Source organism: Euprymna scolopes, chromosome 46 (assembly GCF_053919585.1).
Source record: "Euprymna scolopes isolate OS-2025 chromosome 46, ASM5391958v1, whole genome shotgun sequence".
Taxonomy (NCBI): domain Eukaryota; kingdom Metazoa; phylum Mollusca; class Cephalopoda; order Sepiida; family Sepiolidae; genus Euprymna; species Euprymna scolopes.
The window spans coordinates 44,104,399-44,176,487 of NC_136527.1; the positions used below are offsets into that span (position 1 = coordinate 44,104,399).

Below are 72,089 nucleotides of genomic sequence, written 5' to 3' on the forward strand. Positions count from 1 at the left end.
ACCCTATGCGACGAAGGCCATCAACTCCCCATATTTCCTCCTATAACACAGAACAAGCTAGGTAACATACAAATATCCGTGCATGAGGTCGCCAAGCTAATAAAAAACCTAGATTCCAGTAAAGCAACTGGCCCTGATGGCATCCCAATTATAGTGTTAAAAAAGCTTAAACCAGAACTTGCTCCCATACTTACGAAACTATTTAAGCGCTGCCTTAAGGAGAAGTGCTTTCCGACCCCCTGGAAGACCTCATCAGTTTGCCCTGTATTTAAGAATTCAGGTGATAAGTCATCTCCCTCTCAGTACAGACCTATAAGTCTTCTCTGTGTTATGAGTAAGTTGCTGGAATCAATATTAAATAGAGAAATAGTCAACCACCTCAGCAGGAATAACCTTATTAGTGACACACAATATGGTTTCCGCTCTGCAAGATCTACCGCAGATGTGCTGACGGTTATATCCCACAGGATTAGTGAATCTCTTGACAAAGGCTTCCTTTCTAGGGCAATTGCTCTCGACATATCAAAGGCCTTTGACAAAGTATGGCATAAGGGTCTACTTCACAAGATTTCCAGCTACGGTATAACTGGAAATGTTTTCTCAATCATTAAATCATTTCTCTCTGATAGGCTCATAAGAGTAGTGGTAGATGGACAAAAATCGGAGGCCTGCAATATAAATGCTGGAGTCCCTCAGGGGTCAATACTGGGCCCAACTCTCTTCCTGATCTACATCAATGACCTCTCTAAACACATACTTAAATCATTCGTTGACATCTATGCTGATGACACGACCATCTACGGCAACACATCAAAGGCCGTAAATGACGAAGTTCTCTCGGATTCTCTCTCCTCTGATCTCGAGCGTGTGGTTCAGTGAGGGAAGATGTGGCTAGTTACCTTTAATGCATCCAAAACCAAACTCCTATCCTTACATCATCAACGCTCTGATCCCCAGCTGGCATCAATTGTGATGGATGGCTCTCGTCTGGGTGAGGCCCCGTGTTTTGACAAGCTTCTGGGTTTGACCTTTACTCCTGATCTGAAATGGAACACGTACATCAAGTCTGTTGCCAAGGTCGCTGGAAAGATGGTGGGATCCTTCTACCGCTCCAGAAGATATCTCACTACTGATGCAATTCTCTATCTATATAAAAGCCAAGTACGGCCAAGGATGGAATACTGCTGCCATATCTGGGCAGGAGCTGCCAAAAACAGCCTATCATGCCTTGACAGAGTACAAAATAGACTTCGTGGTTTAGTGGGGGATGCCCTTTTCTCTACCCTGCAACCTCTCTTCCACAGAAGAGACGTTGCGAGCCTATCCTTGTTTTATCGTTATTTTCATGGCAGGTGCTCGTCTGAACTCCAGTCCCTGGTCCCCCCTCGCCAATCTTTCACGAAAAACACCCGTCTGGCTGAGTCCGCTGTGGGAAATTTTCCCCACTCTATATCTGTGCCTGGATCAAGACGTGGATTTCATGAGCAAAGCTTCTTTCTTGGGGCCGGCTGCACGCCTGTGGAACTCTGTTCCGTCTGCCTGCTTCCCTCCGGACTACAACTTGGATGTCAAGGTGTAGTAAGGAACCACGAAAAATGTTTTAAAAAGTGGTAGTAGTGTGAAAGGAGTAATCATAACAACAGGAGGCAGCCCGAATGGATAAAGGTGTTTTTTAAAAAAAATTGTAGTAGACAGGCGGGTTCGCAAAGAAGGAAAAGAAGTTGTAAAAAAACATAACATAGTCTTAGTTGATGCATCCATCGTGCAACGAAAAGTTGCGAGTATAGGAAGCGTAGTCAATTGAAAGGATATGATGACTTGCAAAAATGTCGATGAAAAAAAGCGACCCCTCCTTGTAGAAAACTGCTCAATGGAGGGTAAAGCAATTAATGTTTTGGCCAATTTTTCAATATTTGTCGTCTGCAAGTCCGAGCTTAAAAACGATACCAATTTTGTCACGTTCAAATGCGTCTGTCGGAAGTTTTTTGAGACATATAAACACACACGCATTTTGCTTTTTATATATTAGAGTAGCGGGGTGCTTGGCATTGCCGGGGTGTGTGTAGGTGTTAAAGAAAAAAAGTTTTGGTAGGGAGGTAGGCTCGAATCTGAAGTCTTGGAGCACAGGCAGAAAAAAGTGACACATTACCGCGCAGAGAAGTGAGAATGGTTGAAATTAAACGGTAATCAAAGCAGGTGATTAAACGAATGTTAACGTTTTCTAGGTCAAACATCACGCCATAGTAGTAGAGAAACAGTACCCCCCTCCGAAGAAAAATGTTGCCGAACATACAAAAAGAAAATGCACACAAACAATCTTATCTTAGGTTGAGCATATTGGCAAGTGATATACAAACTGCCATTAGCATATTAAGCATCACTCTTTCTGTAAACAAATCGAGCTGAGGCATTTGGACGATGGCAAAACATCGTTAATTCATTACCCACACAACACCAGCCATATAGAGTAATGGTGAGAAGCCTTGACTGTCATTTGGGCGGTCGGGTTTCGATCCTGGTTTGAGGCAGTTGCGTGTCTAGCTGCACTGATGAGCTGTACTTCATGTGGATGACTATGTGTGTGTGTGTGTGTGAGTGTGTGTGTGTGTGTGTATTATCAGAAATACACGAATATTTCGAAATTCATTAAATTAGAAATAGTTTACTGATAAAACAGCAGAGTTAAGTTCCAAGATTAACTCTTAAACAGTCTTTTCAATTTAAGAAAACATTCTTTTTCAAATATAAATAAATTAATTACAGTGTTTCAATAAAAAATGTCTTAAATAAATTACAACGATTTTTTTTTTTTTTTAATAGTTGTCTATTTTGCATGTATTATGTTTTAGTTTTCCTTCTTTTTTTCTTACATTTCCTTCAACAGTTATTTCCCTTGGCCGGACATTTTTCTTATAGAGTTTCCCCTGATTCGACACCGGCAGGTTGACCGGTGTTTTGTTCCCTAATTCCCTAGTCAGCAGCCTTTCTAGCACACATGTCGCCGTCTTTTATCTTCTGTATCGCCGTTTTAAGCCATCTCCGGTAAGAAACATTATATACCTCCTTCTTAAAGACACTTTTTAATACTTTTAACGTTATTTTTTTATATATATATTATTTCATCTTAACTCCGAACTTTGTTTATTTTCTTTACCCACATGTCAGACCCCCTTACTTTTAACTGTATTATTCATTTCCATACGCATACGATTCCCCATTTAGACCTTTATAACTTCTCGATTCTTATTTCTTTCTCTTTGCGTTCTCAACAATGTTTTTTTTTTTAATTTTTTTCCGTATCCACTCTCAATATGCCTGTATTATTTAAAAAGGTTAAAAATAGAAACAAATCGAACTTATTAAGGAAGATAATAATTTTATCGAACTTACTAGGGGAGATAATAACTTCCGGTGAATGTCAGAAAAATATCAAGTAAATAAAACGTCGTTTAGTAAATCGTTATTTGTATTCTATAGGCACCGCCAAAACTGGGGGGGCAGGTCAGTACTTTTTGACGGACCGTCTTTTTAAAAATCTACCAAAAATCAGGTAATTATCCGATCAATACGAAATTTTCAGCGATTATTAGGAGAAGAATGAACTTTATAACAGTGTACTTATTTTTCATAAAGGATGTTTATATATATATTTTTTTTGCTTACAACCCCCCCCCTTGTTTTGAAGTGGGAACAAATATGCTTAAAATAATCATCTGAGACTGAAATCAACATATTGTGTTGTAAGGGACAGAATTACAGATTAAAAAAAAAAAAAAAAAAAAAATTGTTTGCATACCTTATTTTGACGTCTGAATATCAGAACTTCGAGTGTGTTTAATTATCCCGCTTTTGAGTTTTTAAGTGTGAAATTCGGTGAATATGTTAAGTAAAATAATTAATTTAAGTTAAGCAAAACAAAAAAAATTTTTTTTAATATTTATACGAAAAAAGCTATTTTAAAATTTTTGATAAATAAATTAACAATTTTTTTTTAGCGAGCCGAATAATGCATGACCATTATTAAACAGGGCATGCTTTGAATAATCGATACCAAAAAAAAAAATTCGATAAATATTGTGCCCTTTGTGTTAAAAATAGCATCGTTTTTTTCGATCCCGTTTGAAAACGTTTGCCGCCTTTGACTATGGTGGACCAAACGCGCTGAAATAATTTTTTTTTATTCTGCTTTAAATTGCCCCCCCCCATTTTGGGGAGTCTGGCCCCCACACACATACACATTAAAAACCAAACGCATACAAATGGTCACCCATCTGGTACTGGCCAGCCTCAGCTTAATAATACATTGAAATTTTCGTCACTGAAAAATAAGTTTTTTTTGGCCTGTTTGGTCTTCCATAGTTTGCTTTTTATCAGACGAAAACGTAAACAGAGTCGATCTGAACTCTACGTCAACGCGAATATCTGGTTACCTATATGAATAAGTGGAATTATTTGAAATTCAGGTACTTATATTATAATATTTTTGCATATTCTCTTAGAAAATCATCCTAAATCTTAGTTAGACAATAAATAAATTAATTAATTATTTCAAAAACCCTTTTTTTTAAATATTTAAGTACGTTTTTTGTGCAAGACAAAAAATGTCAATTGTTAACTTTTTGGGAAAATTTAACATTTAAAGTTGAATTAAAAATAGTAGAAAAAGTTTTACATTATTCTGTTTTCTATATGATAAAATTCAGGGTTTTATCTTTCTGGAAAAAAAAAGTTACTCAGAAATAATGGATTTTAATAAACGTTATTTCGTTTTAAAAAACAACAACAACTTTATTTTGCGGCCATTTTTGGCGGTGCCTAATTCTAAACTAAATATTTTATCGTGGTTTATTTTTTGTTTTTGTCATTTCATTTAACTTAATATGAAAATGGATAATAAACTTTAAAATACCAATTATTTAATGAATTTTATTATTTCTTTTTCTTTAAAAACTCAGTTTTATTTTGATATTGTGTTCAGTGACATCGATATGATGACTAAAATCGCAAATTATTGTCTTTTTAAATTCAATAGCTCAAAAATTACAAAGTTTTAGAAAAAATATTTTGTGTTGTAATTTTTTATGTTATTTTGCAACTTTCTTGGATTTTTTTTCGCCAAATTCAAAAATCGACGTATCCTTTAAAATTGTAAGAAATAAAAACAAATGACGCGTGAATGTCCGTTTGCTTTTTTTTTTAAATATAAAATGAAACATTGTAGATGTTGACAATAAAATGAAACATTGTAGATGTCAAAAATTAAAAATAAAACGTTGTAGATGTTGACAATTAAAAATAAAACATTGTAGATGTAAACACTTAAAAATAAAACATTGTAGATGTAAACACTTAAAAATAAAACATTGTAGATGTAAACACTTAAAAATAAAACATTGTAGATGTAAACACTTAAAAATAAAACATTGTAGATGTAAACACTTAAAAATAAAACATTGTAGATATAAACACATAAAAATAAAGCATTGTAGATGTAAACAATTAAAAATAAAACATTGTAGATGTAAACACTTAAAAATAAAACATTGTAGATGTAAACACATAAAAATAAAACATTGTAGATGTAAACACATAAAAATAAAACATTGTAGATGTCAACAATTAAAAATAAAACATTGTAGATGTCAACAATTAAAAATAAAACATTGTAGATGTCAACAATAAAATAAAATATTATAGATGTAAACAATTCCAAATACAACATTGTAGATGTCAACGATTAAAAATAAAATATTGTAGATGTCAAGAATTAAAAATAAAACATTGTAGGAATAAACAATTAAAAATAAAATACGGTAGATGATATCAATTAAAAATAAAACATTCTAGATGTCAACAATTAAAAATAAAACATTGTAGAAATAAACAATTAAAAATAAAAATTATTATAGATGTCAACAATTAAAAATAAAACATTGTAGATGTGAAGAATTAAACATGAAACATTGTAGATGTCAACAATTTAAAAAAAGCATTGTAGATGTCACAAATTAAAAATAAAACATTGTAGATGTCAACAATTTAAAATAAAACATTGTAGATGTCACAAATTAAAAATAATACATTGTAGATGTCAACAATCAAAAATAAAACATTGTAGATGCTATAATTAAAAATAAAACATTGTAGATGCTATAATTAAAAATAAAAAAAATTGTAGATGTCAACAATTAAAAATAAAACACTGTAGATGCTATAATTAAAAATAAAACATTGTAGATGCTATCATTTAAAACTAAAACATTGTAGATGTCAACAATTTAAAAGTAAAACATTGTAGATGTCAACAATTTAAAATAAAACATTGTAGATGTCAACAATTTAAAATAAAACATTGTAGATGTCAACAATTTAAAATAAAACATTGTAGATGTCAACAATTTAAAAAAAGCATTGTAGATGTCAACAATTTAAAATAAAGCATTGTAGATGTCAACAATCAAAAATAAAACATCGTAGATGCTATAATTAAAAATAAAACATTGTAGATGCTATAATTAATAATAAAAAAATTGTAGATGTCAACAGTAAAAAATAAAACATTGTAGATGCTATAATTAAAAATAAAACATTGTAGATGCTATCATTTAAAACTAAAACATTGTAGATGTCAACAATTTAAAGTAAAACATTGTAGATGTCAACAATTTAAAATAAAACATTGTAGATGTCAATAATTAAAAATAAAACATTGTAGATGTCAACAATTTAAAAAAAGCATTGTAGATGTCAACAATTTAAAAGAAAGCATTTTAGATGTCAACAATCAAAAATAAAACATTGTAGATGCTATAATTAAAAATAAAACATTGTAGATGCTATAATTAATAATAAAAAAATTGTAGATGTCAACAATCAAAAATAAAACATTGTAGATGCTATAATTAAAAATAAAACATTGTAGATGCTATAATTAAAAATAAAACATTGTAGAAATAAACAATTAAAAATAAAAATTATTATAGATGTCAACAATTAAAAATAAAACATTGTATATTTGAAGAATTAAACATGAAACATTGTAGATGTCAACAATTTAAAATAAAACATTGTAGATGTCACAAATTAAAAATAAATCATTGTAGATGTCAAACATTAAAAAATAACGCATTGTAGATGTCAACAATCAAAAATAAACCATTGTAGATGCTATAATTAAAAATAAAACATTGTAGATGCTATCATTTAAAACTAAAACATTGTAGATGTCAACAATTAAAAGTAAAACATTGCAGATGTCAACAATTTAAAATAAAACATTGTAGATGTCAACAATTTTAAATAAAACATTGTAGATGTCAACAATTTAAAATAAAACATTGTAGATGTCAACAATTTAAAATAAACCATTGTAGATGTCAACAATTAAAAATAAAACATCGTAGATGCTATAATTAAAAATAAAACATCGTAGATGCTATAATTAAAAATAAAACATTGTAGATGCTATAATTAATAATAAAAAAATTGTAGATGTCAACAATCAAAAATAAAACATTGTAGATGCTATAATTAAAAATAAAACATTGTAGATGCTATAATTAAAAATAAAAAAAATTGTAGATGTCAACAATAAAAAAATAAAACATTGTAGATGCTATAATTAAAAATAAAACATTGTAGATGCTATCATTTAAAACTAAAACATTGTAGATGTCAACAATTAAAAGTAAAACATTGTAGATGTCAACAATTTAAAATAAAACATTGTAGATGTCAACAATTTAAAATAAAACATTGTAGATGTCAACAATCAAAAATAAAGCATTGTAGATGTCAACAATCGAAAATAAAACATTGTAGATGCTATAATAAAAAATAAAAAATTGTAGATGTCAACAATTAAAACTAAAACATTATAGACGTCAACAATTAACATAAAACATTGTAGATGTCAACAATTTAAAATATGGTTTTGTTTCCAGTAGATGGAACTGTCGGTCGCAGCAGAGTAGATTTTTTTTATCGTGCACACATACAACATGGAGGCCAGTGAATTACAGTGCATAATACACATCTTTATATCTCATATATAATTTTTTATTTGTATTTTTTTTAATTTTATCTTTAAAACATGATGAAAAATAATCAGAAATGCATAAAAAAATATGATAATCTGGAAAAAAATTTTTTAATACAATATGGTGGTTTTCAAAACTCTGTTTCCCTATGATTTTCTGCCATTAAATTGCACATACCATGCTACGAATTAAAAAATTAATAAGGATGAAACTTGTAATCTGTTCTCTCATGTAAATATTAAAATGTTAAATAAAATAATACTATTTTTATCCATGATATTCACCAAATAGATCGACTCTATTTCGAAATGAATTCTTTTTTATTTTTCTTCTTCAATTTTGTTTTCTGCGAACTTGCTCTTCCGTTCGTCATCTTGAATGTTAAGTTGAGCTTGTAAAGTCAGTCACATTTGAAAAATCGTTTCCTTTATAAAAGCAGATAAAGTTAATCGAAAACAGATTATAAAACAAAAACGTAAGTATTACTACATTAATTTAGTATCGATTTTTGCGCATTTGCAGAATTCGCTAAAACGTAAGGGAGATAACTACATTTACTAAGTGAATAATCCTAATGAAAATGTTGATTTTATCGTTGAACATTTTTCGCTGTCAATTTTTTTCTATTCAATACTGACTTAAACATAAAAAAATAATTTTCTGAATTTTAAATATTTTTAAGTTATGTTTTTGTTTACCAAAGACAAAAAGAAAAAAAAACTATAAATCCTAAATGTTTTTTATATTGTTTAATGGTTTTTGCTTTCATCTTTTTTCAATTTTCTCAGTGGATTATTATTATTAAACTGTTATTATATTTTCAATAATTAAACATAAAAAACAATGATCAATGTCTACAATTTGACGTAAAGCAAAAAAAAAAAAAATTAAAAAATCCGAAAAATCTTTGCAATGAATTTTTTTTTTCGGGTGTTCTGAAAACGAATATATACTTCAAAGGTGACGCAGAGAATTAGATTTCATAATATGAGGAAATTATTTTTTCCAAAAGTGGGGATCATTTTTATATAAATTTAATGTAAAATGAGCGGTACCAGTGCACTTATTGATCCATGCTGAAATAATAATATTATTTTTAGAAAGCCTTCTTAACATTGGGAAAGGAGGGTGTTTAGTATTTATTCTGTACTTTAAACTTATAATTTAATAAAAAAACAGATATCATAAAACTTTATTTGAACTTGAAAATGTTATTGAAAGAATCTGTAATCTATAAAACATTAGAGTAATGTTTGGAAGTGGTTCGGCGCTCCAGAAACGTGTGTGTCAAGTGGTTTATGGAAAAATCATGACAAAGCTATTCCATATAAATGTGGAAAATTATACAAATGTGAGCCATGTCATTTACTAACAGTAAGGCGAGGAAAACATTGGAGAGATTTAAAAATCAGTTATGGCAGAATATATATATGGATGTAAAAAGGAAACCATCTAGTCTTATGGGATGAAGTAAAAATTATAAATAGAGAAGAAGAATGAAGAGTAATCTGGCTTAAGGAAACCGTATATATTCTGGGTGATGATCAATTACTAAGCCTAGTAAATATTTTACATGATTTGGGAAAAATTAATTATAAATAATATAGTAATAAGTAGTGAAAAGTATCTATGGTGATGCGAAAAAGAAAGTCCGCCCTTCTCCTTTTTCAAAAATTGCAAATTTAAGCTAAATTGCATGTAACTGTTTAAAAAACCTTATACCTCATTTTATTTACCTTTTGTTCCTCTATAATGTTACCTGTTCATGTTTGACTTTTGATTGGAGTATTTTAGTGTTCATATCAATTTAGAAAATTATAAAATCAAGAAGGCAAAAACTGCAGTAAAAAATGAGCTTTAACTTAGCTTTAAATATTTACTTTTTAGGCATTAAAACATCTCTAATGGTAGGAGTATCGTAGTGTTCTTATCAACGTAAAAAATAACAAAATCAAGAATGCAAAAGCTCTGCAGCAAAAAATGAGCTTTAACTTAGCTTAAAATATCTACCTTTTAGGCAACGAAGCATTTCTAATGGTAATTGTTGTTCCAGGTAATACAAGGTTACATTTAGTCCATATGCTTCGACTTTCTCTTTGTGATCTCCACCTTTCTGGTTTATCTAATAAAGTAATCGGCATTGATCCTAGATGCACAGTTGCAAGGTGCTAGAGGATCAGTTTTGGTGTGAACGTTATTAGTGCCAATGGTCCAGGGCCTATATTTCGCTTGCAAGATCCAATTAATTCGCCAAAGTACATTAATATGTTGACTGAGCATTTTCTACACTACTTTGGCTGGAATTTTGATAATAATACCATCTTCATGCAGGATAATGCTCCATTCACCCAGCTGGCAATGTTAAGATGTTCCTTGAAGAGAATGGTATTCCCTGTTTTTATTGGCCTGCAGAATCTCAAGACCTCAATCCTATCGAAAATGTATGGCATTACATCAAGCATCAGTAACACAATGATGAAATTTTTTAAATCTGAAAGAACTTATATTAAGTCGATATTAAATCTGAGAGACTTATATTAAGTAGATATTAAAAAGTTCCTCGTACCTAATATATTTTTCTAACCTCTTTATCTCTGGCCTTTTTTTACCTTTCCTTTCTTTAATGGAGAGTAGATAATGCACTCTGGATGTGTTATCAGCAGCTCCAGTAACTCTCACTTCTCCTTATTTGTCCTTCAGTCCTCATTTCCAATGAGTGATTTTTCTGATAAAGGGTGAAGAAGAAATTGCTTTCTAGGTCTGAGGTGTCAGAAATTTACTGTATTTATGGCTATCCTTGTAGCCATGTCAGTAGTAGGGGTGCTGGAGGTAAACATTTCATCTGATGTTATCTGCCTGATAGTCAGGGACCCGAACCTTGGATTAACCACTAAGGAGGCTGTCCTATCAGCAGGCACAAAGTACTGGGGCTGCTGTATTGCCATTTGGTGAATAGATTCTGAACCATGCAGTAGTTTCTGGTGGGGTCTCTCAATGCCATATTAGTGGGTAATTGTTACGGCTTAACCTTATGTGCTACAAAAATGTCCTGTATTTTTCTCTTACTTTCCCTTTCTAACCTGCTCTAACCAAGTCTGTGGACCTGATCCACAAATCACAAAACCTAAACATGAATTATCTCCAGAAACAAACATGAACAAACCTAGAACCCCATCCTCCAATATAGACCACTACTACTATTTCTCCTCTAACATTAGGGGTCTACATTCCAATCTTCCAGAGATTGAAACCCATTTGCAAGAGACGAAACTGGACATATTTTTCCTTAGCGAAACTGGCATAGGGCTAATCACTTCACTAGATGAATTCATAATTAATAGATACTCTAACTTAACATTTAAATCTGACCCCCAAGATCGCCATGGGCATAGAATATGTACCTACATTAAAGATGGCTTTCAATGTTGTAGGGATATCTCAAGAGTTGATCCTATTTTACCTTATATGTGCTTCCGGGTTGCACTTGCTTACACCACTGCATTTATATTTGCCCTCTATCACCCCCACAACAGCAGCGTTACTATCTTTAAGAACATATCTGAGAAAATTGACCACATCCTGTCTGCTCATCCTTCGGCTAACATTAACATCTGGAATGGCTGACCCACTCAAACAAAACAGATATTGAGGGGTGGTTCTGTTATGACTTCTCCATTGCCTATGACCTCACTTGGATTGTTCATGAACCGACCGATGTGCCCGATACTACCAGTCAGTATGCAAGCCTCCTAGCCCTTTTTCTCACAACTTCCCCTGAGCTATGTTCATGTTCCATTCTATCTCCTCTGAGATCTTCTAACCACTCGGCTGTATCAGTTTAGATAAAAATGAAATGTAATAAGTCTTCAGACGTACCTCTCCACCGAACAGTATATCGATACTCTATGGCTGACTGGGATAGCTTCTGTACATTTATATCTGATTTACTTCTGCATTCCATGTTTAAAAGGGATGTGTCCTCTCTAGTATCAGACCTGACTGAATGGTTAATTGTAGGTATAGACCGATTCATACCATCCAAAATATTCCAACAAAAACCTAACAGCCAGCCATGGTTTTCCCCAGAATGTGCTGCTGCAATTGCGCACAGAAATCAGTTTTTCCAGAGCTACCAACATAATAGATGTACTGAGACTAAAGCTGCTTTCATGACTGCCGACAACCACTGTAAAAGAGTAATAAAAAATGCAAAAGGGCTATATGCTCAGTCCATTAAATCCAAAGTAGCTGAGCAGCGGCTTGGTTCCCACCAGTTTTGGCAAATAGCAAACAGGATCCTGAACAGATGCATGCGTTCTATCCCAACCATCATCAATGAGGTCATCTTGTCAGCATCAGACAAAGCCAAACTATTTGCCAAGAACTTTGCAGCTAATTCTACCCTATGCAATGAAGGTGATCAACTCTCCGTATTTCCTCCTATAACAGACAACACGCTATGCAACATACAAATCTTTGTGTGTGATGTCGCCAAGCTGATCAAGAACCTTGATTCCAGTAAAGCAACTGGCCCTGACGGCATTCCAATTATAATGTTGAAAAAGCTTCAACCAGAACTTGCCCCATGCTTACAAAACTGTTTAAGCGTTGTCTTTGGAGAAGTGCTTCCCAACACCCTGGAAAACCTCATCAGTATGCCCTGTATTTAAGAATTCAGGTGATAAGTTATCTCCCTCTCAGTATAGACCAATAAGTCTCCTGTTAGTCGTGGGTAAGCTGCTGGAATCCATATAAATAAAGAAGTAGTCGACCACCTCAGCAGAAATAACCTTCTTGGTGACATGCAAAATGGTTTCCGTTCTGCTAGATCTACAGCAGATGTGCTAACGGTTATAGCTCATAGGATTAGTGAATCTCTCGACAAAAGCTTCCTTTCTAGGGAAATTGCTCTTGATATATCAAAGGCCATTGATAAGGTATGGCATAAAGGCCTATTTCACGAGATTTCCAGCTACGGTATAACTGGAAAGGTTTTCTCAATTATTAAGTGATTTCTCTCTGATAAGCTCATAAGAGTAGTGGTTGATACGCAGAAATCAGAAGCCCACAGTAATAATGCTTGTGTCCCCCAAGGGTCCCTCCTGGGCCCAACTCTCTTCCTGATCTACATCAATGATCTCCCAAAACACATACTTAAATCATTTGTTGATATCTATGCTCTATGACACGACCATCTATGGCAACACATCAAAGGCCGTAAATGACAAAGTTCTCTCAGATTCTCTCTCCTCTGATCTTGAGTGCATGGTACAATGGAGGAAGAGGTGGTTGTTTACATTTAATCCATCTAAAATCAAGCTTCTATCTTTACATAATCAACGCTCTGATCCCCATCTGGTATCAGTTGAAATAGATGGCTCTCCTCTTGGGGAGGCACCATGTGTTGACAAGCTTCTGGGATTGACATTTTTCCTGATCTGAAATGGAACATGTACATCAAATCTGTTGCCAAGGTCGCTGGAAAAATGGTGGGATCCTTCTACTGCTCCAGTAGATATCTCACTGCTGATGCAATTCTCTATCCAAGTACGTCCAAGGATGGAGTACTGCTGCCACATCTGGACCGGAGCTGCTAAAAACAGCCTATCCTGTCTTGACACAGTACAAAATAGACTTTGTAGCCTAGTGGGGAATACCCTTGTCTCTTCCCTGCAACCTCTCTCCCACAGAAGGGACGTTGTGAGCTTGTCTTTCTTTTATCATTATGTCCATAGGAAGTGCTTGTCTGAGCTTAAATCTCTGGTCTCCCTTGCCCATCTTTCACAAAAAGCACCCGTCTATCTGAAACCACGGTCAGTAATTTTCCCCACTCTTTACCTGCCTAAATCAAAACGTAGATTGCATGAACAAAGCTTCTTTCTTAGAAGTGCACGCCCGTGAAACTCTCTTCCGTTCGCCTGTTTCCCACCTGACTAAAACTTTGATGTCTACAAGTCCAACATAAGCAAGTTCCTGATAAACCACTCCATTAAGTAAGACACTTTATCAGATCTCCATTACTAACAAATATTACAATATTGTCCCAAATGCAATGACTCTTATTCCCAAATGGCCTCTGGCCGTTGATAAGTGGTTACTTCCATGTAAAAAAAAGGAAAAAAAATGTTTAAATAGTGCAGCTCAGTAACTAACACTAGCACCAAATGAGCACCCACTTTCAGGCCACACAGTGATAAGTTTTTTGCTTGGGGGCTGCCTGAAAGCCGTTTTGCTAAATTTTTATTTACTTTCAACCTTAACAATCACCTTTAACATGATGATTTCTATAAGTTTTTTGTATGCTGAAAACGAATATCCCATTAAACTTTGTCACAAACCAATTATTTTTCGAATATTTCACAATGTAAAGAATTGCCCACTACTGATAACATAAGGAATTACACTGCATATGCAAAAATATGCATATGCTTGCACATACAGAAATGGTCACCATTAATAACATAAGGAATGCCACATATCTGTATACAGATTTTTCTCTTTTTTCTGTACTTTAATGTTCTCGGGCTTTAATAAAAGAGGAAATTAGAAAAACACTCACTAGGTGGTCATAAAGTGGGTGCTCATTTTACGTTAAATCTATAATGAAAAGTGATACACCACTTTTTAAACAGTACATTTTTCATATCATGAAAACTATCTCTCTGCGCCATTGTTAAAGCATATATTAATTTTCAGCACCCCCGAAAACGTATAAAAGTGGTAATCATGAAAGCTTTTTTTTGTGTGTGTGGGGGGGGTAAAGATTTTAGACATTGACCAGAACAACTTCTTTATAGGTCACAATGATAAAAAATGAATTCTTTAAAATGATTTTCACTAAAAAAACAAAATTCTGGACGCATGCATGGAAGTGGTATGCTCCTGTGTCACTAATCTACCAGATTATCAAAAAAAATGTCAATATTTACAATTTTTAAGTTATTCTCTGTTTCAATGCAAAGTTCTAGTCAATCGATCCCCCATTTTTGAAACATCGACTTTAAAGCCAATTTTGAGAGTTTACCCTTTTTTTAGTCTTTTTTATATTTAGTTGTTGTTTTCTCCTTTTTTAATTAAATGTTTTTATTCTAATCGATTGGTTTCCATATAAGGGATCGATGTATCAGAAACTGTATACACACATAAGTATACCAAAGAGTTTTCCTGTTAATTTATTAGGAAATGCAGTTATCAAATATCCTGTTCGTTTGTTTAAAGAATGCTGATAATTAAAGAAACTTATTATGTTGAATTTTTAAGTTCTCTCAAAAATACATTCAACACACCTTTCAAATAACTTTGATTCAATTAAAAAAATAATTATGATTTTTAAACAAATTATGATATTACGGTTCTGAATTTTTAGATGAGGAATGATTCTTTGTATTATTAGATTATTGAGACTACTGTTCTCATCTTGAGTTTTATTTATTGTGCAAACATTGTAAAAATAACATTTAAGATGAGAACAATAGCAAAACACAACAATTTTCTTTTTTTCTTTACATGTTTTGTTCTTCCTTTACATAATTATTTACCGGATTGTGATAGTACACTTTAACTTTAATTGTACTTTCAAAAGTAAAGGTGACATAAAATTAAATTATTTTGTATTTTGGGGACATTAACTGTGATAGATGAAAAGTAAGTTATTATAAATGGGGCTTTCATATTATGAATTTGTGTATGGAAAATCGTTACTTGGCTAGCATGTGTATGTGTGCTTCAACGGATTAGTCATGTAACAAAAAAGAAAGGAAAGAAGAAAGAAAGCCTAAAATGGTTGACGGTCACTTGTGCAATGCAGATTGTTTCTATTCTTAAAAAAAACGCACTAAAAAATGTACTAAAAAAGACATCATTTCTCGGATTAGCATGAGAAGAAGCTGATCATTTTCTGACATGTCCAAAATCATCAAAATGGTTTCTGGTTTCCTCGCAACAAAAAAATTCTCCTCAAATCATGAAAAACAAACAAAACTTCTTTGTCTTTCCTCACAGCCAACTTTATGCCTGCATAGGTTAAATGGCTTTCTTCCAAAAGGAGGAACAAGAGGAGAGAAAATTAAGAATATGTAATCAAAAATACAAATTGACCAATTCTCTTCGGTTCTAATTAAAATATATGACTACTTTTACAAAACTTTTACATTGACACCCATTATAGGTATTGGTGGCCAGTCCTAGCGTGATATGATCACTGTTAAAATGGGTCAATTTTCTATGCGATATGCTATTGATATTCTTGGCCAACTCAATATCACTCAGATCAGCTCGTATGAATGAGAAAGGCTTGATTGGCGGCTTTTGAGTGTTAGTATATTTGGAAACATATCCGAGCCAACTCGAGTTGACTTTAAAGGATGTCATGTCGAGGAACTTGCTTTATATTAAGTTTAGGTGCACGTTATTTATGGTTTTCTCTGTGATCCTTCCAAACTGATGTCTGTCACCTTATTGACACTTTCAAAACTAAGTTAAACAAGAATGATGGAAGTCAGAAGAGATTTATTCACTTTAATGTTCGTTCAAATGACTGAGCAGTAATCCCTTAATTATCATTTTCATACATTACATTTATATAAAAACTTCTCACCTCACCATGAAAAGATATATTCTTTTAAAAACAGAATATATATATATATATATATATATATATATATATATATATATATATATATATATATATATATATATCAATGGTATGTTAGACTCCTCGTCCAGCCTTTCCCATTGATGTCAACTCCATCATATTGGGATATCAGCTTGTTCCATGGCTGAATCGCTATCCGACTCAGAGCAGCCAATGCAGCCTTTTTAACGGTCTTTCACATTCCTTGATTGATGATCTTTAATATAAGATGAAAATCTACGAACTTTGTTTTCTCATTCGACATCTCTATAAGTTTTTCTTAGCTTTTGCAATGTTGTTCCTTACCAATATAAAAGCAAACGATCGATGCATCTCTTGTAGAGCGATCTCGTGTTGCTCATCACACTAGTATACTTTACAAGGCATTAATATATTATGTAATGGCAAGATCATGTATCTATTGAAAAGCATGGTGAGAATTTCGTCATTTCACTCACATTGAATCTGACAGCCACCAACATTTGGTTTATGTTCTCAACTTTTCACTAAAACATTTTACTTTGCCGTTAGTTTGTGGTGATTAAATGATGTGCTCACATGATGTATGTTAAGGTCCTACAATGCCTTCTTCGTCACTTTGTTAACATTTTTGGACCCATTTTCTGTTAACAACTGGAGTGGTGCCCCGAATCTGGGAAAATTTCATCCAACAGCAGATGAACCACTGTTTCAGCCTTTTTGTAAGAGATTGTAAAACCCTTCGGCAAACCACTATACATATCGATGAACATCACTATGCATTGGTTACACAAAACTGTAAAGTAGGGGCCAGAAATATCCATTATCAGTTTTGCAAAAGGAAAAGGAAGCAGATTGTTCTCCTGCATTCAAGGTTATTGCTTGTTTATTTTTCTAGTCTGGCATGGAATACGTATTCATTCACTTCCTTAAATAAGCATCGTCAGAAATATTTTTGCTTGTATAATGTAAATTATATATATATATATATATATATATATATATATATATATATATATATATATATATATTGTGACCATATGCTGCAGTACATATAATTGTCCAAAATTGTTCATCGTCTGCAAGAATAATACAGAATCTCGTTCATCACCATCAACGTTTTTATTCCATTTTAGACGATTTACCGTTCTTCATCTGCATCTTTAAATCTAAAAATGTCCTCATTATTAATTAATTAAATCAAAACCCAATAACATATGATGTTTATGCGATACTAACGAGTATTTAACCTTCTTAACTATCAAGTAATCCGTACCCTCTATTTCTACTAGGGAACGTCATCGTCTCTGCTCAAATCAACGGTGCATAAGAAAAGATCCACACAAACATTTTTCTTCTCTTTCAAAGCCCACCACTGCATTTTCCTATTCTGTACAGGCGAGTTTAATATTAATATTGAATAAATATTCTAAAGGTATGTTATTTGTATAGATAGTGACCTTCATACTATGAAAATATTTATTCAACTTATTAAGGACATAGTGTATCGTGTAATTATTATGTGTATCGTGTATGCTTCTTTTTCTATAGTCGACCATCTTGTCTGCATATCACTAAGTTTATGGGATAAGAATAAATTAGTTCTTCAACCTCTCTGTTCCCTCTGATCTGTGTACAGTCTGTGGTCTTTTTCAGGATTGGGATAAGCCAGTATAACAATATCTGCGAACTCCATTTTTATGCTGACTGTCTACCCTCTTGGGGATTTAATTCTTTTGTTCATCAATCATAATAATCACAGTAATGTTATAAGCCATTATACACTTAGCTATGTGGCAAGCTGTTCTCCAGGTGATTGGTTGGTATTGTTCATTATAAGCAATCAAAACTTACAACAATTTCTAAAATGTATGCTGATGCTGGTGTTTTAAAATAATTTTCTGTGCTGACCTAACTATTGATTAAATATAATTATTTCAGAGCTACATTCTCGTCAAATACTCTTATCATTACTAAACCGAAGTACATCCTCACCTCATTATTCTTAAGTCACTAATGGTTTAGTATCACATATTTATTACTGACACTTCTGCTCCTCTATAATTTTACCCTCAATTCTAATCAATTCTATGTGCATTTGTACGCCCTTGTTCAGTAACACATAATTATCTACCTAGATTTTCTCTTACTTTCGTTTTAAATTCTAGTCCTCTAATCTCTACTTTGTTTCCTCTTTTATGCCTGTCTCCATATGTTGGCGACTAGAATCTGCCGTCTCGTATGACAAACCTCAATGGGCTTGTCTTCATACTCCTAGTTTGCGTCAAGCCAGATTTTCCATTTAACTTCTGCTATAGCTTTCTGATAATCCACTTGAAGATCTTGTGTCTCATCACAACCATCTTCACTCCCCCATCTCTTAAACCCTCTAAAAATGGCAGTACCTGTTTCTGACTTGTCTGCTTCTCAAGTCTATCCCACTTTAAGCGTCTTCTGCTAATCTATCTTTTGTATATAGCCCTGTATCCATTTTAACGTACCCTACTGCTGTTTTCAATTCTGAAGTCAGTCCCTGCGCAAAATTTGAAAATAGTGCTGCTTTATTATAGCAATAGTATGCTACTGACGAAAGAACAAGAAAATAAAACAACTCAAAATTATTGTTTGTTAATAAACACGAAAGAGAGAAAAAATTAGCTTAAAATGTTTTGATCACATATATCTGATTCAAAAATGGAATGTCAGATATTGATTTAGTTTTGATTTTCCTCAACTTCACAGGACTCTTCTTTGGCATATATTTACAGTTCGTCCAGCTTCCCTTAATATTTGTTCGAATAACTTGTGAAAACCTTCACCAAATGAAATGTATGTCCTGCTGGCATTGACTATATATACGACCTGCTTTTTGAGCTCACCCTCGACAGCTGTGTCTGTCAAGTAGTTGACCTTACACCACTGAAAATATCAATTATGACAAAATAACCCCATTGTCATGTGCATTTGCTAACAGCTGTCATGCACGTATTGCATGTCTGCACCATCACGCTACGAGGGGCGTGCAATAAGTAATGCCCCTGACCCACTTCGCATGGGAGTATACCAACGAAACTATGCACAGTTATTAGTTTTTCTCTACATAGGAAATACACAGTTATGCATTTCTCCCATCGTTTGATGCAGCTCTGGAGACCGTTTTTGTAGAACACCCAAGGTTGGTCCTCCAACCACAACGTGACTTCAAAAATCAAGGCTGCATCATCTGGGAAACACTTTCCTTTCAAAAACAACTTCATGGCTAGGAAGAGATGAAAGTCAGAGGGTGCAAGGTCAGAAGAATAGGCAGGATGAAGGAGGATTTCATAACCACACGCCTGTGCTTCTGATCTGGCAACATGTGAGTTGTGGACTGGAGGAGGAGGGTATCTTTGCTGATCTTGCCCCGCCTCTTGATTTTGATAGGTTCCCTTTATTTCCTCAAAAGTGAAGCAAAAGAGACTCATGTAATTGTGGTACCCTTTTCCAGGACATTTGTCATCACTACTCCGTCCTGGTCCCAGAAGACTGTGAGCATGACCTTGCCAGTGGAGGGCTGCACCCTTGCCTTTTTTGGAAGTGGTGAGTCCAAGTGCTTCCATTGCATTGACTGGGCTTTGGATATATGTACTAATAACAATACATATCAAAATGAGGTGGACAATTTGAGAGAAACCACTAGAGAGGTAGACACCAAAGTATTCCAGGGTGATTCGACTCTCCAGGAACATGTGCATGTACAGACGCTTATGGAAAAATCATGACTAAGATATTCCATGTAGATGTGGAAAATAATACAAATGTGAACCATGTCATTCACTAACACTAAGATTAGAAAAAACATTGAAAAGCTGTAATATGTGGAAAGATTGATGGAAAAAGGAAATCATTGACCCTTATAGGATGAATTACATATAGATTGAGAAAAACAGTGAAAAGTAATTAATGTCTTAAGAAAGCAAATAAGCTTTAAACCAGCTTAAATATCACCTTTTAGGCAACAAAGCATCTCTAATCATAACTGTTATCATTCCAGGTTATACAATGTAACATCGAGTCCATATGCCTCGATTTCCTCTTAGTGACGGTCAGGAGCTCACTTATCTTCACCTTTCTCGCATATCTAATCGAGAAATTGACCATAGATTGAAATGTGATTCGATAACAGTACGAGTGACTGTGCAAAAGTACAAAAATTGGCAGTGTTTATGATATCGCTATATGTGGTCGTCATGGGGTTACTTCTTACAGGAAGACAATGCTATCTAGATCCGTAGCGTCAGAAACAGATTTGAAACCATTTCCCAAATCCAACAACAGTGCAATCTTGTTCTCTTTCTACAGTTAAGAACTGATTGAAGGAATGAAATTCATGAGTCTCTGTTGACTGGGCATTTTCCACCCTACTTTGGCCGAAATTTAGCCTGCACAATCTCCAGACATCAATCCTATAAAAAACATATGACATTATATCAAGCTACAGCTACATAATGATAAAATTTCAAATCGGGAAGAATGTTGGACAAAAATGAAAGAGAAATATTATACCCCTTTCACCGGAGTATTACTGAAGACTAATTCAAGGAATGGCAAAAGATTGCAGGCTGTCAAATTGCAGAAGGGGTATATTACTAAATATTTACTAGTTCATTGTGTTCCTATTGTATTTGTGTTACAACAATATTCTAAATTATATTAAAATACAATTTTCCATAGTGCAGAGTTTCTTTATGCCTTCTCAATTTAAAGTTAATTTTTTAAATTGACGTGAACACTAGGATACTTCAATTAGAAGTCAAATGTGAACAGGTAAAGTTATAGAGGCATAAAAAATGGCACAAATGAGATATAGATTTTTTAAACTGTTACATTCAATTTAGCTTAAATTTGCAGCTTTTGAAAAAATGATAAGTGCAAACTTTTTATGCCATTATATATATATATATATGTATGTATAGCGATAACATCTAGAAACAAAAATGTTCATAACTTTGTGCTAGGATTCTCTGCTAATGTTCTAAAATTTGTACTAGGTTTTTCTGCTAGGATGCGTGCTACTATGGTTAGAGTACTTAAAAAACATCAATAAAATTGAAAGAAGAATTTTTAATAAGACTTTTTTACCCAGTCATCACTAACAACATGAAAGCATGCTGCACTCATGCACTAAATAAATGGTTCCATTGAGAATTCTGTACATATTTCTTAGACAACATACACCTGAATATGAATAAGCAATCCTCATCTTTAAAATGAAGAAACGTAAAGATTTTTAACTAAATATTTGATATAAGAAACATTAATCTTGTTGACTGACCAGCATTGCACAAAACTATACTGATTTCTTTTTTGAATTTTATTAATAATAGATGTTTTGGATATTTTTAATAAAAATAAACAAAAAAATTCAAGTTAACCACATGAAATATTATTCTTTTAATTTATTTTATATTTTCAGAATTTGCGGCAAAGAAAAGAAAGTAATTAATGGCTAAGAAGGAGCTTTCTTCATTGGTGATTTTAAAATGTTTAAAATAATTATACCTGGTTATCATCATACACTACATTACATATACGTTTGTTAGAATATATCTAACATGTCTGACAAACCACATTCAAGTGAAGTATGTGGTTCTTCTTTTGCACATAAGTCAACTTTGTTGAGTCATATGACAACACATACAGGAGAGAAACCACATTTTTGTGAAGTATGTGGTTCTTCTTTTGTACAGAAGTCACATTTGTTGGATCATATTAAAACACATACAGGAGAGAAACCACATTGTTGTGAAGTATGTGGCTCTTCTTTTGCACAGAAGTCACAGTTGTTGCGTCATATGAAAACCCACACGGGAGAGAAACCACATTCTTGTGAAGTATGTGGTTCTTCTTTTGTACAGAAATCATCTATGTTGGATCATATGAAAACACATACAGGAGAGAAACCACATTCTTGCGACATATGTGGTTCTTCTTTTGCACGGACGTCAACCTTGTTGCGTCATTTGAAAACACATACGGGACAGAAACCACATTCTTGTGAAATATGTGGTTCTTCTTTTGCAAGGAAGTCAAATTTATTGAGGCATATTAGAACACATACAGGAGATAAACCACATTCTTGTGACGTATGTGGTTCTTCTTTTGCACAGAAGTCAACTTTGTTGCGTCATATGAAAACCCACACGGGAGAGAAACCACATTCTTGTGAAGTATGTGGTTCTTCTTTTTTACAGAAGTCAAATTTGTTGGATCATATGAAAACACATACAGGAGATAAACCATATTCTTGTGAAGTATGTGGTTCTTCTTTTGCACGGAAGTCACAGTTGTTGAGTCATGTAAAAACTCATATGGGAGAGAAACCACATTCTTGTGAAGTATGTGGTTCTTTTGCATGGAAGTCACAGTTGTTGTGTCATGTGAAAACACATACAGGAGAGAAACCACATTCTTGTGAAGTATGTGGTTCTTCTTTTGCATGGAAGTCAACTTTGGTGAGTCATATGACAACGCATACGGGATAAAAATATCTCCACTTGAAAAACTAAAAACCTTGATATCCAATGTAGTAGCAAATCTTGGGTATATGTACAATTGGAAATAAGTCATACACTAACCACTATGACTACGGAATTTCTACAGCTATATACCTAGAAAATATGGTTAATAAGCCAGACATAGTTATATGGGACAAGAAGTAGAATATGGCCTAAATGAAGTAATCATTCCTAATGATGCTGGACATAACAGAGCAGTGAGGGAGAAAATACCAATGAATTATGGACGACATAAAAAGAAACTGGAATCTTACAAATGTAGAAATCATACCTCTCATTATAGGATTTACCAGGGCAATAAAAAATATTTCAAAAACTATCTTGCGAATATACTCAGTGAACCAAGTGCAAAATAAATACAAACAATAGCACTTGAAGGGATGGTAAGAATCTTGAAAAGATATTTCGGTTGGAGCAACTAAATTAATGGGAGAATGTTTGGCATCCAGTAGAATGCTCCATTCCCATCAAAAACAAAGTAATTAGAAAATTAAAACAAAAAAACACATTCTTGTTAAGTATATGGCTCTTCTTTTGAAGGGAGGTAAAATGTATAACGTGGATGCTAAAAAGATAAGAAAATTAATGCATTATAATTTGTGTAGTAACAAATCATCGGTACTTGTTCCAGAAAGAACAGTTGGAAATAAGTCATACACCATAAACTATGACTACGAACTTCCTACAGCTACATACCTTGAAAATGTGGCTATTAAGCCTGACATAGTGATATGGGGCAAGAATGGAATGTGGCAAGCCTTGTTGAAGTCAGCATTCCTAATGATGCTGGCTTAAACAGAGCAAAGAAGTAGAAAATAACTAGATACCAAGGACTTATGTACGACATAAAAAGAAATTGGAATCTTACAAATGTAGAAATCATACCTTTCATTATAGGATCACCCAGTCTTATGAAAAGTTTCAGAAACTATCTGGCTAATATATTCCGTTTACTAAGTTCAAAATAAATACAAACAATACCACTTGAAGGAAAGGTTAGAATCTTAAAACGATGTTTCGGTTGGAGCAACTAAATTAATGGGAGAATGTTTGGCATGCAGTAGAATACGCCATCCCCAGCAAAAATTAAGTAATAAGAAAATTAAAACAGAAAAAAACACATTCTTGTTAAGTATAGTGTTTTTCTTTTGAAGGGAGGTAAAATTTATAGCATGGATGCTAAAAAGATAAGAAAATTAAAATTTTTTGCACAGATGTAAGATTTGATGCATTATATGAAGACACATACAAGAAACAGTATCTGATGATCTTCCAATATCCATAGCTCAACATTGTATTGCAACCTTATGAAACGAGCCAGAAGAACAATTTCTTTTACACAAGTGGCCAACTATTTTAATCAAGTATTTTAAAATATGACAGAATTAGGAAACAAGTCTCCTACTGAAATCACCCAAAGGGGTTGTTAAAAATACTCCAGAACTTCCATTACAGAAAATTGGGAAAATGGGCCAAACGATATTGTTACAACTAAGTGCAAGATAAATAAAAACAATAGCACTTGTTTCATCCACAGCAAAAACAAAGTGATAAGAAAATTAAAACAGAAAAACACACTCGTTAAGTTCTTCTTTGAAGGGAGTTAAAATTTATAGCGTGGATGCAAAAAAGATAAGGAAATTAAACTTGTTTTCACAGATGTAAGATTTGATGCATTATATGAAAACACATACAAGAAACAGTATCTGATGATCTTCCAATATCCATATCTCAACATTGTATTGCAGCCTTATGAAACGAGCCAGAACCTCTATCACGCAAGTAGACAACCATTTTAATCAAGACTGTTTTACAAATATTACCGAATTAGGAAACAAGTCTGCTACGGAAATCACCCAAAGGAGTTGTTAAAAATACTCCAGAACTTCAATAGAAAATTGGGAAAATGGGCAAAACAATATTGTGAGAAGTATTTTCTGGATTTATTCGCGCAGGATTGTTTAAGTTTTAAGGACTATATAAGTTTGAAATACGCAGAAATAGCGAGCATGAGCCATTTGATATCTAGCTGTCAGGTTCTTGTAGAGGATGGCTACTATACAATAGAATAAAATGGAATGTGTAAATATATCGACATGACGATCTATAACATGTTGAATATTGAATGCTGCAGCAAGTCATGGGAACAGCAGTTGGACATGTTATACACCATCCGCTATTACTATGATTCCTAAAGCTATGTGCATTGAAACGGAGCTGTTAAACCTGACATAATTATATGAGACAAGAAGTCACAACCTTAGAAGTTAATGTCTTCAATAACACTGGGTCAGAGTAAAAAATAACAAAATACGAGGTTTATGTACAATGTGAAACAAAGTGGAATCTTTGGAAAATCTTTTCAGTAATTATAGGAGGAACTGAAATAAGACAAAATAATTTTAAAAACTACCTGACAAATATACCTGGTGAACCAAGTGTAAGGGAGATTCAAACCATTGCTCCAAAAGAGACGTTAGAATCTTAAAACGATTGTTTGCTAGAAATATATGAGATAAAGGGTGAATGCCTTGCATCCGGTAGGGTGTGCCATCACCAGCTTAAATAAAAAATTAAATTAAAATTAGTCAAACCACAACTAAACATCATTCCTTTGACGTATGTGGTTCTTTGCAGAGAATGAACATTTGTTGTTTTCATATGGAAAAACATATGGAAGACAAAAGAACTTTAATAGAACACTCAATTTAATTTAATAGAACATGCATTTCATATAGAGTTAAATGTGAGACCAATGTAGGGAGTCCATTGATTTCTGAATACTTCGACTGATGAACCAAAAGAAAAATGTGTATGAAATATACTAACTGGTTTAATAAAAGATCCTAAAGAATATTTACACACAATTTCTAGAAAAGCAAACTTTCACAATGAAGCGATAACAGGAATAATAACTGTCTATAAATATCTATATATTCTAATAAAAAATTATGTGTAAGTTTCAGGAGGATCTCTTCAGACTAACTAAACTGTATGGATAAACTATTTATCAGGTCAATTCGAAAATTTGTTGTCAAAATTTCCAATTCCAAAACTCGACACTTCTTTCCAAACTTCAAACTCATAAACTCAACAATCTTTCAAGTTGAGTTGCACACGACTACGTATGTAGCATGTCTTCTTCTTACACGTACGACCACAGTGAGAACTAAAATAAAAAAGTTAAAAAGTTAAAAATCATTCTTTTTATGTGTGTTGGTATTCTTGTGTAAAAAAAACTGTTACTCTCTCACGCAAAAACATGAGAAACGAATATGATACTTTGATTTTGTTAATAATTTTCTTTTAAAAACAAAGGTTTTATTCTCATGTAAATCTTTAAAACCACCCCAAAAAACTGAGGTCATGTCTTAACAGTTTTTTACTTTTTTTAAAATTTAATATATTTCAATAAAACGTCTATTTTATATCAATTTTTCATGTTTAAATATCTACTTCATGTTTTAGCCTTTTGTCATTGTTATTTTCATACAAATCTTTATTGTGCAAGATTTTTTAAATATGAAGAGCGTTCAATAAGTAATGGCCCACTTTCGTTTGTCTGATCTAGTAGAAATGTTGCATATGCAATGATTTATATCTCTGTGGATTATGTAGCAAAGCACAACTCTGGACAAGTTGTTCCTGATTTACAAGTGTTTGAAATTAGTTAAGTGTGAAATGGAGCATGTCAAATGTCATACAGTGATCAGTTCTCGGTTTGCAATCAAGCACACCACAAGACACACTATAAAAAACTTGATGAAATTAAAAGAAATGATGTCACATCATATCCTTGTAAAACGTTGACATTGTGAATTCCAATGTAATGAAATCTGTAACAGCAGTACCTAGGTCTTATTGCCCTCCATCTGTCATTAATGAGACAACTGTTAGCCTTGTGAGATGTAAACAATCTTTTCATAAACGTATGCTTTTTCCTCTCTTGCGTTTTTGCCCTCAAGTGGTCAACGTTTTTGTTTTATAAGCGATTGAAATATTGTCTCTGACTTGCCGTTATATTCTCGTGGTTCTTGACCTTTGGCCCTCACTGTAGTCAAGCACAACACATATTTGCTGGTTTCAAAGTTTTTATTCAAAAAGAAATTTTTCATGGGAGGAGAGACTGATATATAATTAACTAATTACTTCTTAATCAGTTTTTGTTCGTTAGTCTTAAGTATGGGAATTAAGAGACGCAGACAGCCAGATAACTTGCCTGTCTTGCATCCCAATTCACATTTCAGCCTGAAAACTTTTATCCCCTCAGTTCATTTTGCCGACACTTACATTTCTCATGCATTTATCTAGGGAACAAAACTTTCAATTATGCAACCTGCAACGAGGCATATTTCTGTTTGCTGACATGTTATCCTGAGATGGACGAGTCTAACGCTCGTCAAAATTCATACAAATTAACAAAATTGTCACAGATGTACTGTCCAAATATTTAGAATTAAGGGTGGTATTTTTCTGTTTAAAGCAGTTGTCGAAGTTTAGAAATATTCAAACACGTTCTTGTGAGAACTAACTTCCTTGTGGAAAAGAAAGGAATCACCACTACAAACTATACGTAGGTATTATGCAAAGTTTATTCTGCAATTCTCAAATATAGCACGCTCATCCATACACCAAATAAAATTTAATCACCGTAAGAAACTCCTTGGAAATAATTTTGTAGTGAAATGTGATTCGTGTTTATATCTAATATATAGTTAAAACCTTCTAGACTTCAAAAACGATGGAACACACACTACACTGAAATACTACCACAAAATGGTTTGTTTATATGCGTTTATTCAGAATTTAAGCTCCTAACAATGTCAAATTAATCCAGCTGTAAAAAGACTTCTTACTACCCTCGCCATACTTCACACAATAAGTAATATAACATTTGTTACCCGGAATAAGTTGATAATGCATGGGATAATGGATTAATGAAACGAAACATATACTTAACTTTGACCTTCCCAGGCATGTTTTTCAGTATATGGTTGAATTCTGCCTTCACTGCCTTAAGGTTATCTGCAGGGAAGCAGTGAGGGCGCCAGAACACAAGTGCACATGTGGTTTTGATGCTGTGTGCGTGGGTTTTCTTACCACAAAATTTTTGTCAACTCTCGGTAGGAGTATAATAAGGTCTGGTACGGGTTATTGGACGTTATTGCAATGAAGAAGACAGAGATGATAGATAGGGTGTTAGTTTTCACACCAGTGAAAGAAAGTTCCGTATTCGCATCTATCAGCCGACGTCTGCACATATCCACTATCAGGTTGAATGATGTAGAAACTCAGCGTCTAGTATGTTAGTCGCGACTCGAACTTTGTCCCAAATGTTCGACAGTATCAGGTTGATGGATGATGATAGCAGTATCAGCCATGCCCATTACACCAGTAGCCGTGTCAGAAATCGTCTGTAAAAATTCCTGGTAAACACTGGAATATTTAGACTTACTGTCTTTCGAAGCTTATAATTTCTTGAAAAATGTAATTCAAACCCTAATTCATTTTAATTAAAGGAGCAATGACAAAAATTTTTAAAATAACAGGTTTGATAGCAAGTTATGCAATATTGGTTTTAAATCGGTTTTCTTTGAAAAATTGAACGAAATTTTACTTTCTTCGATTATACAAAATATATATATTCCACAAAATAGGTTACCTATAAAAACTACTATTTGATGAGTAGTTCAATTGTTCATTGTTATGAATTTATCCATATTTATACTTATATACTTTTAGAGGTCCGTTTTTAGATAAAATATTTTTTTAAACAAAAAGTCTGATTTTATTCGTCTTTATATTCCGGTGCCTTAAGGGGCATAATTTATATGTCTTTTTAATGCGTGCTGTAAACCAAAATAAGTATTTTGGTCCTTCGTAGCTAAAAACTGAACACATTCACTTATAAGTTTTTAGCGTTAAACTAAAAAAAAACAGTTGACAGAGTCTTTTTTATTCTCTTAATGAAATACATGAGTTTTTGATTGATATATTTTAATACATCTTTTATCGACTGAATTTTTTTTAATATCTATAAAATGAAAACATTGAATGAAATAGAAAAAATTGTTGCAAGCGTCCCATATTTACTTGGAATTCTAAGCATAACATAAGCTTCCACTTAAAAAAAATCTATGTGGTTAAAAAAAAAGTTTTACACCTAATGCACCAGCCGTTGTTTTCTTTATGGATTATACTTCCAAAATAAACTATTAAAGTTGTTTTAAAAGTAATAGAAATATTTTTTTTTATTAAAAAAAAAGTAATGAAATACCCTGAATTTTACGAGTTCAATATTTTGCAATTTTTCAATTTTAAAAATCTATCAAAATTTTTCTATTGATTCTATTTTTACGATATTTTCAGGGTCAATGTGAAATTTTATGTTCTTTCCAAGAAACCGAATATAATATTTTAGACAAACGTTTCTTTTTAATTCACGCCCCTCCCCATTTTGAAATGTCTATTAAAAAGTAAATAATTAATTTACTCGCCTAAGTTTTATATATCACAAATTGAAGATAAAAGATCAATAAATGATATATTCAAATTTAAAACAAAAAAGTAGTGATTTTTAGAAATGTAAAGTCCGAAGTTTAAAACTTTTTTTTTAAATGAAACCTTCGTCCTTGCTCCTTTAATTGAAAAAAGATTAGGGTTTGAATTACACTTTTCGAGTAGTTATAAGAAAGACAAAAGGGGTCGAATTATTCAATATTTTTCACGAAGTTTCTGACACACCTAGTGTTGCGGTGTCAAATATAGCTGGATTCCACACACTGTGTCAAAAACAGCTGCTTCATGTTTAGTGCATGATTTTGAGCCGCCTGCAGTGTGTGCCAGGACCTTGTGTAGGGATTCATCTAGCAGTTGAACGACAGGTCATTTCCTGTCATTTTGGTTGCAGCAACAAAGTCTCTAATCTACACTTGCAGCCACTGCACCGATGGTGGCAGCTGCACTGTGAATGATCACATATGTAATCAGGTGCTCTGCAAACATAACACCATCCAAGTCGCCCATTTTATATTCACAGTCTGTGATAGAACATTGTACCACAATCATAGTGTGATTGGTATACTGGTGGATGTGAAGGTGGTTGTAGAATCGTTCTGCACTTAGGATTAGGCCAAGTCAATCTTCATCATAGATAAGTCTAAACTGATTTGATACTATTTCAGGATGACATAACAAATGATGAAGATCTGAAATACACAGATTGCTAGAACTAAGTAAGGATGTGGAAAAATGGTGAGAGCTTTCTTAACAGAAGTTTGTAATTCGATGGTGGGCTCCTATGAGTTAAACTCAAGTACGTGCAAAATGAATGAGTGATCCCCAAAATACATAAACATTCTGACCCCTCCCTTGATTAGAAAATTCATAAAAATAAACAAATTTTTATGAAATTTTCATTATTTATTAACCATCACAGAATATAGTGAAAATGTATTATTTTTTGTAAACCAAAACACTTTTACTAAAGTTAAAGTTTTATGAACTAAAAAAAAAATAAAATAAAATAACTCATGAACACCTGTTTGCTTTTTTATATAAGAATAAAGCATTATAGATAACAATTAAAAAATATTTTTTAATATTTCAGGAACATTTCAACAGGCAGTATTCATTCAACATTTTCACAAAAATAATATAATTCTAAAAATGTTTAATGTGGTTTTAATGAAAAATTATCACAAAAATTTCATATGTAATATTATAATATTTTTCTTGTATGAATGATGGTGTAAACATCAGCGAAAGAAAATATATAAATTTAAATCCAGGATCATTAAGAAAAATAACTGAAAAAATGATATTATTTTTAATAATGATTAATTTATTTTTAAAACTTATTAATTTAGACAAATACGGATGCGTTGTTTGATTGTACTAATTTCTCACTTTTTTTCGGGGTCGGGGTGGGGGCTAATTTTTTGGTACAAGTAAATTGTATTTTTTAAAAAATTCATTATCTTAAGACTTTACTAATTATCTTTGAAATATTTTCAGAAAAATAATATTTATCTTTCAAAGGATTTTTACAAGGAATTTATTTAACTTCCCAATTTAGCTGAATTTCTGAAGCCGCCGTGAATACATTTTTCATTATAACTTTTTTTTCGCGTGTAATTTTTTTCCGCATAGATTAACAAACACAAACAAAAAATAATCAGAAAAAAGGTCAATGTCAAGTTTCTTTTCAACTCCTCAAAACCTATAAAATGACGACTTCCATAGGTTTTCGGTGGTGCTGAAAACGAATACCACATTTAAATTTGGGGCAAATGAGTAGTTTTCTTGATATGAAGAATTACTTTTTCAAAAAGGCGGGGATCACTTTCCTATAAAAACTTAACGTAAAATGAGCACCCACTTTCTAACCACCTAGTAATTTATTCATATCATAAAACAAATTTGACTGTGATATTCGTTTTCAGCACCCCCGAAAACCGGTGTAAGAGATTCGTTTATTTTTTCATGATTCAGGACGCTAATTATGCTGTCAGTAAGTTTACACGAGCGGTTTACAAAAATATGCTTTTGTTTTTCGTTCTTTTTTCTTTCTTCCTTTTTTTTTGTTGTTGGTATTCAATTATAGAACTTGTATAGTTTTTAACAGGTGTTTCTGTAATTTAATTAACATTTTCGATAAGTAACGTGCCAACATTAACCGAGCAGAAGAATCGTTTAATATTTCACAAAAACTCTGTTTACATTGGGGGGGGATAGTGAAGCGCAACAACACCACTCGCCCATCCACCGCTATCTAACTTAAACAGAATTTTTGTGAAATATTAAACTGCAGAACCACCTGTTAACAACTATACAAGGTCTATAATGGAAAAAAAAGAACGAAAAACAAAAGTATATTTTTTTGTAAACTGCTTATAATGTCGGGGGTTCCCGTCTCGCGGGTATCAAACAATACGAAAGAATAACAACGCAGGCATTAACATGTTAACAACAGCTCGGTCGCAACAGACTGGCGGCCAAAACATACTTTATTGAAGAGCGCACATAACTAAGGGTAGATAACTCCTAGAGTTATGTCCCTTGATTGGGGACATCACATCCCTCCCCATCTTGGTGGGACAACTTGTCTTATTTTAATTTTTTTTTTTTTACTAATTTTTTATTTTTATTATTTCTTTTTATTTATTTATTTATCATAGATTATGAAGTCTTTGGAGTAATTTTCTTTTATTCTTTTATGTATCGGCCCTGTTACTGGGCTTTCGATAACATTTGGTATGCCGATGTTCATTTTTCAGCCCGTACAAGCTTCAAATGGTGATATTTTAGTGGTGGTATGGGGGGTGGCTCTATATTGCCTTAGGAAATGTGGTAACTGGGTCTTCCAGTTGTGGCCTTCCACCGTGGCTGCAAGAATGTATTTTTTTAAGGTGCGCATGAAACGCTCTACTTCACCATTTGCCTCCGGCTATAGAGGTGTAATGCGTCTATGTTTGAAACCTGCTTGTGCCGCTAAGTCTTTAAAGTCTTGTCCTTGAAATGGTGGACCGTTATCAGATTTTAGAATGGTTGGATATCCTTGTCTAGCAAAGATCATGTTTAAAGGGGGAATAACTGTACACGCAGCTATTGAGGGTATTACCTCCACCCCAAGGAATCGGCTGTAATCGTCGATTATGACTAACGCATAGTCACCTGATGGGAACGGACCTGCAAAATCGACTGAGATTTCAGTCCATGGTGCAACTGGTAGTGGTGAGGAGTGTATGGGTTCGCGGCTCATGTGCCTTGGGTCTGAGGCTTGGCAGGGAATGCATCCGTGTATTGTTTCCTCCACCAGTCTATCGATTCCTGGGAACCATACTTTTTCCTTTATCAGTTGTTTGGTTTTGACCATGCCCTGGTGAGATTGATGGGCTAAATCGACGGATCTCTTCCTCAATTTTGAGGGAATTACAAGCCGGTGTCCTCGAAGGACGAGACCATTGTGCGTTGAAATTTCATCCTTGAATAGGGGAAAACTTAACAGCTGGGGGTCATTCCACCGTCCATCTTTAACAGCACCTTTAACCTTTTGTAACTGGGGCTCCTGTTCTGTGGCGTGTTTGACTTCTTCAAGAGTTAAAGATTTTGGTATTATATTCTGAGCTACATACCTTATGTAGGCTTCTGCTACATTGTCTTTAGATGGTATGTGTTGTGGGTGACGACTCAGATAGTCCGCAGGGTTTTGGTCATCTTTCCCGGGACGGTATACCAGGTTGTACTGGTAGGGCATGAGACGAAGACGCCAGCGTTCAATTCTTGTTGTCGGTTGGAGACTTTTCACAATCCCAAGAAGAGATCGATGGTCGGTGGTGATTTTGAATCTCGCTCCATATAAGTAGAGATGAAAATGTTCAGCTGCATATACGACGGCTAACATCTCTCTCTCAGTTTGAGAGTATCATTGTTCTACATCTGTGAGGGCACGACTGGCATAACATAGCACCTTCCTGTCTTGTGTCAGAACTGCACCTAACCCAACTGGGCTTGCATCTACCAGGATGTCAGTGTCTTTCTTCGGGTTGAAATACGCCATCATCTCAGCTCCAGTCAAAGCTCCCTTTACCTTGTTTGCAGCTTCTTCTTCTGTCAGGGGACACTCCATTCTCACTGAAAATGTGTCCGAAGAAAGTCAGTTTCCGTACAGAAAAGAGGCATTTTTCTTTGTTCAGATTGGCTCCTACTTCTTGTAGACGTTTCAGGGTGTTCCTCAAGCTGATGTCATGAGATGACTGGTCACGTGCATATATTATTATGTCGTCTGATAAGTTTTTCACTCCAGGGATGTCTCCGAGGAGGTCTGATATAGCTTTTTGAAATAGTTCAGAGGCTGCATTCACACCAAAACTTAGTCGCTTGTAACGAAATAAACCTGCATGCGTGGCAAATGTCGTTATATATCTGCTGGGCTCTTCCAGTTCTAGTTGATGATACGCATTGGAGAGGTCTAGTTTGTTGAAAACTCTACACCCATTTAAGTCGGCTATTAAGTCGTCTACATTTGGCATTGGATGTTTAATCCGTTGAATGGCTTCATGTCGACGCAAATTCGTACGCTACCATTTTTCTTGGGAACTACGACAAACGGGCTAACCCATGGGGTAGGTCCCGTGACTTCCTCAATCACATCCATTTCTGTGAGACGTTTGAGTTCTGTCTTCACATCTTTTCTCACATGGAAAGGTATCCTGCAGTGTCGCTGAGTTACGGGGAAGACCGATGAGTCAATGTGGAGCGTAATGGTAACTCCAGAAATTTTTCCCATCTTTCCATCAAACAGTGCATGGAACTCGTCTTGAATTTGGACCGTCACATGGAACGTGAAGTTAAACGTTATCATTCCCGATGCTTCAGCAGAATTACTGCTCAAGAGGTTCTGCAGTCCAACTAAAGGATTTTCGCTGTCGACCACAAATATTTTAGCCTTACATTATTTATCACGAAATTTTATGCTCGCATTGATAAATCCTCGGATGGGTATGGCATGTTTAAACCTGTACGCAAATATCCGGGTCGTTGTTTTGTTTATACGTGGTTTGTGTTTTAAACCATTATATATGTATCCAGCAATTATGTTTACGCTAGCACCCGTGTCTACCACAAACATTACAGGGGAATTATTTACAAGGGCGGTAACTTTTGGTGTCTTATTTGACGGTGTTAATTTCATCGAGTATACAGACTCGTTACTGGACGTAGAGGGAGATATCAGATTATTGACAAGGGCGGTAACTTTTGGTGTCTTAATCGGATTATTGACAAGGGCGGTAAATCTTGTTGTCTTAATTGACGGTGTAATTTTTACCGAGTAAATAGATTCGTCACTGGACGTAGAGGGAGATATCGGAGGAGGATTGGTGAAATGAATTACTCTTACCGGCTTTGCTTTGCATGCTCTTGCAAAGTGGTTTTTCTTGTGGCAATTCATGCATTCTTTTCCTCGGGTTGGACAAGTCGGGTGTGTAGCAGAATATCCACAGTAGTGACATGTTTGCTGTCCGCCATCTTTTTTTTTGTCTACCTCATGGTCTGTTCTTCGAGGTGTCATGGCGACTATTTTGCTACGCTGTCCGCCATCGTTTTTTTGTCCACCTCGTGGTCTGTTCTTCGAGGTGTCATGGCGACTATTTTGCCGTGAGTGTCCACAGCAACTGTCTTTACTGTCGTTGACGTTGAAATTTTCATTATTTCTATGTGTGAGACGCGTGCGGTTCCCGTTGCTGTAAAGTGCATGTAATTCATTTCGTTCCATGTCTGCAGCAGCACGCGTATCAGCCAGTTCTATTGCCCTAGCTTCGTCCAGGACTTGTTTCAGCATAGAGTTGTTTCTTAGCGCCTTCCTTCTGACTTTAGAGGATGTGCACCACTGCAAAATTTGGGCTAGGATCTCTCTGTCCTTATCTTCAAACTTGCACGTGGTAGCTAGAATCCGTAGCCGTGCATGGTACTTGTCTAAACTTTCGTCCATGGTATGAATCGCCGTCCAAAATGTTTGTTGCGCCTATGCCCTTTTGCTGGTCCGTGAATAAAATGGAAAATATCAAACACTTCGTCTCCTGCATAGTGAAGAAGTGTTGCTTTTTTTCTTTTTGTCGTCGCAAATGTCCATAGCAACAAATAAATTTTCTAGCCTGTCTATCCATTTTTTCCAGCAAACGGTAGTCGTGTTTTGGTCTGCATGTACGCTGAAACTTTGAAAAACTGGTAATCCACCATTCCACCGCTGGCCATTTTTTTTTTATTATTATTAATTCCGGAAAAAAATAAAGATTTTTTTTTTGTATTAAATTCCGAAATGTAACGTGAGCTCGTCACGAAAAATTCTCGTCGCCAGATATAATGTCGGGGGTTCCCGTCTCGTGGGTATCAAACAATACGAAAGAATAACAACGCAGGCATTAACATGTTAACAACAGCTCAGTCGCAGTCAGACTACCGGCCAAAACATACTTTATTGAAGAGCGCACATAACTAAGGGTAGATAACTCCTAGAGTTATATCCCTTGATTGAACATCACAAGTAGTAATAAAATATATTAAATCAAAAACTAATGTGTTTCTTTGAGAAAAGAAAAGAAATTCTTCGACTGTTATCTTTTTTTTTTTTAGGCAAAACTTATAAGTAAAATGTGAATATTTTTTTACCTAAGGAAACCCATCTTTCTTCATGCATGAGGCTAGATGGCGAACGCAAACGTGTGGTTTTTAGTTACTTTGGTCCATCCGTAGCTCAAAATAAGAACAAACACTACTTCCAGTATAAACATAAACGTAAAAATGCTTATGCAAATGGCGCTATTTTCAAATATTTGTTTAAAAAATTATTTTATTTAAAAAATACATGGAATTTAAAATATAAATATGGATAAATTCTTAACAATGAATAATGGAAGTACCCATTGAATAGTATTTTTTATATGCAATTGATTTTTTTTAATTTATATATGCATATATTTATCGAAGCAAGTTAAATTCGTTGATTTTCTTTCAATCTTTATTTTTTAAAGAAAACCGATTTAAAAATACAAATATTGCATAATTTGCTATTAAACCTGTTAATTTTTGAAAACTCGATCTTTGCTCCTTTAATTGAAAAAAAAATTAAGGTTTGAATTACATTTTTCAAGTACTTATAAGCTTTGCAATATAGGAGGTTGAATTATTCAATTTTTTTTTCACGCATTTGTAATGGTGATTGCTAGTGGTTCTCGATTGATTAACTGTGTCGGATATATGCTCGAGAGTCAAAACAATGATAAGAATATTCTCTTGTCACATCCCTAGCTATAAAATAAAATGGACTTTCTGACATTTTAGGGATTTTGTAGAACTTATGAGCGACGCGTTATTTTTTGTTTTGATTGTGCAAAGCTAGATATGTTATTAAACTTCTACTTGGCAGGAGGAGTAATTAAGTTTCTTCTTTTTTGTACAAACAATGTCTTTTTTTAAATCCAATATCTTAAGACTTTACTTTATTAATTATCTTTGAAATAGTACCAGACAACTAATATTTATCTTTCAAGGTATTTTTTTACAATGAATTTATTTAACTTCTAAATTTGAATTTGTCAGTTTCTGATACCGGCCAGGAAACATTTTTCATTACAACTTTTTCCATGTATACTTTTTTTTTTTTTTAACAATGTAATTCTTTGTTATAACTAATGGTCATTGTTGTAAGTGCAAGACGCGCATTTTTGCTGGTTGCTTGGTCACAATTACCAAATAAACACCCCCTTAAAATATTACCCCCCCCAAAGATGGCCGTAAAATGGGTGCTCATGTTACGTTAAATTAATATATAAAAATGATCCCCCTCATTTTCACACGATAATTTTTTCATATCTGAAAAAATTATTTGCTTCCTGAAATTTTAAACGTTGTTTTCGTTTTCAGCGGCCAGAAAACCCTTATTAGTCATTTTAAATTTGAGGGTGGAACCTTTCCTTATATAGAAGACCCCCCCTCCGAAACCTAATAAAAATAAAAAATAAAAGGAAAAAAAACTAATAAAAATAAAATAAAAAATAAAAGGAAAACAAATACAAATTTTATTTCGATAAAAAAAGAAAGAGACAAAAAAAACAAAAAACAAATAAAGCTGTTTCGTTTCATTTCGATAATAAAAAAAAACTGAGAAAAAAGGGGAGAAAAAAAAAACGAAACGATTAATATTTACATTTCCGGTGTTCGATGTTTTACTGTCTTAATTCGAATTCGGGGTAAATTATTTCCTTGAGCTGAATTACACCCATGGTAAGTAACCAGTCAAGATTATCGATTAACTTTAAGCTTTAATCTTTCAAACACGATAAAAAAATAATCGGAAATCGATTAAAAATATGATAAGCGTTCAAAACTATGTTCACCAATCAGTTTCCGCCATTAAATTGCACGTGCAACGAATTAGAAAATTAACACGATAAAAAAAAATAGGCAATCTATAAAAAAAAAAAAATGATAAACTATTGTTCACCAATTCTTCATTTTTAATGTGTTTGGTAAACTGCACAACCATTAGATTAAATTTAGACTTAAATGTTTCGAACACAAAAAAAATTAAAAAATGCAACGAATTAGAGAATTAATAAAGATGAAACTTATAATCTGTTCTCTCTCATGTAAATATTAAAATGTTAAATAAAATAATATTAATTTTATCTGTGATATTCACCAAATAGATCGGCTCTATTTTGAAATGATTTCCTTTTTTATTTTTCCTCTTCAATTTTGTTTTCTGCGAACTTGCTCTTCCGTTCGTCATCTTGAATGTTAAGTTGAGTTTGTAAAGTCAATCACATTTGAAAAATCGTTTCCTTTATAAAAGCAGATAAAGTTAATCGAAAGCAGATTATAAAACAAATACGTAAGTATTACTACATGGCGCATTGGCGCACTATGTTTTTTTTTTGGGTATTATTATACAAACACCGTGACAGCGTTAGGGTTAGGGTTAGGATTAGGGTTAGGGTTAGGGTAAAGGTTTAGGGTTAGGGTTAGAGTTAGGGTTAGGGGTAGGGTTAATTCGCTGTCACGGTGTTTGTATAGTTTTACCTTTTTTTTTTCATCGGATTATTATCGAATGGTCACTAATCTATCAGATTTTGTTTTCAATACTGACTTAAACATAAAAAAGGTCAATACGTAATTCTTTATGTTATCAGTGGTAGGCAATTCTGTATGCGTTTTCACGTACAGAATTGATAACATTTTTATTGATTTTTGTTCTTTAATGAAACATGAAATCAGAAATAAACAACAAAAACAAAACTCAATCAGAATAAAAGCTTGCCTTACTAGGTGACCATAAAGTGGGTGCTCATATTACATTAAATGTATAATGAAAAGTGATCCCCCACTTTTTGAAAAAGTAAATTTTTTATATCATGAAAACTATTTCTCTGCGCCACTTTTAAAGTATATATTCATTTTCAGCACTCCCCGAAAACTAATAGAAGTTGTTATTTAAAAAAAAAAAAATGGGGGGGGGGCGGTGTAAAGATTTTAGACATTGACTAAAATATTGACCATTGCTTTTTTTGTGTGTGGTTAATGTTTAGAATCTTTAAAATGACGACGTTTTATGGTTTTCAGGGTAACTGTAAACGAAGATATACTTCAAAAGTGGAACAAAGAATTAGTTTTCATGATATGAGGAAATTAATTTTTCAAAAAGTGGGTAATCACTTTTCTATATGAATTTAATGTAAAATGAGCACCCATTTTCTGGCTATATGGTGATAATATATATATATTTTTTTTTTGCTGCCTGAAAGCTGTTTTAGTAAATTGTTTCTTATTTTCCACCTTAACAATCACCTTTCACATGACGACTTCTGTAGGTTTTCGGGTATGCTGAAAACGAATATCGCCTAATGTAATTCTTTCATATAATTGTATGACATGCAGTGTTGTTTTCTCATTTTTAAAAGTTCAATGTTTGTATTCTTGTTGTGTGGTTTCAATACGATGGATCGATGTGTACACACATGTAAGTATACCAAAGAGTTTTCCTATTAATTTATTTGGAAATGCAGTTACCAAATTTTCTGTTCGTTTGTTTAAAGAATGCTGATAATTAAAGAAACTTATTATGTTGCATTTTTAAGTTCTCTCAAAAATACATTCAATAAACCTTACAAATAAGTTTGACTAAATTAAAACATAATCATGATTCTTAAACACAAATTACAATATTACGGTTCTGGATTTTGTAGATGAGGAATAATTCTTAGTATTATTTAGATTATTAAGACTACTGTTCTCATCTTGAGTGTTATTTATTGTGCAAACATTGTAAAAATAACACTTAAGATGAGGACAATAGACCAAACAAAGGGCAATTGCTCTTGACATATCAAAGGCCTTCGATAAGGGATGGCATAAAAGCCTACTTCACAAGATTTCCAGCTACGGTATAACTGGAAATGTTTTCTCAATCATTAAATCATTTCTCTCTGATAGGCTCATAAGAGTAGTGGTTGACGGGCAGAAATCAGAGGCCCTCAGTATTAATGCTGGAGTTGCAAAGGGTCCTTCCTGGGCCCAACTCTCTTCCTGATCTACATCAATGATCTCCCAAAACACACACGTAAATCATTTGTTTATATGTATGCTGATGACACGACCATTTATGGCAACACATCAAAGGCCGTAAATTATAAAGTTCTCTCTGACTCTCTCTCCTCTGATCTCGAGCATGTAGTACAGTGGGGGAAGAGGTGGCTGGTTACTTTTAATGCATCTAAAACCAAGCTCCTATCTTTACATCATCAACACTCTGATCCCCATCTGGCATCAATTGAAATGGATGGCTCTCGACTAGGGGAGACTCCATGTTTTGATAAGCTTCTTGGCCTGACCTTTACTGTTGACCTGAAATTGAACACGTACATCAAGTCTTTTGCCGAGGTGTCTGCAAAAATAGTAGGATTCTTCTACTGCTCCAGAAGATATCTCACTGCTGATGCAATTCTCTATCTATATAAAAGCCAAGTACATCCAAGGATGAAGTACTGTTGCCACATCTTTGCAGGAGCTGCTAAAAACACTATATCCTGCCTTGACAGAGTACAAAATAGGCTTTGTGGCTTAGTGGGGAATGCCCTTTTCTCTTCCCTGCAACCCACAGGAGAGACGTTGTGAGCCTGTTTTTGTTTTATCATTACTTCCATGGCAAGTGCTCATCTGAGCTCCAATCCCTGGTCCCCCCTCGCCGATCTTTCACAAAAACACTCCTCTACTAAAACCACTGTCAAAAATTTTCCTCACTCTTTATCTGTGCCAAAACCGAAACATAGATTCCATGAACAAAGCTTCTTTCTTAGAAGTGCACGCCTCTGGAACTCTGTTCCGTCTTCCTTTTTCCCTCCTGACTACAACCTGGATGTTTTCAAGTCCAACATAAACAAATCTCTGACAAACCGACCCCTTAAGTAAGACACTTTATCAAATCTCAACACTAACGTACTGTACACGCAAAAACCCTTATCCCCGAGTGGCTTCCGAGCCTTGATAAGTGGTGACCACATTGTACAAAACAAAAACAAATGAAATTATACGAACAAATCACAATATTTTTCTTATTGTTGAAAATTTGTTTTTGTTTTTTCTCACAGTAATGGAAATTCCATACTTACTATATTGTGATAGTAGACTTTAACTTTAATTCTGTTTTGCAAAGTGAAGACGACATAAAAGAAGTATATAGAAGCCAGAAGTAACTGTAAGAAAGAAATAAGAGAGAATCTGCAGAAACCAACAAAAAATGCATTGAAGCAAAGAAATTAGGAACTCGTGACTTCTGGAAAATCTACAACAGTTTAGTAAATAATTTGCAATCAAAAATTCCCCCACTATCCAACAATCATGAGGTTGTTTGCTCAGCAACCAAGAAAGCTAACATGTTTGCCAGTCGGTTTGCCTTCAACTCCATACTGGACCCTGCTAACTACCTCCTCCCTGATTTTCCTTTGTGGACAGACGCCACACTAAATGATCTGAAAATCACCTCTTCTCAGGTGCATGCTATCATAAAAATCTTGACACTTCAAAAGATGTGGACCTGATCTCATCCTGACTCTACTATTAAAAAAGTGCTCCACTGAAGTAGCTCCAGTTCTTTCCAAACTTTACAACAAATGCCTTAATGAATCTTGCTTTCCTGCCCACTGGAAAACTGCTTCTGTGGTACCAGTTTTCAAGAATTCTGGTGAATGATTTGGCCCAGTAAATTATCATCCCATTAGACTCCACCCACTTTTTGCCAAGATATTTGAGTCCATAATTAACCAAGCTTTAGTCCATTACCTTACAGATGCTAAAGTTCTGACCGATCAACAATATGGATTTAGGCAAGCCTGTTCCATAGCAGACATCCTAACTGTAATCTCTGTACCCCCTCGACGTAAATACCCCTAACAAATCCATCAAGCAGCTAAATCCTACCCCTTCACAGTAGAGATCCCTAGATGTAAGAGAGCCTTCTATTCCAATAGTTTCTTCCTGAGAACCACTAGACTTTGGAATTCCCTTCCGGTTCCTGCTTCTACAACTGTACTGACATGCAGAAGTTCAAGTGTAACATGATACGACATCTTGCTGCCAAACTCCCCACAAAGTACTCCTGAAGCTTATGTCCCTGCTAGTATCCCCTACATCAAAATGACAATGTGCCTTGTTTGGGGTGAAAATGTAATAAAAAAAATAAAATAAACTATTTTGTATTTTGAAGGACATAACCTTTGATAGATGAAAAGTCTTTAGTTATTATTGATGGGGCATGATGTAGGAAAAATCATAACTTACTTGGCTAGCATGTGTGTGTGTGCGTGTGTGTGTGTGTGTGTGCATTTGTGTGTGTGTGCTTCAAAGTTTTGTTGATGTAACAAAAAGATTGAAAAGAAAGGCTAAAATGATGACAGTTTGTTTTATGGTAGATAACCTTTTATTTGGTAAGCTAGAATGGAAGTTGGCTGCTAGCAGCAATCAGCACAGCTTATAAAACAAATATTAAAAATCTCAAATTGTGAGGTGTCGGTTTTGCTGCTATAGAAATAATGGTTTCCACCTTAGCCTTGAAATGCTGCTTTTGTATAAAAGTAATTGAATGCTTACAATTATCACAAATACAATCTGTGATTTATCCTGTTAATATGGTTTATGGCTCAGTAGTAGAGCCCGTGCCACAGTCACTGAGATCTTGGTTTTAAATCTCACTGATCAGTTATAGAGATGAGAGCATGTAATATGGCTTTTACACTTGAATCGTGTCATTACGTTTCAATGACGCACTTCATAGTGTTTAAAAATATCACCCCCTCATCGAACATGTCTGTCAGAAATGCCCTTTCATGCATGTCTTTTTCGTCACCTGCTTTTCACTTTTTCGACCATACACACATTTCCTATCTCACTTCATCTCTGATTGTTTGTCCGTGCTGTCCTTTTTCTGCCTTTTTCTCCTCCGTCCTGTGACATAAGCATGTGCGTACTTGCTTAATTTGCATATGTACTAAGACGGCTGCTGCTAATATTTCCACTAGTCAGTTATTCTAAGGGTGTTACTGATTTTCTCACATGTGCACTATGCGTATTATATTACAAGAACATGTGTTTGTGGATAGTTGAATTATGTATGCAGCATTTAAATGAAATTTGCGTATTATATCTCTTGTTTCTTTCATAATTTATTTCAGCTGGTAAGACCATTCTGGAAAGTTATTTAATCCAGGGATTTTGAAAATTGTTTAAAAAACAGATTATTTTAGTTTTTCAATAAGTGTGATTCATTATTAATTTTTCTTGGTGTTGGATTGTATGTTTCATTGTTAATTATTCTTGTTATTTATTACTACTGCTGTTACTATGTATTACTGTGTATCTATCTTTTAGATCCCTAGCCATGTGTTATGAAATTTGTATACGTTTCAAATGTTACCTTTGATAATCATGTGGGAGGATGTAAGCAAGTAAACTTTTAATCCCCTTCCTAATCTTGAGGTCAGAGAGGATAAACTCCTAGTGATTATCACAAGGAAGAGACGTGCTTGTTAGTTCTATTTGGATATAGGGCACCTTACTTTCATCGGTTGGCAAAAAAAACATCATTTCTCAGATTAGCATGAGAAAAATATGAGAAACTAACAAAAATTTCTTCTCTCCCCTCCCTCTTTTCACAGCCAACTTTGTTTGCATGGGTAAAAGATTTCTGTCCATAAAGGAATAACAAAAAAAAGAAGAGAAAATTAAGGATATGCAATAAAAAATGTAAATTGAACAAATCCCCTGACCATGCGGAAACACAATCATCTTGCAATCAAATTACTCACTGAACGTCGTGGAAGCTGCATGATTGGTTCTAGTGGTTCAGTTATGGTTTGAATCTAAAAGTATATGAAACGTGCTAAAGGAGGCAAATATTGATTCCTTTCATATTTCTTCTCACTTAGCCATCACAAAAATTATGTGATTAAAAACAAGAAAATGCACTAAGACGGTTCTAATTAAAATACATGACTATTTTTACAAAACTTCAATATTCACACACACTGTGAGTATTGTTGAGCAGCCCTAGAGTGATACGATAATTGTTTAAATGTGCCAATATTCTATCCCAACTCAATAGCACTCTGATGATATTCTTAGCCAACTCAACAGCGCTCTGATGATCTTGTATGAGTAAGGCTTGATTGTCAGCGGTTGCAGGTTTAGAGTGTCAATTCAGAAACACGCTTTACTCCAGTTGACTTTAAATTTGTCATGTCGAGCAACTTGATTTATATTAAGCTTAGTTGCACGTTATTTACAGTTTTCTCTGTGATGCTTCAAAACTGATGTCTACCACCTTGTTTATATTTTAAAAACTTAGTTAAGCAAGAATGATAGAATACAGAAGAGATTTATCCAATTAGATATTCCTTCAAAATGACTGAGCAGTGTGCTAGGGGCAAACAGCAAATTCTTAATTATCATTTTCATACATTGTTACCAAGTGAAGCATATATTGCACAGTCGATTTTTCGTCAGCCAGAAAACATCTCATACACTTTATTTTGTTATGAAAATATAAAATCTTTTTTTCTGTTTCTTTACTGCCTTATATAGAGACGAAGAGTGTGGATCGGGAGGTGGGTGAATAGAGTCATGCATGTGTGATGTTGATTGCCAGCTGACTATAAGCTTCTCTATTCTTTTGCCTTTTTCTTCTAGGCTATATATGTGCCCTGCTTTTTTGTAGGTGCGCTCACCTTCAAAAGTTTCTCAGATCAAATAGTTGACCTTTCACCAATGACAATGTCAATTCTGACAACCTGATCATATAGTTTAGTGCGTTTGCTACTAACTGTCATGCATGCTTTCATGTGTGTGCACCCTCAACATGCGATATCCCTCCCCTCTCCATAGCTTAGTGGGGGATACCCTTTTCTCTTCCATGCAATCTCTTTCCCACAGAAGAGACGTTGCGAGCCTGTCTTTGTTTTATAATTATTTCCATGGCAAGCGCTCATCTGAGCTTCAATCTCTAGTCCTCTCTTGCCAGTCTTTAATAAAAAACATCCGTCTAGCTGAAACCACTGTCAATAATTTCCCAACTCTATCTGTGCCTAAATAAAAACGTAGATTCCATTAACAAAGCTTCTTTCTTAGAAGTGCACGCCTGTGGAACTCTCTTCAGTTTGTCTGCTGACTACAACTTGGTTTTCTTCAAGTCCAACATAAAAAGATTCTTGATAATGTGCCCCTTAAGTAATTAAATTTACCAAATTCCCATTGCTAACAATTACAATATTATCCCATTGACTACAGTATACTAAATAACACTTATCCTCGAGTGATCTCTGGGCCTTGATAAGTGGTGACGCCTATGTAAAATCAAAATGCATATTACGAGTCCACAGTTCCTTTGCTAACTATATATATATATATATATATATATATATATATATATATATATATATATATATATATAGTTAGTGGAAATCGTAATTTATAAAAAATTGAAGAAAGTGCTCGATAATGTTGTAGAGCAAATATGCGTTTTATTTTTTATTACCTTATCTTTCTGTTAAGTTGCATTATTGTTTCAGCTACCCGGCCGTATTTTTGGCCGTCTGGAGCTTCCTCAGACTTTTACAGAATATTTAGTATTTATTTAAAAGTCTGAGGAAGCTACAGATGGCTAAAAAAACGACCGGGTAGCTGAAACAATAATGTCACTTAACAGAAAGATACGGTAGTAAAAATAAAACGTATATATATATATATATATATATATATATATATATATATAATTATTTCAAATCAATAAAACAATTATAACACAAAATAAACAACAACCAACATTATAAAACATTTAAAATCAGTGTGAAATGCAATTCATGGGTCAATTTTTTATTCAGTATGATATGTTTATACTATTATTTTTATTTTATGCACATATTTTTATTCAGTATGATATGTGCATATTATTATTTTTATTTTATGCACATATTTTTATTGTTTCGTTATTTCTTTACTTTTTTTCATTTACATCAACTTAATAATATTCGGACATTTTTGTTTAAAAAATAATCTCTTCTTTCCTTAAGCTACAGTTTATTCTAATATCAATTATATACACATTTTTCGACTTATTACTATCTTGTTAACTTAAGTCATTACGGTTTTATTATTAATACTTTTTCTTTTGTTAAATATCAATATCCAATGACTGTTCATTGACATTTTTCATTTAAATATCGTGCATCATCCCTTGAAATCGTTCTACTTTACCATTACTTTGTGGGTAATGAAATGATGTATTCACATGGTGTATGTTGAGGTCCTCCAATGCCTTCTTCATCACTTTGTTAACGTTTTCGAGTCCAGTGTCTGTTTACAGCTGGAGTTATTATATATATTATATATATCGGTGGTCAGTCCTAGCATGATATGATCATTGTTAAAATGGGTCAATTTTCTATGCGATATTCTATTTATATTCTAAGCCAACTCAATAGCACTCAGGTCAGCTCGTATAAATGAAAACGTCTTGATTGTCGGCTTTTGCAGGGTTTGAGTGTCAGTATATTTGGAAACATACTTTGCTTCAGTTGACTTTAAGCAGTGTGCTAGGGGGAAACAGTAAACCCTTATCATTTTCATACATTGCTACCAAGTGAAACATATGTTGCACAGTACATTTTTCATCAGCCAGAAAAAAATTGTACATTTCGTTTTTATATAAAAATATTAAAAAACTTATTTTCTGTTTCTTTACTCCCTCATATGCTAAAGAAAGAGAGTGTGGATTGGAAGGTGGATGGATGAAGCCACACATGTATGATTGTGATTTTGAGCTGACTGTAATCTTCTCTTTTCTGTTGCTTTCTTCCTCTGTATATCAAATAGTTGAGCTTTCACCACTGAAAATCTCAATTCTGACAACCTGATCCATTGATCATGGATAATATGTTTTGTTTTTCTTGTGTTAAATGTCTTAATATTGGCAACACCTGATGCATGGTGGAAACCATCTGATGGTAACCACACGGTAATTTAAAATTAATTAGTCTTTTTTTTACTCATTCTTAACGCTTTGCATACTCTGTCGAAGTCGTTAGCTGTAATCACCTCCAAAAGTATCCTGAATGAAATGAACCCTGAAAAGGAATAGTCTTTTAAAAACAGAATATAGACCTTACCCAAACTAAACTATTTTCTCTCACTTGTTCCTCTTCCCCAACTCTAAACTCCGAACCTACTTAAGCACTTTCTGAACAAATCCTAATTTTGTCTTTGGCATATACAAGTGATGCAAATAAGGAATAACTCACATCCAAACTATTTGCAAGTTTAGTCATTATACTATATGTCATGACTCTCCTCTCCATCAATGTTATGTTAGATTCCTCATCCAGCCTTTCCCATTGATGTCGAATCCTCCATATTGGCATATCAGCTTGTTCCATGATGAATCACTATCCGACTTAGAGCAGCCAATGCAGCCTTTCTTAACGGTCTTTCACGTTCCTTGATTGGCGATCTTTAATATGAGACGCGACTGTATTTTCTCCAATCTGAAAATCTATGAACTTTGTTTTCGCATTTGAATTCTCTATCAGTTTTTCTTAGCTTTCATAATGTTGTTCCTTACCAATATAAAGATTAATGCATCTCTTGTAGAGCGATCTTGTGTTGCTCATCACCCTAGTATACTTTACAAGGCATTAATCTATTATGTAATATCAAGATCATATATCTATTGATTCTGGTGAGAAGTTCGTAATTTCACTCACATTGAATCTGACAGCCGCCAACATTTGCTTTATGTATATATCCCATGAGAGTTTATTGCTCCCAACTTTTCACTAAAACGTTCTACTTTGCCGTTAGTTTGGGGTGATAAAATGATGTGCTCACATGATGAATGTTGAGGTCCTACAATGCTATCTTCATCACTTTGTTTACATTTTTGGACCCATTGTCTGTTAACAACTGGAGTGGCGCCCCGAATCTGGGGAAAATTTCATCCAACAGCAGATGAGCCACTGTTTTAGCATCATTGTAAGAGATTGTAAAAATCTCCAAACAACCACTATACATATCGATGAACATCACTATGTACTCGTTACGCGAAACTGTAAGGTAGGGAGAAGAAATATCCAATGCCAGTTTTGCGAAAGGAAAATAAAGCGGATTGTACTACTGCATTCAAGGTTATTGCAAGTTTGGCATGGAATACATTTGCTTACGTATTCATTCACCTCCTTAATAAACATTGTCAGAAATATTTTTACTCATATAATGTAAATTATATGTGTATATATATATATATATATATATATATATATATATATATATATATATATATATATATATATATTGTGACCATATGCTGCAGTACATATAATTGTTCATAATTGTTCATCGTCTGCAAGAAGTAATACAGAATCTCGGTCATCACCATCAACGATTTTATTCAATTTTAGACGATTTACCGTTCTTCATCTGCATCTTTAAATCTAAAAATGTCCTCATCTGCCTCTTGTTCCCTAATTAAATCAGAACTCAAACATAACGTATGATGTTCGTGCGATACTGATGAGTCTTTTACCTTCTTATATGATGCAAATTCTAGTGAATCAAAATGTATCGCACATACCGAGTAATTCCTACTATTGATTTCTACCAGAGAACGTCATTGTCTCTGCTCAAATTCATGATGCATAACAATAGATCCACACAACTATTTTTGCTGAATTATATATATGTATATATATATATATATATATATATATATATATATATATATATATATATATATATATATAATGACCATATGCTGTGGTACATATAACCTTCACAATTGTTTGTCATCGGGTTGCAATAAGTAATACATTATCTCGTTCATCACCATAAACGTTTTTGTTTCATTTTAGACAATTTATCATTCTTCATCTGCATCTTTAAATCTATAAATTTCCTTACTTGCCTCTTGTTCTCTAAAGCAAAACCCAATAACGTATGATGTATATGCGATACTAATGAGCATTTAACGTTCTGATTTACCGAGTAATTCCTACGATCTATTTCTAATAGGGAACATCATGTCTCTGCTCAAATCAACGGTGTATAACAAAAGATCCACACAAACATTTTTCTTCTTCAAAAATTTCCGTTTCTTCCTCTTGAAGAATAAACTTAATAATGATGTTTGTACGATACTGATGACCCGTAAACCTTTTTATATGATGCAAGCTTTATTGAGTCAAAATGATCTGAGTTTATCCCACCTACCAAGTAATTTCTACCAAGGCACATCGTTGTCTCTGCTCAAATCAACGGTGCATAACAAAAGATCCACACAAACATTTTCTTCTCCTTCAAAGCCCACCTCTGTATTGTCCTATAGGCGAGTTTAATATCAATATTGAATAAATATTCTAGAGGTATGTGATTTGTATAGATAGTGACCTTCATACTATGAAAATATTTATTCAACTTATTAAGGACATAGTGTATCGTGTAATTATTAAGTGTATCGTGTATGCTTCTTTTTCTATAGTCGACCATCTTGTCTGCATATCACTAAGTTTATGGAATAAGAACAAGTTGGTTTTTCAACCTCTATGCTCCCTCTGATCTGTGTACAGTCTGAAGTCTTTCTCAGGATTGGGATAAGCCAGTATAACAATATCTGCGAGCTCCATTTTTAAGCTGACTGTCTACCCTCCCGAGAATTTAATTCTTTTGTTCATCAATCATAATAATCACAGTAATGTTAAAAGCAACTTAGCTATTTGCCAACCTGTTCTCAAGGTGATTGATTGGTATTGTTCATTATAAGCAATAGAAACTTACAACTTACAACAATTTCTAAACCCATAAAAATCATGCATGTCTGCAGATGCTGGTGTTTTAAAATAATTTTCTGTGCTGACCTAACTATTGATTAAATATGGATATCATCTTCCAGAGCTATATACTCGTCAAGTATTCTTATCACTCCTAAACCGAAATACATCCTCACCTCATTATTCTTAAGCCACTAATGGTTTAGTATCACATATTTATTACTGACACTAATGGTTTAGTATCACATATTTATTACTGACACTAATGGTTTAGTATCACATATTTATTACTGACACTAATGGTTTAGTATCACATATTTATTACTGACACTAATGGTTTAGTATCACATATTTATTACTGACACTTCTGTTCCTCTATAATTTTTTACCCTCAATTCTAATCAGTTCTTTGTGCATTTGTACGCCATTGTTCAGTAACACCTAATTATCTACCTAGATTTTTTTTTACTTACGTTTTAAATCCCAGTCCTTTTCTCTCTACTTTGTTTCCTCTTTTATGTCTGTCGACATATGTTGAGCGATTAGTTAAACTCATAGCCTCAACTAGAATCTACCATCTCGTATGACAAACCTCCATGGACTTGTCTTCATACTCCTAGTTTGCGTCAAGCCAGATTTTCCATTTAACTTCTGCTATAGCTTTCTGATAATCCACTTGAATATCTTGTGGCTTGTGTCTCATCACAACCATCTTCACTCTCCTATCCCTTAAACCCTCTAGAAAAATCCCAGTACCTGTTTCCTGACTTGTCTGCTTCTTTAGTCTATCCCACTTTAAGCGCCTTCTGCTAATCTATCTTTTGCATATAGTCCTTTATCCATTTTAACGTACCCTACTGCTGTTTTCAATTCTGAAGTCAGTCCCTGCGCAAAATTTGAAAATAGCTGCTGCTTTATTATAGCAATAGTATGCTACTGACGAAAGAACAAGAAAATAAAACAACTCAACATTTTTTTTTGTTAATAAACACGAAAGAGAGAAAAACTTTAGCTTAGAAAATTTTGAGCATATATATCTGATTTTTATGATATTATGCACATCAGATATATGCATATATATTTGTTGCTTTCGAGCAGAAACAGGAGGGTTAAAAAATGGAATGTCAGATATTGCTTTAGTTTTTGTTTTCCTCAACTTCACAGGACCCTTCTTTGTCATATGTTTACAGTTCGTTCAGGTTCCCTTAATATTTGTTTGAATAACTGGTGAAAACCTTCAGCAAATGAAATGTATGTTCTGCTGTCATTGACTATATATACGACCTGCTTTTTGAGCTCACCCTCGACAGCTGTGTCTGCCAAGTAGTTGACCTTAAACCACTGACAATATCAATTATGACAAACTAACCTCATCGTCCTATGCATTTGCTACTAGCTGTCATGCATGCATTTGAAGACTATGGGCATGACCTTGCTAGCGGAGGGCTGCACGCTTGCCTTCTTTGGAAGTGGTGAGTCCAAGTGCTTCCATTGCATTGACTGGGCTTTGGACTCTTGATCATAGTGATAAACCCAGGTTTCATCCTGTGTAATCAGTCTTTTGAAAAACTTTGACTCATCTTCTTGGCACATCTCCAAATTCATCCTCGAGCACTCGACGCGTTCTTGCTTCTAAAATGGTGTGAGCAACCTGGGAATCCATCTGGCAGACACCTTATGCATATGCAAATGGTCATGAATGATAGTTTCCACAGATCCTGTACTAATCTTGACATCTTGGGTTATTTGGCGAATAGTAATGTGCCGATCTTCCAAAATGGCAGCCTCAACTTGACGGACAGATGCCTCATCAATAGCAGAAGGGGGCGATCAGGTCTGGGAGCTGTTTCCACAGACTTCCGAACATGTTTGAATTCACAATGCCAGCGTTTTATAAGGTCATAAGATGGGGCATTATCACCATAAGTTTCTTTCATTTCATCAAAAGTCTCCTGTGGTGTGAGTCCTTTCAAATACAAAAAACGGATCACTGCTTGACATTTAACAAGCTCCATTTCACACCTGACTCAGTTCAAACACCTGTAAAACAGAAACCACAATTAGTCCAGAGCTGTAATTTGCCATATAAGGCGTAGAGACAACTGGACGTATTACATTCTTGTCTCTTTTACTTTCCAAGTCATATGATGCCACGTGGGGTTAACATCATTAAAAGACTTTCATAACACCCCAAATATTTCTTATTATCTTTAAATATGTAGCCAGTCAATTCTTACAATCTATATAATGTAAAAAAATGTAATAGTTTGTTGTCTACAACACCGAGCAAAAGCAATATGTACTAATAACAATACATATCAAAATGAGGGGAAAATTTGAGAGAAACCACTAGAGAGGTAGACACGAGAGTATTGCAGGGTGATTCGACTCTCCAGGAACATGTGCATGTACAGTCGCTTATGGAAAAATCATGACTAAGATATTCCATGTAGATATGGAACATAATACAAATGTGAGCCATGTCATTCACTAACACTAAGGTTAGAAAAACAATGAAAAGCTGCAATATGTGGAAAGATTGATGGAAAAAGGAAACCATTGACCCTTATAGGATGAAGTAAATATAGATTGAGAAAAACAGTGAAAAGTAATTAATGTCTTAAGAAAACAAATAAGCTTTAAATCAGTTTAAAATATCACCTTTTAAGCAACAAAGCATCTTTAATCATAACTGTTGTCATTCCAGGTTAGACAATGTAACATATGCCTCGATTTCCTCTTAGTGACTGTTAGGAGCTCACTTATCTTCACCTTTCTGGTATATTTAATCGAGAAATTGGCCATGGATTGAAATGTGATTCGATAACAGTACGAGTGACTGTGCAAAAGTGTAATCTTTTTCTCTTTCTACAGTTCAGGACTGATCGAAGGAATTAAATTCATGAGTCTCTGTTGCAATATGCAAGCCAATGATTACTGCAAAGAACAGAAAGTTCCATCTAGGTTCCGTCAGATGCATTGAAGATCATGACTCTTCATATTAATCAAAAGTGATTTTTAGCTATGGGGCGTATTATTATTGCCTATAGTTCACTACCATGGTCGAATTACTTCGACCAAGTACATTAATATGTTGACTGGCCATTTTCCACCCTTCTTTGGCTGAAATTTAGGTGATAATCCTATCTTTATGTGGGTTAATGCTCCCCTTTACGCAACTGACAGTGTCAAGAGGTTACTTGAAGGGCATGCTATTCTATTTTTGAATTGGCCTGCACAATCTCCAGACATCAATCCTATCAAAAACGTATGACATTATATCAAGCTATAGCTACATAATGATAAAATTTCAAATCGGTTAGAATTTTCGACAAAATGAAAGAGAAATATGATACCCCTTTCACCGGAGTATTACTGAAGACTATTTCAAGGAATGACAAAAGATTGCAGGCTGTCAAATTGCAGAAGGGGTATATTACTAAATATATACTAGTTCATTGTGTTCCTATTGTATTTGTGTTACAATAATATTCTAAATTATATTAAAATACAATTTTCCATAGTGCAGAGTTTCTTTATGCCTTCTCAATTTAAAGTTAATTTTGTAAATTGACGTGAACACTAGGATACTTCAATTAAAAGTCAAATGTGAGCAGGTAAAATTACAGAGGAATAAAAAATGACACAAGATATAGATTTTTTAAACTTACATTCAATTTAGCTTACATTTGAAGCTTTTGAAACAAATGATAAGTGCAATAACATATAATATAGCCATAACATCGAGAAACAAAAATGTTCATAACTTCGTACTAGGATTCTCTGCTAATGTTCTAAAATTTGTACTAGGTTTTTCTGCTAGGACGCGTGCTACTATGGTTAGAGTACTCAAAAAACACCAATAAAATTGAAAGAAGAATTTTTAATAACAATTTTTTACCCAGTCATCACTAACTACAGGAAAGCATGCTGCACTCATGTACTAAATAAAGGGTTCCATTGAGAATTCTGTACATATTTCTTAGTTCAAGAGAAAGGGTCCCAGGTTTGAAAACATACACCTGGATAAGATCGGCGGTAACATAGAAACTTTGTGTAAATAACACCCAATATGAGAACAGTATTCTGAAGAATCAAAATAATATGAAATAATATGAATAATCAATCCTCATCTCAAAAATGAAGAAACGTAATTATTTGATATAAATTTTGTTGACTTACAAGCATTGCATAAAACTATACAAATTTTCATTTTTGAATTTCATTACTAATAGATGTTTTGGATATTTTTAATAAAAATAAACAAACAAATTCAAGTTGACCACATGAAATATTCTTTTAATTTATTTTATATTTGCAGAATTTGCAGAAATGAAAAGAAAGTAATTAATGGATAAGAAGGAGCTTTCTTCATTGGTTATTTAAAAAGGTTTAAAATAATTATAAATTTCTCCATATACATTTTTGAAAGTCAAAATATTCTAGCCTGGTTATCATCATACACTACATTACATATACGTTCTGTGGAATATATCTAACATGGCTGACAAACAATATTCATGTGAAGTATGGGGTTCCTCTTTTGCACATAAGTCAGCTTTGTTGAGTCGTATGACAACGCATACGGAAGAGAAACCACATTCTTGTGAAGTATGTGGTTCTTCTTTTGTACAGAACTCACATTTGTTGGATCATATTAAAACACATACAGGTGAGAAACCACATTCTTGTGACGTATGTGATTCTTCTTTTGCACAGAAGTCACATGTGTTGCGTCATATGAAAACACACACGGGAGAGAAACCACATTCTTGTGAAATATGTGGTTCCGCATTTGTACAGAAGTCACATTTGTTGGATCATATGAAAACACATACAGGAGAGAAACCACATTCTTGTGACATATGTGGTTCTTCTTTTGCACGGAAGTCAACTTTGTTGCGTCATATGAAAACACATACAGGGCAGAAACCATATTCATGTGAAGTATGTCGTTCTTCTTTTGCAAGGAAGTCAAATTTGTTGAGTCATATGACAACACATACGGGATTCAAACCATATTCTTGTGAAGTATGTTGTTCTTCTTTTGCACAGAAGTCAAATTTGTTGACTCATATAAAAACACATACAGGAGAGAAACCACATTCATGTGATGTATGTGGTTCTTCTTTTGCAACTAAGTCAAATTTATTGAGTCATATGACAATACATACGGGAGAAAAACCACATTCTTGTGAAGTATGTGGTTCTTCTTTTGCACAGAAGTCAACTCTGTTGGATCATATGAAAACACATACTGGAGAGAAACCGCATTCTTGTGAAGTATGTGGTTCTTCTTTTGCAAGGAAGTCAACTTTGTTGAATCATGTGACAAGACATACGAGAGTAAAACCACATTCTTGTGAATTTTGTGGTTCTTCTTTTGCACGGAAATCACAGTTGTTGAGTCATGTGAAAACACATACGGGAGAGAAACCACATTTTTGTGAAATATGTGGTTCTTCTTTTGCATGGAAGTCACAGTTTTTGAGTCATCTGAAAACACATTCGGGAGACAAAACCACCTTCTTGTGAAGTATGTGATTCTTCTTTTGTACAGAAGTCAACTTTGTTGAGTCATATGACAACACATTCGGGGCAAAAATATATCCACTAGAAAAACTAAAAACCTTAATATCCAATGTGGTTGGAAACTTTGGAACCATGTACCAGAAAGAAAAGGTGGAAATAAGTCATACACTAACCACTATGACTAGGGAATTCCTACAGCTATATACCTAGAAAATATGGTTAATAAGCCAGACATAGTGATATGTTACAAGAAGAAGAATATGGCAAGCCTAAATGAAGTAAGCATTCCTAATGATGCTGCCCATAACAGAGAGAGAGAGAGAAAATAACAATATACCAATGACTTATGTACAACATTAAAAGAAACTTGAATCTTACGAATGTAGCAATCATTATAGGATTAACCAAAAAAAAATCATACAACTCATTATAGGATGAAACAAAAAAATCATACCACTCATTATAGGATTAAACCAAAAAAATCATACCACTCATTATAGGATTAACCAAAAAAAATCATACCACTCATTATAGGATTAACCATAAAAAATCATACAACTCATTATAGGATTAACCAAAATAATCATATAACTCATTATAGGATTAACCAAAAAAAATCATACCACTCATTATAGGATTAAGCAAAAAAAATCATAAAACTTATAGGATTAACCAAAAAAAATCATACCACTCATTATAGGATTAACCAAAAAAAATCATAAAACTCATTATAGGATTTACCAAAAAAAATCATACCACTCATTATAGCATACACCCCAAAAAATCATAAAACTCATTATAGGATTAACCAAAAAAATCATACCACTCATTATAGCATTAACAAAAAAAAATCATATAACTCATTATAGGATTAACCAAAAAAAATCATAAAACTCATAGGATTAACCAAAAAAAATCATAAAACTCATTATAGGATTAACCAAAAAAAATCATACCACTCATTATAGGATTAACCATAAAAAATCATACAACTCATTATAGGATTAACCAAAATAATCATATAACTCATTATAGGATTAACCAAAAAAAATCATACCACTCATTATAGGATTAAGCAAAAAAAATCATAAAACTTATAGGATTAACCAAAAAAAATCATACCACTCATTATAGGATTAACCAAAAAAAATCATAAAACTCATTATAGGATTTACAAAAAAAAATCATACCACTCATTATAGCATACACCCAAAAAAATCATAAAACTCATTATAGGATTAACCAAAAAAATCATACCACTCATTATAGCATTAACAAAAAAAAATCATATAACTCATTATAGGATTAACCAAAAAAAATCATAAAACTCATAGGATTAACCAAAAAAAATCATAAAACTCATTATAGGATTAACCAAAAAAAATCATACCACTCATTATAGGATTAACCATAAAAAATCATACAACTCATTATAGGATTAACCAAAATAATCATATAACTCATTATAGGATTAACCAAAAAAATCATACCACTCATTATAGGATTAAGCAAAAAAAATCATAAAACTTATAGGATTAACCAAAAAAAATCATACCACTCATTATAGGATTAACCAAAAAAAATCATAAAACTCATTATAGGATTTACCAAAAAAAATCATACCACTCATTATAGCATACACCCAAAAAAATCATAAAACTCATTATAGGATTAACCAAAAAAATCATACCACTCATTATAGCATTAACAAAAAAAATCATATAACTCATTATAGGATTAACCAAAAAAAATCATAAAACTCATAGGATTAACCAAAAAAAAATCATAAAACTCATTATAGGATTAACCAAAAAAAATCATACCACTCATTATAGGATTAACCAAAAAAAAATCATAAAACTCATTATAGGATTAACCAAAAAAATCATACAACTCATTATAGGATTAACCAAAAAAAATCATAAAACTCATAAAAGGATTAACCAAAAAAATCATACAACTCATTATAGGATTAACAAAAAAAATCATACAACTCATTATAGGATTAACCAAAAAAAATCATAAAACTCATTATAGGATTAACCAAAGAAAAATCATAAAACTCATTATAGGATTAACCAAAAAAAATCATAAAACTCATTATAGGATTAACCAAAAAAAATCATACAACTCATTATAGGATTAACCAAAAAAAATCATACCACTCATTATAGCATAAACCAAAAAATCATACCACTCATTATAGGATTAAACAAAAAAAATCCTACCACTCATTATAGGATTAACCAAAAAAATCCTACCACTCATTATAGGATTAACCTAAAAAATCATAAAACTCATTATAGGATTAACCAAAAAAAATCATAGCACTCATTATAGGATTAACCAAAAAAATCATACCACTCATTATAGGATTAACCAAAAAAAATCATACCACTCATTATAGCATTAACCAAAAAATCATACCACTCATTATAGGATTAAACAAAAAAAATCCTACCACTCATTATAGGATTAACCAAAAAAATCCTACCACTCATTATAGGATTAACCTAAAAAATCATAAAACTCATTATAGGATTAACCAAAAAAAATCATACCACTCATTATAGGATTAACCAAAAAAATCATACCACTCATTATAGGATTAACCAAAAAAATCATACAACTCATTATAGGATTAACCAAAAAAAATCATACCACTCATTATATGATTAACCAAAAAAATCATACCACTCATTATATGATTAACCAAAAAAAAATCATAAAACTCATTATAGGATAAACCAGGCTAATGAAAATATTTCAAAAACTATCTGGCGAATATACTCAGTGAACCAAGTGCAAAATAAATACAAACAATAGCACTTGAGTGAACTGTTAGAATCTTAAAAAGATGTTTCGGTTGAAGCAGCTAAATTAATGGGAAAATGTTTGGCATTCAGTAGAATGGTCCATCCCTAGCAAAAATAAAGTAATAAGAAAATTAAAACAGAGAGAAAAAACACATTCTTGTTAAGTATAGGGTTTGTCTTTTGAAGGGGGTAAAATTTATAGCATGGATGCTAAAAAGATAAGAAAATAAAAATTTTGAACAGATGTGAGATTTGATGCATTATAGGAAAACATAGAAGAAACAGTATCTGATGATCTTCCAATATCCATACCTCAACATTGTATTGCAACCTTATGAAAGGAGCCAGAAGAACAACCTCTTTTACGCAAGTGGCCAACCATTTTAATCGAGACTTTTAAAATATGACAGAATTAGGAAACAAGTCTGCTACAGAAATCACCCAAAGGAGTTGTTAAAAATACTCCAGAACTTCCATTACAGAAAATTGGGAAAATGGGCCAAACAATATTGTGACAAGTATTTTCTGGATTCATTCACACAGGATTGTTTAAGGACTATATAAGTTGGAAATACACAGAAATCGTGAGGATGAGTCATTTGACATCGAGCTGTTAGGTTCTTCAAGACGATGGCTATTATACAATGGAATGTGTAAATATATCCACATGACGATCTATAACATGTTGAATATTGAATGCTGCAGCAAGTCATGGGAACAGCAGTTGGACATGTTATACACCGTCTGCTATGACTCTATGATTCCTAAAGCTACATGACTTGAAACGGAGCTGTTAAACCTGACATAATTAGATGAGACAAGAAGTCACAACCTTAGAAGTTAATGTCTTCAATAACACTGGGTTAAAAAGAGTCAGAGTAAAAAATAACAAAATTCCAGGTGTATGTACAACGTGAAACAAAGTGGAATTTTTTGGAAAATGTCTATTTCAGTAATTATAGGAGCAACTGCAATTAGATAAAAGAATTTTAAAAACTACCTGACAAATATACCTGTTGAACCAAGTGCAAGAGAGATACAAACAATTGCTAAAAAACAGTTAGAATCTTAAAATGATTGTTTACTGGAAATGTATGAGATAAAGGGTGAATGCCTGGCTTGCAGTAGGGTGCGATATCACCAGCTTAAAAAAAAACTTAATTAAAATTAGCCAAATCACAATTGTGTCATATGCAAAAACACACGGAAGACAAAAGAACTTTAAAAGAACATTCAATATCTATGCATTTCATATAGAGTTAAATGCGAGCTCCATGTAGGGAACCCATTGATTTCTGAGAACTTCGACTGATGAAAATTGAAAGAAAGGGGAAAAGTGTATGACATATACCAACTGGTTTAGTGAAAAATTCTAAGGAATATTAGCACACAATTTCTAGAAAAGCAAACGTTTGCAATGAAACGATAACATGGATAATAACTGTCTACAAATATCTATATATATTCTAATTAAATTATGTGTAAGTTACAGGAGGATCTCTTCAGACTAACTAAAATGTATGGGTAAACTAACTATTTATCAGGTAAATTCGACAATTTGTTGTCAAAATTTCCAATTCCAAAACTCGACACTTGTTTCGAAACCTCTAACTCAAAAACTCAACACTCTTTCAAGTTGAGTTGCACACGACTACGTATATAGCATGCCTTCTTCTTACACGTCCATCCACAGTGCAAACTAAAATAAAAAAAAATTTAAGTTTAAAAACCATATTCTTGTTATGTGTGTTGGTATTCTTGTGTTAAAAAAACTGTGTTATTCTCTCATACAAAAACATGAGAAACGAATATGATACTTTGATTATGTTAATAATTTTCTTTTAAAAACAAAGTTTTTATTCTCATGTAAATCTAAAAAATCACACAAAAGATCTGAGGTCATGTCTTAACAGTTTTTTACTTTATTGAGATATATTAAATTTAAAAATTAAAGCGGCTATTTTATATGGAGTTTTCATGTTTAAATATCTACTTCATGTTTTAGCTATTTGTCATTGTTATTTTCAAACAAATCTTTATTGTGCAAGATTTTTTAAATATGAAGAGCATTCAATAAGTAATGACCTACTTCCGTTTGTATGATCTAGTAGAAATGTTGCATATGCAATGATTTATATCTAGTTGTTTCTGATTTACAAGGGTTTGAAATTAGTTAAATGTTAAATGGAGCCTATCAAGTGTCATGCAGTGATCAGTTCTCTTTTTGCAATCAGGCACACCACAGCACGCATTATTAGAAAACTTGATGAAATTAAAAAAAATGATGTCACATCATATTCCTATAAAACGTTGACATTGTGAATTCCAATGTCACGAAATCTGTAACAGCAGCACCTAGGTCTTATTTCCCTCCATCTGTCATTAATGAGACAACTGTTAGCCATTGTGAACCGTTTTTGAAGATCCATGCCTGACTATTTGTCAGATCGCTATAAATCTCATGACTAGTGCAGGGTCTGTGGAAAGTATCTGATGAATTCATTGGTTGCTGACAACTTTCCAAAACCAAAACCGTGTTGATTACCATACTGTATTGAAGAAGTATTAACTCTAGGTGTCTTAAACCGGTATCCACAATTTTCAGGAACTTATTACACTTCAATTTTCAGAAAATATATTAAAGCTATCAAAATCCAGAGCCAGGCCAGATCAAGAAATATCTTCCCTGTAAGATATGGCTCCAATCCACAACACATTGATCGAGATCAGAAGTGCAGATGTCTATGAAATCCTCTGCCATACACTTTGCCTCACCTTGCACCATCTTATTTTCACATTTTGAAGCCTGAAAATTGCTTTTGAAAGGACCGCCTTTGCCAGATGATACAGCTTGATTTCTGATATAAAAGATCCGAGAAATATGTAACTATAATATTATTATCTAGAAAACAAACTAATAACTGTGACAATTTTCGGTGTTCTACTTATATGATATATAAGACCACGGCATTACGTACTGAACGCCTGTCATAACAATTTTATATTTTTTGCGAATATTTTTAGTTTCTCCTTCCAAATGTTATGATCAAATAAGAGTGTTGAACAACATCCGATTATCATTTACTGTTGCAGCATCAGGATATCGAGGAAAATTCAATTATAAACTGATTAGCCATATACAACCTCGACGTAGATAATAAGTTGTGTAGCAGTTATATTTTGTGGAGTTAGGGTTAAGGTTATTTATGTGAACGATTTTTTTTTACTTAGAATAATTGACTTTTATTATTGGATTAAAATACTTTGTGTGGCTGAACCTCTACTGATCTTCTTACACACTTCTCTTGTATCTAAATCAGTTGGCTTGGAAACATTAACAAACTGGCCGTGCAAACGCACCTATCCAAGTCACCAGCGATATGATATAGCATTGGGTTTAAATCATTTCTTAACTTCTTTCTGTTCTTTGAGGAGCGAAAACGGGAAATAAAGTTTTAAAAAATTGAGACATTTTCATTAATTATACATTGGATTAAAAACGTTTTATTGGGCATTTTTTAAAAATTTCATGAGAAAACGTAATTTAGCATTAAAAAATTGTATTTCTTTTTTTCCATGGACCATTGCTGGATTAGTTGAGGATAAACACATTATGAAGTGCTTATTTATTATAAAGAAAATAAATGAAGTATTAATGAAGATTGCGGTTATCAGTTAACAAGTGATAATTAAAACAGATTTTTTAAATAAAAAAATGAGGAAGCGAAATTTGATAACAAAACATGCTTATATTTACAATTTTATAAGGATATAATAATTACATTTCTCATGTATTTATTTAGGGAACAAAGCGTCAATTATGCAACCTGCATCACGGCATATTTCTGTTTGTCAACATGTTATTCTGGGGTGGACGAGTCTAACCCTCGCCAAAATTCATACAAATTAACAAAATTGTCACAGATGTACTGTTCAAATATATAGAATTAAGGCTGGTATTTTTCTGTTTGAAGCAGTTGTCGAAGTTTAGAAATATTTAAACACGTTCTTGTGAGAACTAACTTCCTTTTGCAAATGAAAGGAATTAATCAGCACTACAAACTATACGTAGGTATTATGCTAAGTTTATTCTGAAATTCTTAAATATAGCACGCTCATCCATACACCAAATAAAATTTAATCACCGTAAGAAACTCCTTAGTAATAATTTTGTAGTGAAATGTAAGCCATGTTTATAACTAATATATACTTAAAACCTTCTAGCTTTCAAAAACGATGGAACACACACTACACTGAAATACTACGACAAAATGATTATTTCTTTATATGTATTCTACGGCATAAGTGAAACACGACCAATTTATATTCAGAATTAAGTTCCTAACAATGTCAAATTAATCTTGCCGTAAAAAGATTTCTTACTACCCTCGCCCTACTTAACGCAATAAGTAATATATATATTATTCCTTAATTGGAATTCATTTTTTGAGATGAGCATTATATGTTAATTTTTATTTTTATTTCGGACTATTAGACTCATCTTTATTAGTTGTTTTTTTTTTGGATCTTTTTATTGGTAGAGGTTAAATGTGTTCATCCTCAACTAATCCAGATCTAAGGTCAGAGGAAGTTTGCCGAAACGTTGTGAACCAATAAAAAGATAAAAAGAAAAACAATTACTAATAAAGATGAGTCTAATAGTCCGAAATAAAAATAAAAATTAACGACCAATTTATATTCAGAATTAAGTTCATAACAAATTAATCTTGCCGTAAAAAGATTTCTTACTACCCTCACCCTACTTAACGCAATAAGTAATATAACATTTGTGATCTGAAATAAGTTGGTAATGCCTGGGATAATGGATTAATGAAACGAAACATATACTTGACTTCCCAGGCATGTTTTTCAGTATATGGTTGAATTCTGCCTTCGCTGCCTTAAGGTTATCAGCAGGGAAGCGGTGAGGGCGTCAGAACACAAGTGCCCCTGTGGTTTCGATGTGGTGCACGTGGGTTTGCTTACCACAAAATTTTTGTCAACTCTCGGTAGGAGTGTAATAAGGTCTGGTTCGGGGTATTGGACGTTATTGCAATGAAGAAGACAGAACTGATAGAGAGGGTGTTAGTTTTCACACCAGTGTGAGAAAGTCTCGTATTCGCATCTATCAGCCGACGTCTGCACATCTCCACTCAGGTTGAATGGTATAGGAAGTCAGCGCCTAGCATGGGGTAGGGTAAATCCGCTATTGTTAAGACCCACGTAAAGTCTCTTCGTAATTCAAAGTCCAGAGAACGAGAATATTGACCGTACATGGGAAGAGGAGAGATTTACCACTTGCAGTAAATTGGCGACATTGGTGGCTTCTCGCAGATTTTCAATGGCCATATACTGCAAGCAACTCCAGTATCAACCTATCAACATGCTTGGGATAGAAAGTCTTTAATAAAGTAGGCACAGTTGTGTGAGTTTTGTGGAAAGTGTACCGTGCTCGTCCTTCCATTATATAGCGGTGCGTGTTTAGAAAATGAACATTTTACATTTTTCTGCTTCCGCACCTAAGCGACTGGTAAAAGTACAGTTTCGGTTTATTTGAGTCGCAACGGTAGCGGCTTGACGATAATATTAAAGAAGGAATTTTGAAAAAAATGATAAAAAGTTAACATTAAAAAGTGGGGCATCACTTTCCTTTATCAATTAAACGTAAAATGAGGGAAGTGGTAGGAAGGAACAGAGGATCATAAGTTTGGCAGCAGGGAAGGGGTAGGAAGGAACAGGATAATATGTTTGGTAGCAGGGAAGGGGTAGGAAGGAACAGAAGATCATAAGTTTGGTAGCAGGGAAGGGGTAGGAAGAAACAGAGGATCATGTTTGGTAGCAGAGAAGGGATAGGAAGTAACAGAGGATCATAAGTAAAAACATTTTAAACACACGTAGAAACACTTTCCACGTTTTTAAATAAGATTTGCCTGGAAAAACTGCTAACAAAAAGTAGGGCGGCATTCTTTGTAGTGGAGAGAGAGTCTATTAGACCAGATGCCCCACTGGAGGTTCTTTAAACTATGGGGTAATTGGAGTATCAGTCAACAATGACTAAGTAGTTGATAACTTTGTAGTGGAAGAAATCAACGCATACACACTGAAAGGCGTAGGCTGGAGAGGCAGGCAGTGTCGGTAGTGAGCTGGATTAGGAGGGTGCCATTTGCTTGTAGTGATTTCAGTTGTTTCGGATGGCCATAACAGCCGAGGTGACCCAGGTCAGGAGATGGATGTTCCAGCTCTAAACATCGCAGAACGGCGTCCTGTCTCAGAGAATAACAATATGCTGCTTGTATACGACAACACTGTCAACCGTGTAAAAGTCCTCACGAAACTCGTGGCACTCATACAAGGACAAGGGTAATGCACTGCGCGATTCTGGCATTCCAGGTTCGATCATTTCAACAAGCTTTATCATGATTTTATCACTGTTGGTCGTGACCGAACTCTGTCCCAAGTTAATTGATGATAGAGCAGAGTTCGTGAAAGACTCTTGCACATTGGTGTCGTATGGAGGAGATGATGGTGCAGCTGAGATCAGAGAATGGTGGCAGATGAAGAATGTGTTACTGGAAATAGATATGATGTCGTCAAACAACGGCATTTTGGGGCGTTAAGGAGAACCGGTTGGATGGTGATAGATAGCATCTGCTGGATGATCGATGGATCACCTTGATATTTGATACTTGATATTGATATTGATATTGACCAGCCAACTTTGACAAGCAGTATCAGCCATAGCCATTACATTAGTTTTGTGGAAAGTGTACCGTGCTCGACCTTCCATTATATAGCGGTGCGTGTTTAGAAAATGAACAGAGCATTTGACATTTTTGTGCTTCCGCACCTAAGCGACTGGTAAAAGCACAGTTTCGGTTTATTTGAGTCGCAACGGTAGCAGCTTGACGATAATATTAAAGAAGGAATTTTGAAAAAAATGATAAAAAGTTAACATTTAAAAGTGGGGCATCACTTTCCTTTATCAACTAAACGTAAAATGAGCACTCACTTTTTGACCAGACGGTGATCAATGAGACATGAAATCGTTAACATTTGTTTCTGGTTTGGTAGCAGGGAAGTGGTAGGAAGGAACAGAGGATCATAAGTTTGGTAGCAGGGAAGGGGTAGGAAGGAACAGAGGATCATAAGTTTGGTAGCAGGGAAGGGGTAGGAAGGAACAGAGGATCATAAGTTTGGTAGAAGGGAAGGGGTAGGAAGGAACAGAAGACCATAAGTTTGGTAGCAGGGAAGGGAAAGGAAGGAACAGAGGATCATAAGTTTGGTAGCAGGGAAGGGAAAGGAAGGAACAGAGGATCATAAGTTTGGTAGCAGTGAAGGGATAGGAAGTACTTTCCACGTTTTTAAATAAGATTTGCCTTGAAAAACTGTTAACAAAAAATAGGGTTGCATTCTTTGTAGTGGAGAGAGAGTCTATTAGACCAGATGCCCCACTGGAGGTTCTTTCAACTATGGGGCAATTGGAGTATCAGTCAACAATGACTAAGTAGTTGATAACTTTGTAGTGGAAGAAATCAATGCATAGACACTGAAAGGCGTAGGCTGGAGAGGCAGGCGGTGTCGGTAGTGAGCTGGATTAGGAGGGTGCCATTTGCTTGTAGTGATTTCAGTTGTTTCGGATGGCCATAACAGCCGAGGTGACCCAGGTCAGGAGATGGATGTTCCAGCTCTAAACATCGCAGAACAGCGACCTGTCTCAGAGAATAAAAATATGCTGCTTGTATACGACAACACTGTTAACCGTGTAAAAGTCCTCACGAAACTCGTGGTACTCAGACAAGCTTTATCATGATTTTATCACTGTTGGTCGTGACCGAACTCTGTCCCAAGTTAATTGATGATAGAGCAGAGTTCGTGAGAGACTCTTGCACATTGGTGTCGTATGGAGATGATGGTGCAGCTGAGATCAGAGAATGGTGGCAGATGAAGAATGTGTTCGTCATTACTGGAAATAGATATGATGTCGTCAAACAACGGCATTTTGGGGCGTTGAGGAGCACCGGTTGGATGGTGATATATAGCATCTGGTGGATGATTGATGGATCACATTGATACTTGATATTGATATTGATATTGATATTGATATTGACCAGGCAACTTTGACAAGCAGTATCAGCCATAGCCATTACACCGGTAGCAGTGTCAGAAATCGTCAGTAAAAATTCGTGGTAAACACTGGAATATTTAGACTTACTACCTTTCGAAGCTTATAATTTCTTGAAAAATGTAATTCAAACCCTATTTTTTAATTAAAGGCGCAAAGACCAAAATTTAACAAAAATAACATGTTTAATAGCAAATTATACAATATTTGTTTTTTCTAAATCTGTTTTCTTTAAAAAAAATCAACGTAATTTTACTTCCTTCGATTATAAAAATATATATAAATTCCAAATATCACTTACCTATAAAAACTACTAATCGATGAGTAGTTCAATTGTTCCTTGTTAAGAATTTATCCTTATTTATACTTATATTCGAGGTCCTTTTAAGATAAAATACTTTTTTAAACAAGGATTAAAAAACGCGAACTCACATTTTTTTAACTGGTCAAATAAAGGGAGATAAGTCTGATTTTATTCGCCTTTATATTTCGGTGCCTTAAAAGGACATAGTTTATATATCTTTTTAATGCATGCTGTAAACAAAAAATAGTATTTTGGCCCTCCGTAGCTAAAAACAACACATTCACTTATAAGTTTTTAGCATTAAACTAAAAAACCAGTTGACCGATTTTTTTATTCTCTTAATGAAATACATGAGTTTTTGATTAATATATTTTAATACTTCTTTATCGACTGATTTTTTTAATATCTAAAAAAAGAAAACATTGAATGAAATAGACAAAAAATTGTCATAAGCGACCCATATTTAGTTGACATTCTTAGCATAACATAAGCTTCCACTTAAAAAAAATTCAACGTAGTTTTACAAAAAAAGGTTTTACTCTTTGGACTTTACAGGTAAATATCCAAAAAAGTTATTTTTTGTTTTAAATTATTGATCTTTTATTTTCAATTTGTTTTAAATTATTGATCTTTTATTTTCAATTTGTGATATATAAACTTTGATACATACATTAATTATTAAAATTTTAATAGACATTTCAAAATGGGGGTGAAATAAAAAACTTTGTCATAAATATATCTGGTTCATTGGAAAGAGCATAACATTTCATATTGACCCTGAAAATATCGTAAAAATTGAACCAATAGAAAAATTAGGATAGACTTTTAAAAATGAAAAATTGAAAAATATTTAACTTGTAATATTCAATTGATTTCATTAAGTAAAAAAATGGCTGCATGAAGCCGCGCCGGCATTTTGTAAACACTGTTTTAAAAAAAAAAAAAAAAAAAAAAATTTCTATTATTTTTTAAACAACTTTAATAGTTTATTTAGGAAGTATATTCCATACAGAAAATAAACAACCCACTTTAAAAAGAGAAATTACGAGTTTTTAAATATTTTATTCGCAGTTTTCTGTTAGGGGTGTCAAAAATTCCTCCAAATTTCTGATACACCTAGTGGACCAGGTTCAAATTTAAATGTGTTGCGGTGTCCGATATAGCTGAATTCCACACACAGGATGTCAAAAACAGTTGCTTCATGTTTAGTGCAAACATAACACATCCAAGTCGGCCATTTTATATTCACAGTCCGCGATAGAGTATTGTCCCACAATCATTGTGTGATTGGTATACTGGTTGATACGAAGGTGGTTGTAAGATGGTTATGCATTTATAATCAGGCCAAGTCAATCTTCATCATAGATAAGTATAAATTATTTTGATACCATTTCAGGGTGACATCACAAATGATGAAGATCTGAAATACACAGTTTGGTAGAACTAAGTAAACGGGAGGGGTGCTACGAAAAGGATGTGGGAAAATGGTGAGAGCTTTAATAGCAAAAGTCTGTAATTCGATGGTGGGCTCACATGAGTTAAACTCAGGTACGTGCAAAATGAACGACCGATCTCTAAAATACATAACCATTCTGACCCCTACCTTCATTAGAAAATGCATAAAAATAAACAAATTTTTATAAACTTTTCAGTATTTATTAACCATCACAGAATATACTGAACTCGTTATTTTTAAAAATCTTTTAGTGAAAATGTATTATTTTTTGTAAATCAAAACACTTTTACTAAAGTTAAAGTTTTAAGAACAAAAAAAAATTGCTCATGAACAGCTGTTTGCTTTTTTATATAAAAAATAAAGCATTATAGATAACAATTAAAAAATATTTTTAATATTTCAGAAACATTTCAACAGGCAGTATTCATTCAATATTTTCACAAAAAATAATATAGTTATAAAAATATTTAATGTGGTTTTATATTTTATAACAAAAATTTCAAACGTAATATTATAATATTTTTCTTGTATGAATGATGGTGTAAACATCAGCGTAAGATTTTTTTTATAATCCTCAAAACTATATATATATATATATATATATATATATATATATATATATATATATATATATATATATATATATATATATACTTAATTTACTCACATAAAATTAATATACGAAAGTATAGATTTATGCATAAACTTTAAGTATTTAATTCAAAAGTGCTCAATACGTAGGTAGAGCTAGTTAGTAATTTATAAAATATATATGGCGATTAAGCTACACTGAATATTCCGCGTTTCATCCACTCTGGGACTCTTCTGGCTTATGCGCCAATTCTGTGGTTGTTTGTCGTTTTTTTATATGCGGATCTTCTATCGAGATTTTAGTTAGCCAATCAGCTTTCTAGTATCCACCGCGTCCTTCCTATCAGCCAAAGAGCATGCATTTATCGGACAAAGGCATATTTGACCTCTGGTTGACCTGTTCCTTTGTGTGTGCTCTATTTACCCTGGATATTTAGTTTCTTGATCTGTTTTAAACCTAGGTTAGTGCTTTTTGTTTATTTTTATGTTAGTTTATATATAAATATATATATATATATGTACATACATATATGCACATAGATATACACACACACATATACATATATGCACATATATATGTACATACATATATGCACACATACATATATGTGTGATCGTTTATGTATATTCATGTTTATTTAATTTATTTATTTGTTTATTTTCTATTGTTTTTGTTAGTTTTAAAACTATTTTGTATCTTAGAGTAAATTTTATCTTGTTTGCTATTTCTCTTCTACAGTTTATTAGATGTTGGGGTTCTTTAAAGTACAGGATAGCAAATTTTTCATGAAGGCATGGTTCTAACCAAAAGCGTAGTTTACCAGGCCACAATATTTGCGAAAGAAACCCCGAATAACAAGAAATATTACGTAGGTATGACTTCCTTTGATTTCAAAACTCGATACTATGACCACAAAAGTACATTCAGCAATAAAAAACACCGTATGAAAACAACACTAGCAAATAAATACTGGGAACTCAAAGAAAGCGGACATTCGCCGGTAGTCAAATGGAAAATAATAAGACAAGCTACCACGTGTAGGGACCTAGACGACGCATGTAGATTATGCCTTCATGAAAAATTTGCTATATATATATATATTTTATAAATTACTATATATATATATATATATATATATATATATATATATATATATATATGTATATAAATTTTAATCCAGGATCATTAAGAAAAATAACTGAAAAAAATGGTATTATTTTTAATAATGATTAATTTATTTTTAAAACTTATTAATTTAGACAAATACGGATGCGTTGTTTGATTGTACTAATTTCTCGCTTTTTTTCGGGGGGGGGGGTCTATTTTTTTTTTGGTACAAGCAAGTTGTATTTTTTTTTAATTCATTATCTTAAGACTTTACTGATTATCTTTGAAATATTTCCAGAAAAATAACATTTATCTTTCAAAGGATTTTTACAAGGAATTTATTTAACTTATCAATTTAGCTGAATTTGTCAATTTCTGAAGCCGCCGTGAATTCATTTTTCATTATAACTTTTTTTCACGTGTAGTTTTTTCCGCACAGATTAAAACACACAAACTAAAAATAATCAGAAATAAAAATTAAAAAAGGTCAATGTCAAGGTTGTTTCCGACTCCTCCAAAAACTTTAAAATGACGACTTTTAAAGGTTTTCGGTGGTGCTGAAAACGAATACCACATATAAATATGGGGCAAATGAGTAGTTTTCATGAGATGAAGAATTACTTTTTCAAAAAGGGGGATCACTTTTCTATATAAATTTAACGGAAAATGAGCACCCACTTTCTAACCACCTAGTAATTTATTCATATCATAAACAAATTTGACTGTGATATTCGTTTTCAGCACCCCCGAAAACCGGCGCTGTTTTTTACTAAGAGATTCGTTCATTTTTTCATAATTGAGGACGCTAATTATGCTGTCAGTAAGTTTACACGAAATATAATTTTGTTTTTCGTTCTTTTTCCTTTTTTTTTTTGTTGGTATTCAATTATAGAACTTTACTTCTGTAGTTTAATTAACCATTTTTCGGTAAGTAACGTGTCGACATTAACCGAGCAGAAGAATCGTTTAATATTTCACAAAAATTCTGTTTACATTAGGGGGCGGTGGAGGACTGAGGAGAGCCACAACACCAACACCACCCGCCCATCCACCGTCATCTAACGTAAACAGAATTTTTGTGAAATAATAAACTGCAGAACCAGTAACCACCTGTTAACAACTATACAAGGTCTATAATGAAAAGAAAAGAAAAGAAAAGAAAAGAAAGAAAAACAAAAGTATATTTTTGTAAACTTACTGACAGCATAATTAGCGTCCTAATGTATTAGATGAAAAACATGAACGAATCTCTTAGTAAAACAAATAGCGCCAACTTTCGAGGGGGCTGAAAACAAATATCAGTTAAATTTGTTTTATGATATGAGAAATTACTTGGTGGTGGCCAGAAAGTGGGTGCTCGTTTTAGGTTAAATTTATATAGGACAGTGATCCTCTACTTTTGGTAAAAAGTAATTTCTTCATATTATGAAAACTACTTATCTGCCCCGAATTTAAATGTGATATTCGTTTTCTGCACCACCAAAAACTTTCAAAAGACGCCAGTTTTCAGGGGAGTTGGAAAGAAACTTTACATTTACAAAAAATTTAAAAAAAAATATCGTTCTTTTTCAATATCTTTATTTTTAATGTGTAAACTGCACAAGCGTCAGATTAACTTTGGGTTTTAATCTTTCAAACACAATAATAAAAAAAAAATAAATTACGATAAACGACTTTCAATAAACAATAATCAGGAATATATTTTTAAAAAAGTTTTAAAAATATAGACGTTCACCAATCATCTACAAAATAAATAAATAAATAAATAAATACGAAAAGGCGGCTTTTAAAATATCAGTTTCCGGCATTAAATTGCACGTGCAACGAATTAGAGAATTAATAAAGATGTTCTCTCTCATGTAAATATTAAAATGTTAAATAAAATAATACTAATTTTATCCGTGATATTCACTAAATAGATCGGCTCTATTTCGAAATTATTTCATTTTTTATTTTTCCTCTTCAATTTTGTTTTCTGCGAACTTGCTCTTCCGTTCGTCATCTTGAATGTTAAGTTGAGCTTGTAAAGTCAATCACATTTGAAAAATCGTTTCCTTTATAAAAGCAGATAAAGTTAATCGAAAGCAGA

General features: G+C 33.4%; 1 protein-coding gene across 1 annotated transcript; it reads left to right on the plus strand.

The window, feature by feature from the left end:
* Positions 1-8,395: 8,395 nt before the first annotated feature.
* Positions 8,396-56,370, plus strand: LOC145270614 (uncharacterized). Its single transcript, XM_080126244.1, has 2 exons — positions 8,396-8,514; positions 54,393-56,370. The coding sequence occupies exon 2, from the start codon at positions 54,572-54,574 to the stop codon at positions 55,604-55,606; it is 1,035 nt and encodes a 344-aa protein (XP_079982370.1). The 5' UTR covers positions 8,396-8,514; positions 54,393-54,571; the 3' UTR covers positions 55,607-56,370.
* Positions 56,371-72,089: the final 15,719 nt, after the last annotated feature.

What these genes read in the sequence shown, in the direction of transcription:
- LOC145270614 (XM_080126244.1), top strand. Translation starts at nt 54,572, where the DNA reads ATGGCTGACAAACAATATTCATGTGAAGTATGGGGTTCCTCTTTTGCA.